General features: G+C 38.1%; 4 protein-coding genes across 4 annotated transcripts; 1 reads left to right on the forward strand and 3 right to left on the reverse strand.

Moving 5' to 3' along the window:
• The first annotated feature begins 3411 nt into the window (after nt 1-3411).
• On the forward strand, nt 3412-7215 carry LOC128383525 (sterile alpha motif domain-containing protein 9-like). Its single transcript, XM_053343135.1, has 4 exons — nt 3412-6154; nt 6346-6421; nt 6585-6799; nt 6911-7215. The coding sequence occupies exons 1-4, from the start codon at nt 3412-3414 to the stop codon at nt 7213-7215; spliced, it is 3339 nt and encodes a 1112-aa protein (XP_053199110.1).
• Nucleotides 7216-10472: 3257 nt separating this feature from the next.
• On the reverse strand, nt 10473-15870 carry mrpl48 (mitochondrial ribosomal protein L48). The gene is made up of 8 exons (XM_053343393.1): nt 15730-15870; nt 14543-14598; nt 14332-14363; nt 13398-13486; nt 12856-13031; nt 11544-11646; nt 11310-11399; nt 10473-10801 (listed from the first exon to the last, which is right to left on the reverse strand). The coding sequence occupies exons 1-8, from the start codon at nt 15748-15750 to the stop codon at nt 10724-10726; spliced, it is 645 nt and encodes a 214-aa protein (XP_053199368.1). The 5' UTR covers nt 15751-15870; the 3' UTR covers nt 10473-10723.
• Nucleotides 15871-17329: 1459 nt separating this feature from the next.
• zgc:92594 (uncharacterized protein LOC436996 homolog) lies at nt 17330-29118 on the reverse strand. Its single transcript, XM_053343820.1, has 8 exons — nt 28796-29118; nt 26475-27292; nt 25839-25947; nt 21727-21822; nt 20861-21094; nt 19952-19974; nt 19604-19752; nt 17330-18493 (listed from the first exon to the last, which is right to left on the reverse strand). The coding sequence occupies exons 2-8, from the start codon at nt 27098-27100 to the stop codon at nt 18186-18188; spliced, it is 1545 nt and encodes a 514-aa protein (XP_053199795.1). The 5' UTR covers nt 27101-27292; nt 28796-29118; the 3' UTR covers nt 17330-18185.
• Nucleotides 29119-45873: 16755 nt separating this feature from the next.
• On the reverse strand, nt 45874-46699 carry LOC128383526 (zinc finger BED domain-containing protein 5-like). Its single transcript, XM_053343136.1, is given in 2 exon segments — nt 45874-46219; nt 46221-46699. Coding segments are annotated over 2 exon segments (777 nt in total). The 5' UTR covers nt 46652-46699.
• Nucleotides 46700-53017: the final 6318 nt, after the last annotated feature.

Consider the following 53017-nt stretch of genomic DNA (forward strand, 5'->3'; position numbering starts at 1 on the left):
AGGGGGAATTAATTTAACGTGCAATGCGACTGTTTGCCCACAAATTGTCAGGTTTTTGTGACACTTCTTAATGTGAAAACATTTTAGATATTTTAGGAAAGACATTAACTTTGTCTGAATCCTATTATTGTGTTTGTGAAACGTTTATTTTATTTGTGGATATATGTAAATGCTAAAGGGAACATTTCACCGTTTTTGTTCAATAGGCCTACGTCTAGACCTCATTAGCAGGCACGTGTCCTTTTTGCCTCGTATTAAAAAGGGCGTGTATTTTTGTTTTTACATTAATAAATTCATCTTAGGGATGTAAAAAAAAGCTGGCGTTACAAAAACTCCACGGTATGCTACCGTACCCATTTTCTTGTAATACGGGGTTGTTGTGTGTGTTGAGCCGCTGCTCCTCTGTCCGTTGCGGCTCCGCTCGGTCACACGCAGAGAAAGAGAGAGAGGGAGATAGAGGCAGCTGCGCCATGGATAACTGAGGAGACGTGACAGTGGAGCAACTTCAACCTGTGAGTTATGGTCTAGTCGCCGTCCACTTATTCAACGTGCTTAAATATGAGTAATATTTCACAAAAACGCTCTATTTTAGTCTATTAGTCACCTGCTATTTTTGCCGGACGTCAATTCAGCACAGAGCAGATCGTGCGGGACAGGAAATCGCGTACAAAATACAAAATAAAATACCGGGTTAATTATCAAAATAAAATGCACCGTGTTTACGGCGGATCATATTTCCCTCACTACAGATCTGAAGTGCAGGTCCGAGGTTTAGATATAAAGTTTATTTTGACTTTGATAATGTGAATGAACTCATGTTGACAATAATTTGTTGACACAAAAGAAATGGCAATTGCATATCACTTTCACCTACACAGGACACACAGCTAAGTAGTTAGCTTTCTATTAGCACTTATTTTTTTTAATTTTACATTAATTCCCATATTGTGTAAAGGACCGGGGAAAAAATTTGGCGTGAGCTCTGCACACGCACATGCTGCCCTTTTCTGAGTTTGAGCCCCTGCCCCTCTATAATCATGTGCACATCCCTGCTCATTAGACCAGGTCCAGATTAAAAACCACTGAACCTAGACTTCTCAAATCTGGACTAGATTATCCTACAGACCCTGAGGATTCATAAAAACACAGTCCCTGATTTGTGAAACCCTTAATCTATTTGTGAAAATGCTATAAAGGCACATTTCACTGTTTGTTTTTTGTTTTTTGGACTGTAGACCTCATTAGACCAGGTCCAGATTAAAAACCACTGACCCTTGATTTCTCAAATCTGGACTAGATTATCCTACAGAGGCTAAACATTCATTCTGAGATATCTGTGAGACCTTTATTGTCTTTATGTAAATGACAAAAACAGGACATTTCCGTTTTGTGAAACGGCTTTATTGTAAGACTAAGCCCCTTCTCTTCTCCTTCTCACTACAAAATAGAAAAAAAAGTTATGGACCTGGTCTAATGAGGTCTACAATCCAAAAAACAAACAGTGAAATGTGCCTTTATAGTATTTTCACAAATAGATTAAGAGTTTCACAAATCAGGAACTGTGTTTTTATGAATCTTCAGGGTCTGTAGGATAATCTAGTCCAGATTTGAGAAGTCTAGGGCCAGTGGTTTTTAATCTGGACCTGGTCTAATGAGGTCTAGACGTATTCAACAAAAACAGTGAAATTTTCCCTTTAGCATTTTCACAAATAAAATAAAAGTTTCACAAACACAACAATAGGTTTCACACAAAGTTAATGTCTTACCTAAAATATCTAAAATGTTTTCACATCAAGAAGTGTCACAAAAATCTGACAATTAGTGGGCAAACAGTCGCATTGCACGTTAAATTCATTCCCCCTTAACTTTCCCCTTAAGTGCCGAATCCGAGGATGGCGAATCGGAAGCTAACTTCAGCGTAGTCTGTTCAAAGGACAATGAAATATGAAATTCATCCTGCCGGCCAATTAGGCGCGATACCAGCCAAAAGTCGGCATACCTATTAATCTAAACCCAGCCTGCAAAATGGAGGTGTGCAAATTATTAACTAGTTTCAACTTTGTTTTTTGCTCACCCAATGCCAAAATGAATGGGAAGGTCGATACGATCCTGAGTGCAATCTCACAGTTGTAAAGGGTTTCCTCAATGATTTTGCGGACACAAAGTGTTTTAAGTGTTGTAGTTGTTCCTTTTGAAATTATCTTTCAAAGTATCCTCAACTTGTAGAAGAGGTCCAGTGCATATATGTCCTGAGATTTTAATGTGCTCAGAGCATCCTTCTTTGCACGTCAGTCTCGTCCATTTGTCAGATCAAAAAGAAATCCAAACGTTTCCAAATGTTTCCATACTTCTACATTTGTTTAATGTAGTTACAGAGAATAGTGAGAGCCTGGTCCACTTTGAATATTTCCCACTGTTTAGGAGAGCTTGAGAATATTACATCAAGTCGTACAATACCAATTAATGACATTTAGCCTTATCTTCTAGTGTTAAATAGAGGTTGTGGCAACTGCATGGCACAAAGTAAGCCAGGAGATTGAATCATAGAATATGGGCTTGGAATAATTTTGTCCTTTTATGTTTGCCTCATCATCATATTCTTGGCCCTTACGGTTGTTCATGTACAGTCCACGTTCCTTTAGTTCAGCCAAAAGTGCATTTGATAGTCCCATTCCATTTACTCTTCATCCATTTTGTGGCACAGGATATTTTGTGATAATAAAAGCAAAATACAGAATCTGTTTTTTAAAAGTGGACAAATCGATGTCTATTAATCTTGTTTTTACCACTGGACAGCTTTGTTACACAGAAATCATTGGAATAGGTATAGGATATGACTCTGTTCAAAATATTACAAACCTAATGATAAATATTTGTCATCTGTGGACACTTATTATCCTAGTCTCTCACCTTGGACTTCGTCATCCTCAGTGTCCATGTTCCCGACACCAGGCACCACAGTTGGAGGAGGGCAGAGTTATAATGAAACTTATTCTTGAGACTCACATTGCTGGATTGGCATCACCATACCCTCTACTGCGCCTCTATCCCAACTGTGGCACACCAAGTCACCATACTCCAAGCCAACATAGTCAAGAAAAATAACAGCTAAACAGTCCACCACTGCGCTTCGTGCCCTGCGCCAGAGCAAAGATAGGACCCTTAAGTAAGTTTAATGCAAAATATCACTTGTGTTAGCAACAAAATGCACAAAGTATCAAAAGTGGATTTGCTCATTATATAGAGTGGTCTCATTTAGTGTTATATTAATGAGTCATGAACTGGTCGAGGTGAGGTTACCTACTCTGTATACTGTTATTTTCAAATTTGCATCATGATTTACAAACTTTTTTTTTTCTTTTTTCTCTCATTTTTGATGCCCAATAAGGAACAAGACAGTGAAAGTTAAAGATGGCAAATGGCTTGGCTCTATCCACTGCTAGAGGTGGAGAAGTTTTCGTGGGAAGTGAAATAAGGGATTCTCTCTCACTGTTGGATGTTCTCTACGCAAATCAGTTCGAAGGAGAGTCTATAGATCCAGAAGATGTTGAGCAGACAGAGGAGACCTTTTACAGAGGTGCCCCTCCCGAATGGTTAAACTTTCACATTAGCGAAAAGGCTGAGTCAAATGGCACTGGAACTTCTTTTATCAAACGTGAGGGATACGATACACTCAGACAACAAATTCAGAACAAAAGAAGACTCCCAGGAATATCAACCGTGAAACTCTTCCACCAACCAGGATGTGGAGGAACCACACTGGCCATGCAGGTGTTGTGGGACTTGAGGAAGACCTTCAGGTGTGCTGTTTTAAGAGGCTCAACCTCAGACATCACAAATGTTGCAACAGAGGTGGTCCATCTTTTCACAGCAGGCAGTCAAGGCTACCAGAACACTGTGCTGCTCCTACTGAATGATGAGCATATTCCAGAAAATCTCCAAAACAGCATAGTGGAAAAGATAACTGAGCAGAACATAGTTACCCGTATGCCTGTGGTCATTTTCCTCACGTGTGTGAGAAAAAATGCAGTTCTACAGAGTGACCATGTTGTCCTACGAAAAGTACTTTCTGACACAGAGAAACAAAAGTTCAATGAAAAAAAGGAAGAGCTGAGCAGAAGGTACAGGGATAAATGCGGACAGTTTCATGGCTTTAACATAATGCAAACTGATTTCTCTCAAGCGTACGTTGATCAAGCATGCACAGTATTCAGTACAGTCCAAAGATCAAATAAACCACTGAAGACCCAGCTTGCTACCTTCCTGTCCCTGCTGAATGCCTATGTACCAGGCTCATATCTCCTCGAGTCTCAGTGCCTGGACTTCCTCCAACATGAAGACTCCATCCATGGACACCTTTCACTGGAGGACAGAATGAAACCCTTTAGTCATCTCATCATCACTTTCCAACATGATGCAAGATCTGGAAAAAAAGTCCGTATGGCTCATCCAATGATTGCACAACGTTGTACTGAACTGATGGGTGACGCAGGTGTGACCAGAAGCGACACAGCAAGAAACTTCATGAACTGTCTGTGCAGAGACGAAGTTTCTCCATGTTTGCTTGGTTTCGTCAAAGAAATGCTGACCAAGAGAGAGATTAAAGTAGAAGAGAACCCAGTCAAAGGTAATGAGGTTAAAGAGGACCAAGAAAGGTTTTCAAGACTGATTCTTGATATTCAAAGGAAAGAGTGCAAAGCCCAGTGTGCATCAGTTTTGAAGGTCGCATTGAAGATATTTACACAAAATCCTTTTTTCCCGCAAGCACTTGCTCGTTTCTATTACATTGAAATAAAAGACTACAATAAGGCAGAAAGATGGGCAATAGAAGCTAAGGAAAGAGATCCCAAAAATTCATTTGTTGCTGATACTCTGGGCCAAGTCTACAAGAACCAACTGAAGACCAACGAGTTTTCTACCAAGCCGCGAGAAATTTTGAAACTTGCCAAAAAGGCCATTGAAGCCTTCAAAGATGAAGAACGACTTGCTGAAAATGAATATGGTGCAGACATGGCAGAAGATGGCAATACCAGAGTCTCAAATATTTTTAACATCTTTGGGCAGTTTGGTTACCTGCAGGTTTGCAACCTGATGTATGACCAACTTGTTTCTCAGAACGAAACCTGGAAAAGAGTTCTCACAAACAATGTGTCCATGGACTCAGTCCTTGGATTGTTAGGAGACAAAAAACTTTACAGATTTAATGGTCTCGTAAGCAGCCTCAGAGACGAAGTCGAGAAAAAATGTGAATTTTTTGACAAATATCTGACTTACTCAAAGCCTGACATGAGGAAAGATGATGCCCCATACATTTCAAGGGACACCTCAGAGTGCTTCAAGAAGTATGTTGGAGACTCAACACCCAAACACTTGAAAGAAAAATGGGATGATCTCTTCCAGAGACTTAAAGAAAAATTGTCGGTTACCTCTGCTGGAGTACTTTCATGTCTCGACAGAAAATACACTGAATCAGACCTTCAAGAAATAACTACATGGTGGAAAGAAATCTATTCAAGCAAAGATACACAAACATCTCTTACCAACTACGTACTTGCTCAAATCATGTTAAATAATTTGGGAGAGATATTTTCCTCTGATGTCAAGTCTCCTACTGAATTTGGACAAATAACACCCCCAAGTCCTCAAAATGCACCTGAGCTCAACATGTTAGCCCTCCTCTTGAAGTGGCCTATAGACAGCGAAGACAAATGTGTCTTTGACCTCAGTCAATCAATTCAGCATATGTACAGTTCTTATGAACACACATATAAAACACAATTTCGATCAAGGTATCTTCGCCCCCTGTTTTTCATCGGAAAAGGTCAGAATCTGGACAGAATTGTTCACAGACGGGTCCTTGAGAACTTGTTTCCAGCACAAAAAGAAGCTGCTGTCGTACAAGATGTGCAAGACTTGAACGTCTACTGGGGCAGTGAGAAGATTTTCCAAGATCCCATGATCCAAAAACGCCTTCTCCAAATTGAAGGACGGGTACGAAACTACAGACTGTACGCAATTTTTGGAAGCAAAGAGATCGAGGTGAAAGCCAATCTGCAAAACAGCCTCTGGAAACCACGTCAAGTTACCTTCTACCTAGGATTTACCATCAGAGGTCCTGTAGCCTTTGGTATCCAGACAAAAATTGCAGAAACAGGTACGATGTGTAATTTAAGAATGATTAAACTTTTATTTGGATTAAATGTTTTTAAAAATGTATTGAGATATATATACTAAAATAGAAGAAATCAGAAGGGAGGGAAATACTTTTCATGGTAATGTGAGTACAGGAAGAAAAAAAATATTTGGGTGAACCTGCTCTAATGTTTACAAATGTGCTTTAACAAGGGCTGAAACAGGACACCCGTGACTGGACTGAACTTAAACCTGAAGTCAACAGAGTGGGTGATGTCCAAACCTATAGGTAAACATCTTCAGTCACAATGCACAGACATCACAGCAATGATGGCTAATTTTAGTTACATGTGTTACAGTGCTTTATACTAGTAACGGTTGCATAATATGTTGTGTTAGTTAAAACCTCTATGTTCCTTAATTGTCATTATTTTTCCTTTTCACAAAATTAGCCTACGTTCTGGGGCAGGTCACTATAAATGCAGTGTTTCTGCAGTGCGCTGGTTTTGTAAGGGGAGTGTCAGCTTCAAATACCAGTTTACCTCTTGGGATAAACACATGGAGGAGCCTTCATGCGTGGATTACATACCAGCAGGACCCCTACTGGACATCAAAGTCACAGCTGGAAAGCTAGAAGAGGTGCATCTCCCACACTGGATATGTACAGGTACGATAACTTTTTTTAAAACCATGCACATACATACATTGATCTATGGCTTTTTATTACTCAAATTGTGCTCAAGTTTTTTTAGTTTTGTTTGTTTTTTGTTTTTTGCAGATGACATCCCCACAATTATGGACAATTTTAGAGTTCTGCATGTGGATACCAGCGGACATTGTGTGGAAGAAGTGTCTGAAGTGACATCATCCCATGTCAAGATACTTCAGCCCGTTTTCTCTCCAAGAGGGGCCATGATCAGGAAGAAACTGGGCTTCCCAGTGAAAGTTTTCTATGACATGTTAATATTCAAGACAAACAAAGCATCCCTCACCCTGCATGTTTACCTGCTGCCACCTGATCCAGACGTACAACAGGTTATTTGTTTTTGTCACAGTAATAATAGGAACCATTACAAAATGTAGCAGAAATATTGTGGGATTTACAGTGAAATAAAATACTACATGGAAACTGAAAATTTAATCACTTATAGCAAACATTTTATGAAAACATTTTCCTTCACAGACAGTGGAGGAACAGGAAAACTCTGATGCATCCAGAAGAATTCGAAAGCCGAGCCCCGACAAGCCCCTTCGGATGGAGAATCATTTCTTCCTCACAACAGACACAGAAATTGCAGAAATTTGCCCCGATGTATGCATTTACTGTTAAAACTGTTACAACATTAATGTGTGCATAACACTTTTGGTAATTACAAACATCTACGGCCTTAAATCTAGAGCCTTTTCACAATATTTCCTCTACAGAAACTGAAGCTCACATATGAGAGGAAGAACCCCAATTTCTTTGAAGTGTTCATAAGAGACGCAAACGATGACTTCAGCCTAAAACTTGAACAAAAGAGAAATAAGGGAATAGAAACAGTCTGGACCTGCATGATTCGAAAGGGTATGTGGCTTGACAATAGTTTCACATATAATTTATGTTTAATCCTCACATACCACATTTACAGGTCTACATTTAATCTGGAGGATATTACAACTACTACTGGATGATTTTGACTGTGTGACTGACAGTTCAAGAAACTCTTCATTTATCATAACCTCGCCATTTAAACTGCAATCAGACTGAGCAAAAAAAAAAAACATAGCAGTCATTCAGCAAGAAGTTGAACCAGAATCGACTTTTGCTGGAAATGCAACCCAATGTCTTTCTGCGTTGGCCAATAACATACTGTACATGCAACCACACATTCCCAGTAGATCACTTTGTTACACCAATGCCATATTTGACTGTTTATCTTGTGATTTAAGATGAAACATTTACCACCACCATAACTTTCCATAGTTGTAAAATCCTGTATTACAAACTCCTTGAGAGTGTCCTTAAATGCATTAATCTGTAACTCCAACTTTCTGAATTGTATTTCATTGTCTCACTTGTACTTCAAGCAACACCACAGCTCCCTGCACCGCAGATACTTCTGACATCCCTCAATTTAGACTCTGTTTGAAAGCTTTATAGGGAGTATTTCTATATATGGTAACCTCAAGTTTTTTTTTGTTTCATGACAGAATTTAAATAACGGACATCATAAAAGATCACAAAAAGCTAAATGTGTCCCCTTTATTATGTTAAAACACTAATTAAGTGATATATCCATTAATTAACAAGCTATTTCATTTCCAATTTATTTCAGATGACTACCAAGAAAGACGCAGTTATCATGAACAAGGTAAGATATTTAATAGAATTCCCAAAAAAACAGCCATAATGATTTTTACCTTTGTAATACATCGACCTTAACTAACAATCATTTACATATTAATTATGCTGCCATTAACTTCTAATGAGTCCTGTTGTGTTGCTTCCAATGCTTTTATGTTCCATGACTGCCTCAGGTCAGCATTTCGTGGATCGTCATCGGACAGATCTGATTAACAGGGTGACGGATACAGGAACCATCCTGGATGAGCTCAAGGACAGGGGGGTCATCTCAAATGAGAACTATGATGCTGTGAGAGCTTCGAAAACCACACAAAACCAGATGAGGGAAATTCTCAGGTTTCTGAACTCAGCTGGCAGAGCAGGCAAAGACGCTCTCTATGAAATCATGAGAGGAATGAGACATCTGCGCTTTCTCATTTCTGACCTTGAAGAGTCTGAGTAAAACAGCAAAACTGAGAAGAAGCTTTAGACTTCTGAAAATGGATATTTGTCTTAAATTTACCAAAGAAAAAGGTCATTGGAAATGTTCTGACACAATGTGCAGATACCTACTCTATATATTCACGTGAAGGCTAACAGACATTCTGCACTGTAAATATGTTCTGACATGTCTTATGTAATATGTTCTTTTTTTTTTTTAAGCATTGCTTTTTGCTCTGCTTTTTCTGTGGCCAGAAATTTACTCATTAATGCAACTTTAAAGTTATAATGATTTTAGCCTTTTTAATCTTCTTTTTTTTGGTACATAATATGCTAACATGCCGCTCCTGTCTGCTTTATGTAGCTCTATAATGAGTTTCAGCTCATTGTTTAGCTGGACGGCTGCAACTTTACTGTTTTTGGGGACTCTCCCAGATCTCTGAAGTTTTCGTTCACAGCAGGCTGCTTTATTCACAGAAAAAAACTCCTCTATACACTATCTGCTCAGCACCAAACATCTAACACAGTTCGCAATGAGCTAGTAAACATAGTGGAGCACTTAGCAGCTGGTGACCCAGATATTTCCCTCAAGAGTTGATAGAGACCAAAAAAGACATTCATCATTACATTCATCAGTTGGACAGAAACACGACTACAAATGAATGATAATGTTGCTCTGTAACTGCTGGATGTTTTAAAAAGCAACGGTTTGCTAATAGTTCAACATATCAACTCAACAGGTGATGATGTGTTCACAGCTTGTTTCTGCTGCCCCCTAGTGGTCAAAATCAGTTACTGCATATTAGAAGGATCTTTATCGGAACAGAAGAATCAGGAAGGTTTCTTAACTTAAGAAAACAACACAGCCATTTTCTACTTATTTTAATTGATTTCTTTTTTTTACTTATTTACATATTTTATCTTTTTTTTTTTTACTTATTTACATATTTTATCTTTTTTTACTTATTTACATATTTTATCTTTTTTTACTTATTTACATATTTTATCTTTTTTTACTTATTTACATATTTTATCTTTTTTTACTTATTTACATGTTTTATCTTTTTTTTACTTATTTACATATTCTATATTTTTTTGACTTAACATATTTTATCATTTTTTAATTATTTACAATATTTGATCATTTTTTACTTAACATATTTTATCTTTTTTTTTACTTATTTACTTATTTTATATTTTTTTACTTTACATATTTTATCATTTTTTAATTATTTACATATTTTATTGTTTGCTTTTTGCATTTTATATTTGTGATTACTTGAATTTTGTGTATATTTTGACTGCTATGCACAACAACACCAAGGCAAATTCCTGTGTGTGTAAACCTACTTGGTGATAAACCAGCTTCTGATGATGACTATAGATTTACATGGTCAACAAAGTTTTGAAATAAAACCTAATAATCCTGTGTCACTGTTGTTTTATTTCCCCTCTTTATCTTAAATCTGATTCATCCAAATTACCAAAGACAATTTGCAAGATTTCTCTACACTAGGGGTAACTATCCTAAGAGATCAGCAGAGTAATCCCATTTACTATAAAGTAACAGAATTTTTGATTCTACCCAAACATGAAATACAACAATTTCTTAGTTTGGAACAAAAACAACAGATTTTATTTTATTACAGTGTCGAGAATAACTGTATACAATTACTTCAATGCAAATGATCCATTACTTGAAGCTCAGGAATGCCAGATAATAAATAACAGATGACAAGAAAACAGGTATTCCTTTTTAACAAGGTGTAAAATCAGTGTCGTGTACAGTTTTGAATATCAAGAAATGTCATGATGTCACAGGTCCTAGTGGTTCATTTTAGCCAAAAGCTCCTGCAGCTCTGGACGCGCCTTGAAACGTGCTTGGAACTCAGCGTCGGTGTGCTGAGAGGGAAAGAGACAACGTTATTAATTCATTATTAAATATTACCAAAAGCCTTCCTAGAAAAATAAAGACTGTCATAGCAGCATTTTAACGGTTTTGGGAGTAAAAATGATGGGATTTAGGTTTTCCACACCATTCCTTGGGTTGGAAAAAAAACCCATTAAAATCACAACACATCTGAGAAAAGGAGATTAATAAATAAAGCAGCCAGGATCTTGCTTCAGTTAGAACAACAATGATTAGTCAGTCAAAAGAAAATTATATTGATGATCTTTTTCAGTCACTTTTTAAGAAAATAATGCAACATTTTCTGGTTCCAGCTACTCAAACATATCAAGAGTTCATTGTTAGCTGGGACACAATGAGGCAATTGAAGACATCACCTTGAGCTTTGGGAAACAATACTTTACATTTTTCATCAGACAGCTTATTCAAAAGTGAAAATATTCGTTATTTGCACCCTCAGCTTCAGTATAATATGGCAGAGCTGTCTTCATGCGAACTCACCGGATTCACAGAGAGCTGAACTCCCTCAGGTTGATTCTTTAAGACCGTTTCCATGAAGACGGGACACAATGTGGCGTTCAGAGTGCCCAGCTTTACATACAATTAAGACAAATAAAAGATAAATTAAAAACACACAATAACAACCAAGTTTCCTAGAAAACTAACCCGCTGAGTGTTTAACTGTGGTAAAAATGGGCTCAAATTGGATACAATACAAACAGAACTCGGTTTTACCTGAACAACACGTTTATGAGTCTTTAGGACGGCGTCAGTGTACATCTTGGTGCCTTGCTCCTGCATTAGCATGACCTCTGTGGTTTTAGTTGGCAAAGCATAGCTGCATGAGAAGAACATCACGTCTTTGTCAGATGAAAGCCTTTAAATAAAACTGCGCTTGTGTCTAATTACATTGTGTTGAAGTGAAGAGCAGGGACTGTTTTAAACTCCTCCATGGTGCGTTCAAGTGACTGTTGAAGGCTTCGAAACACAACAGCGAGCTATAACTATACCACAGAGCTCTGCTGTGGTCCAAAACTATTAAAAACACCTCAGTGAGCCACACCACTGCACTGGTGTATGTGTTTTCTTCACCATGAAGATTAGCGCGTCGTTAATTGTTTAGAAACAGCTCCAAAGACAAAAGCTAGCAGAGCACTGTATAAAGAACTAGGGCTGCTCGGTTATGGAAAAAATCATAATCACGATTATTTGGGTCAAAATTGAAATCGCGATTATTAAAACAATTTTTTTTTAAACTTTAGAAACATGCTGCATTTTTTTTATTTCTTGTCCATTCGGCTTAATTAATTTTCTCTCCCAGCAGCAGCCTTTTATCTGCCGCTTAACGCAACACACAGCAGAAAATGTGCAGAGATATTAGAGCTGAGCTGGTTACCATGACGACAGTTCACACATCACTTCCTGGTTTTTAATAATTAGTCAGTAAACTCAGCATCGTCTGACGCAGGCTGGAAACTCTGCACTTTTATTTACAGTTAACAACATTTCACCGTGAGTTTCAGCTTCTGTTAAACTAACGGAGCTGCGGTGGCTTCCGGTGGCTTCCTGTCTAAGCTTTTCAAAATAAAACCTTTGTTATTGAGCGCTATCTCATTATTATTATAAAAAATCGTTTCCCCTCGATTTTATTAGTTTTGAAATCGTTTGGCCCCTAAATTGTAATCATGATCAAATTTCAATTAATTATAAAGAACCGCTCATTGGCAGTGGCATCTGCCGTACACAGAACTACTCTCAAGAGACTGAAAATGTGTTTGGTATTAACCTTTGGAGCCATATTAAAACCATTTTTAATAGTTTTTGGACAACAACAGAGTCTACGGCTCAGATTATTAAGATTTTGGATGCAGAAACAATACTCATAAGCAGAATCAAGTTATTTTTGGTTTGGTTCAACACATTTGAATTTTGTTGAAGATAAAAAATCACCAGACAGATTATTTAATGTGCCTCAAAGGTGTGTTAAGGATTTGTCTTGCTGTGTTGAAGGTTACAATTCTTCCTTTTTCTTTCTAAATCTCCTCACCTGTCTGACACTGCGACGCCGAGCCGGTTGCAGAGGTTGTGGATGTATTGGGAGTAATGCTCCACCACTGTCATGTCATAACCCGACACTGTCACATTCAGAGACCCGTAAGCTGTATCCGTCGCTCTAAAGATCCTTTTCGGAATAACCTGACGTCTGTCTTTCTTTTTCTTTGGCTAAAAAAAACAAACAAACAAAAATCATCATCAAAATAATGAGATATTCTTGTTTCTTCACCAAATATGTTCCTTAAATAACCACCAACACTTTGAACAGTCTTATATTCAGGCTTTACAACTAAATAATAATAATAATACATATAATACTGTCATCTCAAATCTTAAAAATAAGAGATTGAGTGGTCAACAATTTCCATGTTTTTATGAATGTATAAACTAAATCTTGAAGCTTGAACGTTGACTTATGTAGAAAAACAGCAACTAACAATCATCGGTTTCATTATTTAAAAAAACGTATATTTTACCATTCATCTCATTAAAGTTGCAGTAAAAATTGTGTTTTTTCTCGTTTCAGAGTCTTACCACATGTCTGAGTAGAAGATGCCTCCACCTCCCAATCCCGTGGGTCGGCATGCTTCTGTACTGTCGTTCGTTTACAGCAGACATTCCTCCTGAAGGGAACAAACGTCTAGTCAACTACACTAATATACAACACATATACTGTAGACACATGACACACATCTGGGTAAGGTTCGTCTTGCAGCTTTATCTGGTTCAGGGTCAATGACCTGTTTTATGTCCGCGTGGTTTAATCAAATGTTAAAGGGGTTAAAGTGTGAAAATAAACTTGAACACATTCTTTTTTGTGGACTCAGCATCAAATTTCTGCTTTTAATCCATTTTGAGAGAATATATTAGAGGATTATGGCAAAAATGTCTAAGTGGTGTAACCATAAAAATTTTGTACCAAATAATTCAACTTGCTTAAAAACAGTAAATAGTCAATAAAACACCATATCAACTAGTTTGGCATGATCTTACATTATAACTTTTATATTAAATAAAGATAATGGAATACTACTGTTCTAAATATTACATTTAATCTGGTGAATTATAGTAATTATTAGTATAAGACCACTTAAATACACTGTAGGTGGATAAAATATTCAAGTATTTATACTTCTTTTGTGGTTACACCATTTGACATTTTCAGGAACATTCAGTTTTACTTTTGGTTAAAAATGGTGCAAATGTCATTTCAAATGATATAAAACCAACAAAAATACAAAATGTATATTTGAACAAACCTGATGCTGCTTTTAAAACTTTTTTTTAACATATTATTGAATTGCTCATCTTGCCATCCCTTATTAGTCACTGACCCTTTAACTACTTAATCAAGTAGACAGCGGTAACGAATAAATATCTAACATGCAAAAGGACAATTGTGCCCCTCTTAGTCCTGTTAAGATCTATTATTCATATCTTTAATTCATATCAAACTTTAAATACTTACCCAACATAGGATGCTGGATAGATGGTGTGATCCTTTAAATACAAAAGCACAAGTATTACACTCAAAAGTCTCCAGTTAATCAAACAATATTTTAAGTATGTGACCGCTACATTTAAAAAAGAACTATGTAGTTTTTGTTAGGAAGGACTGCCACTACTTCCTTAAATTGGGCCAACATGAGGTATAGAAGGATTAAAAAGCACAGTCTTACCGGCATGATGAAAGCGTTTGATTCAACACAAACGACTGTTGTGCGAACATCTGCAACTGTGAGAAACAGGAAAACATCAGCAACATACAACAACATGGATTTCTTAAAGGATAAAGTTCATAAGTCTGTTTTAAAATGATAAGTCAGGTGACCAAAATCCCTCTTTTTGTTACTATATTTGCACTAAAGTTCAACAGGGAAACACAAAGAGGGAATTTGATGCTAAAAAAACTGTAAATGTGTCAGACATCATATTAAGACTCATATTAGCTTCACCTTTTTTTGTATAAAATTTGGATTTTGGCTCCCACTACTTTTGTGTTGAATTGCAAAAGTCAATTACATTTATTCCACATTTTGGTTCACATTTATTTTCCTGTATATAATCAGATTTTTAAGAGAGAGAAAAAAAATCCTGGTTACACCAATTGGACACTCGGTTGCATCACATCTTCTTAGCTTTTAAATATTTAATATTTAATATTTTTTATTTTCTAACATTTTTCCTGGACTTACCTATCATACAGGTTTATTGCATTTATCCACACACTTAACTTAATATCTTCCAAACTGTATAAAATTAATAAATCTTCAAAAATTTAAATTAAAAATGTTCTGGACTAATGAGTGAAACACATTAGTTGTTATGAATACCAGCTCATCTTCCTGATATTTATGTGTTACTAATCTTGCTGGATATATTTTAAACCACATTTTTAAGCAGCAAAGCAAACTCAGTTATAAAAGGCTGATTTCATATTTCAGTACTAGAAATGTAGAGAAAAAAAACTTTCTCATGAGCAGCCACATTATGAAACAATCTGCAAAATGCACAGTTAAACTTAATTTACTTTGGACGTAAAAATCTCTAAAAATCTCAACATAATTTCCATTAAATAAGCAGAAAAATACATTTTTAATGGGAACTACTTTCTGCCGAAGTACACCTGCAGACTGTCTACCTCCACACTGACACAGAAAACGACTTTAGAGAGTATATTTAACTATATTTAAGTGGTTTGATATTAAAACAGTGACATAATATAACACATAATAATAACCTTTACTCTTATATTAAACATAGCAAAACATTTTCATATTATTTAACATGATAACAACAGTGTGACCTCTGAGAAGAAGACACACATGAAGTCACGATAAAGACAAATAAAAGGTTTTAATGTTACCTTCCGAAACACAGAATTCATTGTCCAACTCCTTATTTGTATTGTTTCTATAAGTGTTGGTGAATTATCTACATGCAACTAGATTTAATGACATCTAAAACACACATGCTACTATTCCTGCAAGCTCCGGAAACTGGTGCGTCTGTGTTTACGTCCGTCGCTTCAACGCGTCAGAGCAAAGGTTCCGGGTCTGCTTTCACCTAAATGTATGTTTTATAATTTAAAGGATTGGTTCACAATTTAATAAGAAGTATGTCTTAAAACCCCAAATAAATAAATGTATTTAATTGTTTTATTTTTCCTGATATTTTATTTGACCAATATTGTTTTAATAATAACAATAATCATAATAATAATGACAATTTAATTAAAAAGTATGTCTTAAAACCCAAAACAACGTCGAAATAGGGGTTTTTCTTGCCATAATCATTCCTCCTCTTCATACAGTATACAAATTATGTCTCAAAGCCTAAATAAATAATTGTATGTATTAATTGTTTTATTTGTCCTCCTCCGTGATCGCCCCTCCGTCTCCATTTTCAAGTCCCAGTTAAAAATCTTTCTCTTCAATGAACACTTCTCTTCCTCTTCTCCTGCTGTCTTGATTTTTTTTTTCGCATTTGTTTTATCCTTTGTAAAGCGTCCTTGGGTTTGTGAAAGGCGCTATATAAATCTCACCTATTATTTTTTTTCCCTAATATATTCTTTTCTTTCTTTCTTTTTGTTTTCTTTTGCCTGATATTGTTTTGTGTTGCTGTAAATGTTTCTGGACTCCATTGTAAATAAGGATTCCTCCTCAATGGTCTTTCAAGGTAATTAAATAAATAAATAATAAATAAAGGTGATTAATAATAATAATAATAATAATACTTTCAGACACAACTCACGTTCTCCATGCTGAGTTTGAGCTGCTTCCCTCGGGCAAAAGGTATAAAGTGTCCTATTGGAAACTTAACCGCTTAAAATTTTGTGTCAACCGCAATTCGACTTATGAATGGTGCAAAGTGAGGCTGGGGGTTCATGCAATGCTTTTAATCTTTCCACTGGGACATTTGCAATATGAGAGATGTGCAATCTGTGGATGTTTTTGTGTTGGAGGTCATTTATTTATGTATCAGCTTGAGTCCAAGACAAATTTCCCAGAAAGGACAAAACATTTTTTAACAGACTGTAAAGAACAACAAGACAATCGTTCACATTTCAGCAGGCTTTATTATTATTATTATTATTATTATTAAGTATTAATTATTTCCGTTTGGCCGCTCACAAAAATCACTCGTATCAAAATAAAGAGTAACCTTGAACATTCAAATATTTTTAGGCCTAACATAGAGTTTTATTTTGTAGTAAAGTGCAAAATCCAACATCACCTGAAACTGATACTTTAAGAATAATGTATGAACAGTGCATAGGAACATTAGACATTTTCTTCTTTTCTTTTTAAAACAATGCATTAAATTAAAACTTAAAATTAAAAGCACAACTATGAAAGAAAAAGCAAGGTCATATTTTTTTTTTTTTACATAGCCTAATGTAAACTTATTGTATTTATTGAACATTGCATTTCCTTTATTTTATTTTTTAACTCTTAAGGGGAAAACATGCTGAGCAAACAAACTTCTTCTCAAAGCAAAAAAAAAAAAAAAAAAAAAAGTATCACACACACACACATCCTCACTCTTTGGCTTCCAGTGTTCGACTCTAGCTTAAAAACACAGGACTCATTCAAGTAGATTAATATGAACCATGTGTGTGTGTTTGATTCACTTTTATCTCCTTCAGGAAATATATATATTTATATTTATATATTTATATTTTTATATATATATATGGCCTGTTCACAAGGAGACTGGTCAAAAAGGCTTTGTATGGTAATGGAAAACTAAATTAAACTACGTCTGAACTTTTTTGTTTTTTGAAACAAACCAGATTAAATCTAGTAGTTTTAAATCTAAAATTTACAACCAAATTCATCACATTTTGTAAAATGTTTGTAGTAAATTTGTAGAAAAAAAAAAAAATTCAGGCAATCAGAGAGAAACAAGAGGGTTTGCCGATTTCTACGTTAAGTGTTTGAATCCATCCAGTCAAATATTGTTTCTTTAATTGCACATTCACATTCACGTTATGTGTTTACAGCAAAAGTCCTCCGATGTAAAAGCACCTTAAGTAAAGTTTAAGTAAAGTTTAAGTAAAGTAGGTTTTAGTGGAGAGAGAGAGAGTCACACGGGCGGATTGTCAGTGCACGAGTTTAATTTAGTGTCGTCCGCGGCTCGTCATCGTCATCGTCATCCTCCGTCTCGTCACCGGAGGGTTTGAGGCAAAGTGTGGCAGCGGTTCTGTACATGAGACATTCAAGAAGAAGAAGAAGAAGACGGGTTCCTTCGCCCACAGTCAAATCCAAAAAGTGCTTAAACTGGTATAAAAAAAAAAAAAGAAACGTACAAATCCTGTCATTAAACCCCTCTCTCTTCATCGTCCTCATCGTCATCGTCGTCATCATCATCATCATCGTCGTCCTCCTCCTCAACCTCTTCCTCTTCTTCTTCCTCCTCCTCATCCTCCCCCGGGCTGTAAAGGTCGTCGGCCACCTCGCTCCGTTCGTGTCCTTCCTCCTCCTCCTCGTCTTCCTCCTCCTCTCCCTCGCTCCTCATTTCTTCCTCGCTGCTGTCGTCCAGGTCGTCGTCGTCGTCTTCCTCCTCCTCCGCAGCCTCTTCCTCGTTGTCGTCCTGCTCCTCTTCCTCCTCTAGATCTGAAAGATGGCCTGATGTGTGGGAAAATTTGGCATTTAATTCACTTTAATTGATATTTATATTTAACAAGAGATTAAACAATTTGAGACCTAAACATTTTTAATCTGGTGTTCAATTGAACTTTTATTTTTTATTTTTATTTTATTTTCTTATTCTCTCTTATTTATATTTTTTCTTGTATTTATTTTCCTTTGAATTACATTTTCTAAACATTTTGATCATTCTTATTTTTTCTTGCATGCATTAGTCTCAGTTCTTTTTAAATCTTTTAATTTGTTCTCATTGTTTTTATTCCTTTTCTTTATGTTCTGTCTTATTATCAGCTTGTCAATCAACTACCTTTCATTAACCTGAATGAATTCATCATAACAACCTTATAAGGTGATAATATCATAATGTTATCTTTTCAGCAGTGGCGTGAACAGACTTTTTAAAGGGCAGGGGCGAAAAGAAAAAAAAAGGGCACATACAGCACGTTCTCGCCACTCAAGAGGGCACTTTAGTCAGTGTTTTTGCCACCCAGGAGGGCAGTTTAACACACATTTTGGCTCCCAAGAGGGCACCTTAGCACACGTTCTGGCTCCCAAGAGTGCACCTTAGCACACCTTTTGGCTCCCAAGAGTGCACCTTAGCACACCTTTTGGCTCCCAAGAGGGCACCTTAGCACTTGTTTTGGCTCCCAAGAGGGCACCTTAGCACTTGTTTTGGCTCCCAAGAGGGCACCTTAGCACTTGTTTTGGCTCCCAAGAGGGCACCTTAGCACTTGTTTTGGCTCCCAAGAGGGCACCTTAGCACTTGTTTTGGCTCCCAAGAGGGCACCTTAGCACACGTTTTGGCTCCCAAGAGGGCACCTTAGCACACGTTAGCACACGTTTTGGCTCCCAAGAGGGCACCTTAGCACACGTTTTGGCTCCAAGAGGGGACCTTAGCATGCGTTTTTCAACAATTGGGCCACGAGGGGGGGTGACCGCCACCCCTGCCCCCCCCCCCCCCCCCCCCCCCCCCTTGTGCACACCACTGCTTTTCAGCTTGTTCTGCTGCCTCTAAGTGGCATAAAATAAATAAATCAATGAATGCTGTTTATCATGAAGCTTTGAGCTCGATGAAAGAAAATTCCTTACACAGAGAGTTAATGGCAGCGACGATGTGACACGGAAGTTCCTCGTCAAGGAACTTTCTCATTTCGTCCTCCATCATAACTCCGAGGACCTCCGTCTCCATGTCGATGTATTCTGGGTAGAACATGTTTTTTCTCAGCTGTCTGCGGCACCTAAAACACACACACACACACACACACACACACACACACACACACACACACACACACACACACACACACACACACACACACACACACACACACACACACACACACACACACACACACACACACACACAAGGGTTATTTGAGATTCGACTCACTTTTCTGTATCTATAAACATCTTGGTAAGTATGAAAGCTGTACTCACTGTCTTCCTGTTGTCTTGTACGCCTGAAAAATTATAAAACAGAGATTATTCAGACACAAATATTACACAAGAAATTCCAAAATCAACCAAATTGCAGCTATAAAATATTGGTCCCAACTTAATAACTTGAAACTAATAACTGAAAGACACTATTAAAAATGTAAACTTCATTTTATATTTTTTATCTGTTTTAATGTATGAAGTTTGAGGAAAAGTGTTTCTCAGTCAGGACTTTGATAAACTTACCTGTGGTTCTGTATCTTTTATCTAATTAACTACCGTTATGTAATTTAATTACAAAATAAATGTAGCTGTAATCTGTTACAGTTACTAATGAAAATGTTGATGATTACAATCTGAAGTCAGACCTTTAAGATTTTGCTCAGGAGGGTTTATTCCTATTGTTTTAATATTTCACATGTTAATAAATACATATATTACTGTTTTTAATTCATATTTTTATATTTTGTAACACAGTACCAATTAAACCCTCTTTATTCATCAAATATCTTTATTTTATATTCCAAAATCTACATGAACTAATGAAAACACTTAACAACAAGATAAATGTTGCTTTATAAGAAATGATCTCCCTTATAAATCATGTCAGTATCCATGAAAAAGGAAGGAAGGAAGGAAGGGAGGAAGGAAGGAATGAATGAATGAATGAATGAATGAATGAATGAAGGCAGGAAGGAAGGAAGAGAGGGAGGAAGGAAGGAAGGAAGGAAGGAAGGACAGATGGAGGGAACATTTACCCTAACAGCTGAAAACATTGGTTGGAAAATTAGAAAAGAAATCAAATGTAATAAGTTACATTACTTATTACATTTTAAATAGAGTAACTAGTCATCTGTAATCTATTACATTTCCATAGTAACCTTCCCAATCATGTTGACTACAAATCACCTCGATGAAGCGGAAAGGGTCGTTTTCCTGCATGAGGGTCTCGAGGCCGCAACGGACTTCCTGCAGGCGGGCTTGGTCCTGGCAGATCTTGGAGATGTTCTTCTGAATGGCCGGCCCGTTGGTGTCACAGTGGGTGCGCGTGCATTCTCTCAGCCGGGTGATGAAGCGGAGAACTTTGGCCTTCATCTCCTCGCCAAGCCTGTTCAAGCACTGCTCCGAGTCGTCCATGAACTTCTAGATGAGGGAAGCGACGGAGAGGAAGAGACAAAAGAATACAGGAGGTCGTTTGTACTGGAGGAAGTACACTGAATCTAACGTTATGTAAAATACTACTAACGTCCACCACGACGTTCAGAGTCATGGCTGAATATTTAAACTAATTTCAGTAACAACCAGACAGGGAGTTCTGGTCCTTTGAAATGAAGCCAACGCAGAAGTAACTTAGAACTGCATTCTATCAAAAGGCCACCAGGGGGCGACTGTTTTGGTGTCAAAAGGACTTCCGTCTCTATACAAGTCAATGGAGAATTCACCAACTTCTCACTTGATCTCTAACCTCAGTAAACGTTTTCAAAATGTGTTTATAGTCTCAATCGCTAGTTTAAAGCCTTCTTCAATGCAGTATGATGTTCATTTGTGACATTTTGACCTCCCTGATTTTATATTTGACGATAAAGCAGGGTATGCATTAGGGCGTGACTATGTCTAAGCTCGGCACATATCAACAATGCCATCAACTTAAATCACAAACTACCGACACTGTAACCAGATTGTGATCATATAAACATCACAAACTAGAAGATCAGCTGTACGAGTTTCATGTGAAATATTTGACTGTTGTGCTTTAAGTTTGGCGTCATCTTTACCTTATTGTGCCTCTCCTTCTCCTTCTGCTCCTGGAGTTTCTTCTCTGCCATGCTGTACTTCCTGTCAACCCGATACAGCTGCTTATCCAGCGCTCCCTGGTGAACGAGAGGATGAAAACATGCTCAGTGAAAATGACGTTGCAACATACTCCAACATGTAAAAATCAGCCCAGGATTGAAAAACAAACAAACACAACAAAAAACTGTCTACTAACTGACTAAATGTCTCACTTCATTTGTTTCAGGGTATCTGCACACTTTTTAAAGTACACATTTCATGAGTTTTAAGACCTTTTTAAAATCTCTTTTCAGATTTTTCAAGTAGGAAAAGTATCACAGTAAAGTATCATGTGACTGTTGTACTCATACAGAATATAATATAATAATAAATAATAATGCAAAAACAGGATTTTGCTGTTGTAGTGTGTTAAAAATACAAAATATAGTGAGCTCATTTTGAAGTAATTTATAAAGGACTGCAACTAATGATTTATTTCATTATAGTAATATAATAAGTTGATTGGTTGGTTTATGTAAAATAATCAGAAAATAATGAAAATAATGATAAATAACATAAACTGAAATCACATGTAACACCATAACTCATACAACTCCAGACATTTAAAGATATTTTTAGACCTTGAATATCAAAAACACTAAATTTAAGACATTTAAAGACTTTTTAAAAAGGCATTTAACCATTAATGACACATGAATAGATTTAGCAGTTTATCACAAATAATACAATTTTACGATCATGAAAGTTTCACAGTAATAAACCAGAGCTGTTCACCGACACTGAGACTATGATTTCTCTCTGTGTGTTAATATTTTAAAAAACTGAGCTGAGAAATAAACTCTTAAAGCATTTACTGAACCTCAGGGAACTGCTGCTGCTGTATTAAGTTATTTTAATAGTTCACCTTAGATAGGAGGTTGTTTTTTATTATTTTGATTTTATTAACAGGATTATTTAAACCCTAATTTACTAATTATTATTTTTATTGTTTAATCACTGTCACTGTTTTACGCTGCTGGGACCTGCATGTTTCGTTCTGTTCATGTGTGTGTTCAGTGTGTTTTTAGATGACAATAAACAAACTTTGAACCTTGACCCTTGACCCTCACTGTCAAAGTAGGGAACAAAAATCAAGAGTAAGGTTTTTCAGAGTGATCCTTTATTTTTCCTTTCCACACTTCATTCTTTGCCTCAGATAACTGTGAGTTGCGTTATGTGAGAGAAACTATAAAAAAGTTATAGATAAAGCTAACAGGAAGTAGCCTAAACGAAACCTTTCCAGTCATTTTGAATTGATGACTGTTAATAGTACGCAGCTCATGAGGGTTTCCCACACATTCATTATTTAGCTGACCCTAATAAAACTTTTCCTGCCACAAATTGATTTTCTATTCTTAGAGCTGCGGACTTCCCCCTTGCTTTCTTTCTTTCTCTCTCTGTGTGTTTTACTCCCCGCCCCTCTCTCTCTGAGCTTTCACCCTGCGGTCACGTCCATCACGCCACCTCCACTGAAAAACGTAAAACACTTAAAAATCAATGGTGCGTCCACATCGCTTTGTGAAGCGCTGAGCTGAGCGAACACTGTAAAAACAAGGGATTTCATGGTGCATTCAGGTGCAACTCATAAACTCTGAAAGCTACACTCGAATGGCCAACTCAATTTTTTTTACATTTCAGAGCTGTAAAAACACCATATACACATTTATTTGTCTAATGTGACCGAGAATATAAAAAATTAAATAAGATGCATCGTTTTTGAAATTTTTCTGATTCTGTCAAATGTTCTCCTGGACCATAAAATAGTGACTGTGAATGTCTTTTTTTCCTCTGACAGCTTCATTAAAGATTAATCAAACATTCAATAATGACTAATGGGGAATTAATGAATGTAAATTAGTGTGGAGATTCATTCTGAGTGAGAATATGAACATTATGTGAGGGTTTCTTTTTTTTCTTTTTTTTACTTTTACTGCAGCATTCATAATAATTAGATGCTAGAGTATTATCCTTACTTTTATTTTACATGGAAACAATACTGCAGTTATTCACTAGATGATTCAGTTTCTCTACCTTATGAATATTTTCTCTGACAGTGTTACAAATATAAAGTAACTTAATAAAGCCCATGACCCTAACCCTAACCCTAGACCAATTTTTTTTTTTTAAAGTACATATAACTTCATTTTTCTTGTGTGCACAACTTTCAAAATAAGCTGATTAAAGCAGAAAATTATTTTAAGCACTAGAAAAAAAATCATGTGGAGGGTGTTTCATTATTTTGAGTCTATCTGGCTCCAAAAGTGCAGAAATAGCAACACACTGACTTTTTCTAGCTTACTTCTTACTTCTTGCTTCCTTCCTCAATGCAGAAATAGGACAGAGGTCATTAACAGGCAAGCTAATGTCCGAGCTTTTCTATTTTAACGGGTGCATCTTCTCCAGCTATTACGGTAAAAGTGGAGCAGTGTAATCAGATTCAGTGTAAATACTAATAAATTAATTCTACTGTATTTATTTGACAGTCTACAATCTAACCACTACACACAGATGCTGATATTAAACTACATATAACTACAATGCTACTTCTAGGTACTGAAAAATAGCACGGACATTATGATATTCTGGACCTTCACTAGAGGAAATTTTCGTAAATTGGACCTCTTACCCCTGAATTAGGACAACTTAATATATTATAATACTGTAGTCTGAGAAGGACACTAGTTATTAGTTCGATGCTGCTCATGCGACACGCTGTGGACTGAATACTGGAAGCTTCTCAACTTCACACTGTGTTCAGGAGAATGGGGAAGCGTACAGGAAGTGAACATAACTAGTCCTCTATAGAAAGACCACAAAGTCATGTGACGCTGTCAGTCACATTCACTGACTGGTTTTCATTCATCGGGTTTCCAGACTCATCACACGGGACTTTGTGCGTAAGTCAGACAATGAAAAAGGAGGTTAAAGTGAGCAGACTGTGGACTTCACCTATTTAAACATTACTTTGTAGACTTTATCCTGATCAGGGTTATTATAGTTTTGAAATTTGCATTAGTTTTTATTTTTATTTAGTTCAGAAGTTTAGTTTTAGTTAGTTTAGCAAGTGATTTAAGTAGTTTTAGTTTTTATTTAGTCTTATTCTTATTGGTCTTAGTTTTTCAAAATATTCCCATATCGAGCTGTAATGTCTTCTACCTGGAACTTCTTCTTCTTTCTAGAAAATTGTTAACTGCTGCTCGGAAGCCAATAGTTTCGAATCTGGGCAACGCCATATTGAAAATTTCAGGTGCATGTTGGGAAAAATAAAAACACGGATTCTACTTATATGGGCATGAGGCGGGGCCATGGGCGGAGCGGGGAGGTTGCTATGGTCGCGAGGGCTGGATCTCGAGGACTTTGGTCAATCAACCTGTCAATCAGGACGTAGCCACACCCTAATGCATACCCTGGTTTATCATCAAATATAAAATCAGGGAGGCCAAAATTTCACAAATGAACATCATACTGCATTGAAGAAGGCTTTAAACTAGCGATTGAGACCATAAACACATTTTGAAAACGTTTACTGAGGTTAGAAATCAAGTGAGAAGTTGGTGAATTCTCCATTGACATGTATAGAGACGGTCGCCCCCTGGTGGCCTTTTGATAGAATGCAGTTCTAAGTTACTTCCGCGTTGGCCTCATTTCAGAGGACCAGAACTCCCCGCCTGGCATTAACGCTTTCGTCTTCTTCTTCTTGAGTATTATGCGGCAGACGGCGTCCACTCTGCTGCCATCTACTGGAAGCAGCCCATTATGTCAAAAAGTCAAACTGAACAGGATGCAGTGAAAAAACTGAGCTGATTTTATCTGCAGTTCATTTTAGTTTTGATCATTTTTATGTTTATTTCAGTTAACTAAATTATTTTTTCACCGCTAGTTTTAGTTTTAGTCTTAGTTAACTATAATAACCCTGATCCTGAGTATCCAAATTTAGATGGATAATAGAAGTAAGATCAGTGTAAGGAGGAGGAAGAACCCTACCTTTTATATCTAACACTTCCAAAACTCTTTTTTTTTTATTTATTGATAACACCATCTTTCCCAATTTTACCTTCAGATCTTTCATGGTGTTTTTCAGGGTCTTGATTGTGTGTCCCGAGTGTCCTCCTTCGATAGTGCAGGCGTTGCAAACACACATCTTGTCGTCCATGCAGTAGTATCTGGATTGGCAGCAGATCAAATTTTTAAAAAAGAACAAAACAAATAAATCCAGATTAACTTTATAAATCACAGATATGTGTGAGATATTGCCCACACTACCATCACTAGGGAAAAATATGAGGTGGAAAGTTTTAGTCCAGTGTGTGTGTTTGTTATTAAAACAGAAAAAAGTAAAGTTAGTGGAGCAACCATGATAGAAACCAGATATGAAAGGGAAAAATTAGCCTTTAAATATCTACTTTGCTACTTAATGGATTTGTAGTTTTATTGTTTTCCAAAATTCAATTTCTGTTTTTCATTGAGTCACATATCGCCCAGCCCTACTTATAGGTTACTATGCCATGGTTTTACTGGTTTTACTGGTTTACTAGAGCTCAAAATGGACTGTATGTGGCCCTTCAACTAAAATGAGTCTGACTCCCCTGAGATAGGCCGTCACTGTCAGAGGATATTGGTCAAACGGGGGATTGATTGATTAATCGAGTGACTCTAGATAAAAAGGTTCAGTCCACGCTTCGCCTCATACCTGAATATCTCATCATGATCTGGACACTTCCTCTTCCAGAAGTCGTTCATAGGGTCCGTTAGTGGATGCTCACGAAACGCCGGCAGTTCCAGATGTGGTTTGACGTGCTCCTGGCACATTGACACCTCGCACTTCAGGCACGTCTTGACGGCGAACATCGAGGCAGCGGCGGCTTCCTGCTTGTCGCCAACTTCCTGAGAAACAGAAGGCCCGTCGACTGACTTGCTCGACGACGACGCCTTCTCCGCAGCGACTGACGGGCAGTAGTCACACGGGACGGCACACATGCTCTTGGCTTGCTGCGTCGGCAGAGAAGACGTCAACAACTCTCTGGATTTTACTGCAGTAGCGGCCGCTGTACTGGCTCTACGACGGTGACGGTAGTCGTCGGCGATGTTGGCGAGTTTGAAGTTTTTCTGAAAGTTGGTGCTGCATCGGTGGCTGTCGCGGCACTCCGGGCAGCGGAGGCGGCCTCGGTCCGCCTGCCGCTTTAACCGGTCCAGACAGGTCTTACAGAAGTTATGGCCGCAAGGAAGAAGGTGGGGGTCCCGGTACAAGTCCAGACACACCGGGCAGGTGAGCTCCTCCTGCAGGACGCTGGACTGCTCCGACTGGGCCGAGGCCATGTCAGAAGGAGACGAGGAGGTGGAGGGGAAAGGAAGGAAGGTGGACGTATAAATGATCCAAAGAGAGGGGGACGATGAATGGAGAGGTAGAGTGACAGTTGAGGATGGAGGGGGAAGAGGAGGAGAGGAGGCTGGAGGTTGTTGAACTTTTCCCTCCGTAGATTATCTGGATCAATCACAGGTTGTTGAAGCCTTTAGGAAAAAAAACAAGAAATGGTTGTTAAAGTTGGTCGTAGTGCAGAAATGATGAAAGACGATTAACATGAAATAAATTAATGTGAGACATTCACTGGTTACAGTTTGCTAAAGGTGAAGTTTTACCTTTGAGTCTGACAGCTTTAGTTACTTTTCATATAAAAGATTTGACACAATGGATAATATAACAAGTTTTTAAAATACAACACATTGTTAAAGATTAAACCAGTGTGTAGTCATGGCGACATTTCAAATGTTAACAGTTGTTAACAGCTCCATCAAATAGTGATTTTTCCCTCTAAACTTGTCACATGGTTTTATTTCAATAAATGTTCAAATGATCCAATATTTCAGCAAAAGCCAAAGATTAGAGAAAAGGTCTGATTTCTTTCCTCTCCCATTAATCATCTCACCACCCCTCACATTTATCTGCTGACCTTTGGAGGGGCCCCAACCCTAGGTTGGGAACCACTGGACTAAACTAGCTAACTGTATATAAAGTAGTGTAAACTAGCTCCACCTCCAGCAGCTACAACAGTAACATGCTGCTCTAACACTGATGCTTCTCTATTAATAATCTAATGATGTCTTATATAATAATATATCACTACTTTCACTGTAATACTGCATACTACATCACTCATAATACTGCAGTACTTTTACTGTAATACTGCATACTACATCACTCATAATACTGCAGTACTTTTACTGTAATACTGCATACTACATCACTCATAATACTGCAGTACTTTAACTGTAATACTGCATACTACAACACTCATAATACTGCAGTACTTTTACTGTTATACTGCATACTACATCACTCAATACTGCAGTACTTTTACTGTAATACTGCATACTACATCAAACTTATAACACATTTGCCTAATTAGGTTTTTCATGCAGTACTTTTGCTTGTAATTGAGTATTTGTCCACTACTGTATTGATCAGAGTACTACCACTGTCTAAATGTAATAAGGCAGGCAAACTGACTTATTTCAACCATTTTTTGAAGCCTCTATGAGAGTATAATCAACACTACCTTCTTCCTGTATATGCTGATGAAAAAGTGAAAGTAAAACCTGACATATTAGCCATTTAACGAACAAGGCTAACTGTCCTGTTTTTAACCAACTCTATAAACTTAGTGAGGTCCAAAGGTTATAACCTGAAGATAAACCTGGCTGGAAACCTGCCAGATTTACTGCCTTTTATCTACATGAGACAGGAGGTGCAGGCCTGAATGAGCTGCTGTAAAATGGTTACCCCCCTCTGAACTTACAAAGCATGATTTTACCCCCCTCAATGTTATCGATTAATTACCTCTAATTGAAGATGGTAACCTACAAATTACCTGGTTAGCTTCACTACGTTAATCTCCTTCCTGGGCTGAGTTGATGAGCTAAAGCATAAATCTGCACACACACACAGGGAGAGAGAGAGATAGAGAAAGGCAGAGAGAGAAAGAGAGACGGACAGGCTTGTTAAACGCTACTTACCTTAATAATGTAGTGGTGCTTCAATGGTGCCTACAGCTGAGCGCCTGTTAAATGAAATAAAAGACTAAAAATAAGCTGTCAAATTTCTGTGCTGTCCTGCTCGGGCCAACATGATAACCATACAGCTGGTTGACATTAGCTCCGCTTTTCTTTCTTCTTGTTGTTCCCGTAGTTTTTAGGAAATATTCCAGTCATCCTGCGTTTAGTTTGTCATCTGGAGCTTTCGGTATTTGACACAAAAAAGGACGAGTCAACACACAGAGAGAGAGGGAGAGAAAGAGACACACACACACCTGTGCGGTAGATAAACGAGCTGCTGGCTAACTGAGCAGGTTAATGCGGGGAAATGATGCGTTCGCGGTGCCTCGGAAATCTCAGTGTTACATGGGCTGCAATTTCAGGACCGCATTTCTAGGACCCCTAAGTTTTCCCAACGAATACATTAGATTTTTTTTTTTTTCATATAAACACAAACAAGTAAGGACATTCGTGTTTGGTAGATTATTTCTTTGTTGTAGCAATGCTTCTTGGCAATATTACACGAACATGCACATCTTTACAAACGAGTTGAATTGAAAGACTAGAAGTAGTTAGACAAAGTAATATTTGGGTGCAAATCCTGCAACTGCAGAAACCTAGTATTGGGTAATTCTGTGCCAACACAGTCAGGTTGGACCGCAGAGGGCGCTGTTACCTACCTCTGTGGTTAAAGTCCATTCAGAAAATGTGTTGTTTTTTAAATGTATATTGCAGTTACTGAGAAAAAACGTGTAATATAACCACAGTTGGGAAGGTTACTTTGGAAATGTAAAAGATACAGATTACTAGTTACTCTATTTGGTATAAATAATGTATCTATTTCAACTACTACTAATGTTATCAATAGTCATACTGTGCAATACAATTAAATCCTGCACATGTGAACCATCCAAAAACACACAAAAACAACATAAAATTTAAGGTTTTATGTTGTCATGGCCACAAAGAGGTAGAACTTTCTTGGTGTGAACTACAAAGGGTTACAAAATTTACCATACTGTAATCATACTTAAGTAGTGATGTTCAGATTTTTAATTTTCATTTATTGTTGTTATGGCGACAGTGGAGCAGCAGCTTGTTGCATGCAGCTCTGTGTAGTGTGTATTTGTGTGTTTAAGTGGGGCGGGGTTTAGTCTGTTATGTGTTTTTAGTCCTGCTTTTAAGTGTTTTTAATTGTGGCCAGTCAAGTGTGGAATATGCCCACTGTTGGAGAAACTCCTCCATGCACAGAGGAGCAGAGCCAAGTGGTAGTCTGCAGCCGGCCATCGATTACTCCCGAGAGCATCTAGGGTGGATCAGGGTAATGTGGGATACTTTGCAATTCTGACTTGTTCAACATATTTACATATGAATCCAATACATTATATCAACACGTAATATCATTATTAAATCCCTGAGATGTTACATATATTAATGTTCCTTGTGTCAAATGGTCTCAGAATTTGTAGATTTTGTAATCTGGGACACTATTTTTTTAGGCTTGGAAATACTTTGATTTATGCAAAGCAGCCTTATCTGCCAAAACTTTCTGAAATGCACATACCCATATTTGGTCTTATAATTTTGTTGGCCTCGTGCTTTTGAGAGATGTGGCTGAAGAAGAGTGCATCCCAGACAGTATCACCAGTATCAGCAGCTTACAGTACTGATGATACGACCGGGACAGTGCCTTTCCACACCGGCGAGAACATCCCTGACATCAAATACAGTGATAAAATATGCAAGGGTGTGACCAGCGACCTCAGGGAAGTAAACGCTGAGGACACTTGTAATACTGGATTGTTCGTCAGTGGATAAAGCCTTACATTGCGGCATTTCAAACACATATCACCAAGGTCTTTGATGAGCTATCAAAAATCTATCTTGGAGGAAGTGTATACTCCATGTTGCCAGCATTATTGGGTTTTATCTTCTACACATTGGAGCTGGTCTGCTAATAGTCTTTCTTCTGACACTCCTTGCATGACACCCGTAAAGAAACGCAATTACTTCACAGTATCAGAGAGTGATAATTATTTTGTTTAATAAAATATGTGAAATATTATTGACAGCAGAACAGTCTCTTTAGTTTACAGTACGTTTTCAGTTTTTATTGATATTATCAGAAAGGTGATAATTCTAAATGTTTATTATCTAGGTCATAGTGGGTGATGGTGGCGCACCACACACACACACACACTGGTGATGTCACAAATGCAACTCTGATGTCATCGTCAAATTCACAATGTCTTTGAAGATGACATCATAAAGACATTCCAGAATGTATATAGACCTTAAGATTCTGTTTGATACTGATTGATATTGTTTGAATTGATAACAACGAAAACAAAGTGGAGGAAACAGTTATGGAATCTGCACATGTGCTAACTCCAGTGGTAGTAAATCACCCACGGACTATAAAAATCGAAGTAAAACCTTATGTGCGTCAGCACAGACCTACAAAGTGGGCATATGACATAACTCAAAAGACTTTGAAAATCGAAGTACAACCATATAGAGATCAGCATGAGGCTCCACGTCCGATACATTTAATGGACTTTGATGAACTGGAAGAAATGATTTTAAGGGAGGAGGAAAATAAAGTCAAAGAAAGGAGTTTAGAGGTAACTTCAGTCAAAGTCAACTCAGGAAAAGAAGTGATTTTTGAGCCTGTAGAAAAGGTTAATTCATGGGACCTTGACGAGGATCCACGTCCAATACATTTGATGGACTTTGATGAACTGGAGGAAATGATTTTAAGGGAGGAGGAAAATAAAGTCAAAGAAAGGAGTTTAGAGGTAACTTCAGTCAAAGTCAACTCAGGAAAAGAAGTGATTTTTGAGCCTGTAGAAAAGGTTAATTCATGGGACCTCGACGAGGATCCACGTCCAATACATTTAATGGACTTTGATGAGCTGGAGGAAATGATTTTAAGGGAGGAGGAAAATAAAGTCAAAGAAAGGAGTTTAGAGGTAACTTCAGTCAAAGTCAACTCAGGAAAAGAAGTGATTTTTGAGCCTGGAGACGAGGTAAATTCATGGGACCTCGACGAGGATCCACGTCCAATACATTTGATGGACTTTGATGAACTGGAGGAAATGATTTTAAGGGAGGAGACAAATCCAGTCAAAGAAAGGAGTTTAGAGCCTGTAGACAAGGTAACTTGTATGAATGACAACTCAGAAAACACAGTTGAACAAAGAGCTGCTAATCCATCTGCCCTTTGTAGCATTTTATAATGCTACTTTATAATACTGTGCACAAGAGCAACAGCTTGTTCAGCTAAGCAACATCTTAGCTGAATAAGCTGATGTTCAAAACCAATTTATGCACAATAAATATTACATCATAACATCTTTTTAAGCCCCGTTTTCTTCCTGCCAACTGTACAACTTTTGTCCTATTGGGTCAAAATGGACCCATCTGGTTTGATTCTGTGTCATATCTTTTTCTTATCCAACTTCATTCCAATTTATTACCACATATTTTACACATATCTTTAGAAATTATGACCAATAGGCCTCATTTAAATGAAATTATAGATCTTTTTTTTATGCCTGTTGTCCTCCTGGATCAAAATTGACCCAGCTTGACAACAGGATGGTATTACCAACTGAATCTTTTATCTTTCATTTTTGTATTAAGATTGTATTCCTGACTATGTTCTGACAAATAAATGTTTAAGGGTGTATTGTTATTGTCAAAACAACTGCAGGCAAGATGATCCATGCGTTGCACCTATTTATGAACACAATAGGGGAAAATGGAAAAGAATAACAGTGCAATTATTAATATGAAAGTAACCAATAAAAAAGCATCATTGCGTTATATTAATGTCCACACACAGGCCCTGCGTGTGTAGCCTACTACAGCGTTTTCAGTGGATCCGTGTACGCAGATATTTCTGGAAGCGATGACGTGTTTACGGAGATTTTTTCCAAACGAATAAGAAAAGTTGTTTGGGGTGAAACTGCGTTTTCATGTAGATTCAAGAAGTTCAGTGTTCAGCATTTGTATTGCTCAAAAAAGTGTTGAGTGTTTTATTTTATTTTTATTTTCTAATAATTAGGAGACTGACAAAAGAACACAAAAGCAACATTGTCACCCCTGGTGATCGAAACTAAAGGTTGCAGACAGCACTTGGGACTAGTCTCAAATAGGCTACAGCGGAGTGTAAATAGCTAGGACAGCATCTGTTTATCTGTTAAAAACAATAATTTTATAAAGTCAATCTTTTGATCTGCAACAATAAGGTAATGAATTTAAATGAAAATACCTCAAGCTGAGAGCTTTTCTCAGCAATTTTTAGCTGAGATTAAAAAAGAGATTAATTAGATCAATTCATTACAGATCAAAATTAATCTCTCAATTTTTTAAATCTCTTGACAGCACTAATTACACCTGTGTATATAAAACATTATTCAAACAAGGGCAGATCAGACAGTATTCTATAATTTACCTTCTTCCATTTGGCAATGCATTGTTTCATTAACACTTGAAATGTTGGGTAGAAATTGTACGTTCTCTATGTGTTTCATAGAATTTAACACAACTGACATTAAAGTCTGACACTCTAAATGCAGGTATGCTGTATGAAATCAGTAAAAAGCATGGTCTATTGCCAAAACACATACCATAACAGGTTGAAAACTTACTGTAGATGGCATCCAGTTTAGTTTTGTCCAGAGGTAGACGAACATCGCCTCGTTTCCCCCCACGAAGATTGCCAGTTACCAGCAGTATCTCCATTGGGAAGACTTGCTGTGAGCAGATGCCTCAGAAATACTGTTGCTGAATTTGAATTTACTGCATAGGCCCATGCCAGTTTCTCAACCATGACTGCAGTCCCAGGATGGATCTCCACCTGTTCAAACAAGGAGACATTGTGAGTATTTAGGATTTAAATATAATTTGCTTACCCCTAGAGACTTAAGACATTAAAACAAAAATTAGATCTTCCATACTCATACATGTACATCTGAGAGGCAGCAGATCCAATGTATGCACTGGATTTATTTATTCTTTAAAAATCAATTACCTTGGATGACTGGGAGTCCCTTTTTGATGGAACAGACTGATCTGGAGCTAGAGATGGTGAAGATCTGGGGATGGACAGCAGTGAATCTGCAGATGATGAACTGAGCCTGGACTCCTGAGAACTTTGGGGGGGGGCAATGGTGGTGTGCTCAGCTCCAAACTGGATCTCTTAGGAGTTTCAGCCAAATCAATTACACGCTTCATGGTCTTTAGGAGATCAGGCACATCTATACACAGAAGATGACAAACAAAAACGGTACATCATTCTTTAGTACAATATAGTATGGCTACAGTGCATTGTTTTGGTTGTGTAATTGTTAAATAAGTGAAAAGAAGTGATACCTTCGACAATCAAGTCCTTCAAATTAGCATTTTCTTCTTTAAGATCTCAGATCTCCCGCTTTAATTACGTGGTTAAAGTCTATTCAGAAAATGTGTTGTTTTTTAAATGTATATTGCAGTTACTGAGAAAAAATGTGTAATATAACCACAGTTGGGAAGGTTACTTTGGAAATGTAAAAGATACAGATTACTAGTTACTCTATTTGGTATAAATAATGTATCTATTTCAACTACTACTAATGTTTTCAATAGCCATACTGTGCAATACAATTAAATCCTGCACATGTGAACCATCCAAAAACACACAAAAAACAACATAAAATTTAAGGTTTTATGTTGTCATGGCCACAAAGAGGTAGAACTTTCTTGGTGTGAACTACAAAGGGTTACAACATTTACCATACTGTAATCATACTTAAGTAGTGATGTTCAGATTTTTAATTTTCATTTATATGTTGTTATGGTGACAGTGGAGCAGCAGCTTGTTGCATGCAGCTCTGTGTAGTGTGTATTTGTGTGTTTAAGTGGGGCGGGGTTTAGTCTGTTATGTGTTTTAGGTTTTTAGTCCTGCTTTTAAGTGTTTTTAATTGTGGCCAGTCAAGTGTGGAATATGCCCACTGTTGGAGAAACTCCTCCATGCACAGAGGAGCAGAGCCAAGTGGTAGTCTGCAGCCGGCCATCGATTACTCCCGAGAGCATCTAGGGTGGATCAGGGTAATGTGGGATACTTTGCAATTCTGACTTGTTCAACATATTTACATGTGAATCCAATACATTATATCAACACGTAATATCATTATTAAATCCCTGAGATGTTACATATATTAATGTTCCTTGTGTCAAATGGTCTCAGAATTTGTAGATTTTGTAATCTGGGACACTATTTTTTTAGGCTTGGAAATACTTTGATTTATGCAAAGCACCCTTATCTGCCAAAACTTTCTGAAATGCACATACCCATATTTGGTCTTATAATTTTGTTGGCCTCATGCTTTTGAGAGATGTGGCTGAAGAAGAGTGCATCCCAGACAGTATCACCAGTATCAGCAGCTTACAGTACTGATGATACGACCGGGACAGTGCCTTTCCACACCGGCGAGAACATCCCAGACATCAAATACAGTGATAAAATATGCAAGGGTGTGACCAGCGACCTCAAAAAGTACTCAGGGAAGTGAACGCTGAGGACACTTGTAATACTGGATTGTTCGTCAGTGGATAAAGCCTGGCATTGCGGCATTGCGGCATTGCAAACACATATCACCAAGGTCTTTGATGAGCTATCAAAAATCTATCTTGGAGGAAGTGTATACTCCATGTTGCCAGCATTATTGGGTTTTATCTTCTACACATTGGAGCTGGTCTGCTAATAGTCTTTCTTCTGACACTCCTTGCATGACACCCGTAAAGAAACGCAATTACTTCACAGTATCAGAGAGTGATAATTATTTTGTTTAATAAAATATGTGAAATATTATTGACAGCAGAACAGTCTCTTTAGTTTACAGTACGTTTTCAGTTTTTATTGATATTATCAGAAAGGTGATAATTCTAAATGTTTATTATCTAGGTCATAGTGGGTGATGGTGGCGCACCACACACACACACACACACACTGGTGATGTCACAAATGCAACTCTGATGTCATCGTCAAATTCACAATGTCTTTGAAGATGACATCATAAAGACATTCCAGAATGTATATAGACCTTAAGATTCTGTTTGATACTGATTGATATTGTTTGAATTGATAAGAACGAAAACAAAGTGGAGGAAACAGTTATGGAATCTGCACATGTGCTAACTCCAGTGGTAGTAAATCACCCACGGACTATAAAAATCGAAGTAAAACCTTATGTGCGTCAGCACAGACCTACAAAGTGGGCATATGACATAACTCAAAAGACTTTGAAAATCGAAGTACAACCATATAGAGATCAGCATGAGGCTCCACGTCCGATACATTTAATGGACTTTGATGAACTGGAAGAAATGATTTTAAGGGAGGAGGAAAATAAAGGGAAAGAAAGGAGTTTAGAGGTAACTTCAGTCAAAGTCAACTCAGGAAAAGAAGTGATTTTTGAGCCTGTAGAAAAGGTAAATTCATGGGACCTCGACGAGGATCCACGTCCAATACATTTGATGGACTTTGATGAACTGGAGGAAATGATTTTAAGGGAGGAGGAAAATAAAGTTAAAGAAAGGAGTTTAGAGGTAACTTCAGTCAAAGTCAACTCAGGAAAAGAAGTGATTTTTGAGCCTGGAGACGAGGTAAATTCATGGGACCTCGACGAAGATCCACGTCCGATTCATTTGATGGACTTTGATGAACTGGAGGAAATGATTTTAAGGGAGGAGGAAAATAAAGTCAAAGAAAGGAGTTTAGAGGTAACTTCAGTCAAAGTCAACTCAGGAAAAGAAGTGATTTTTGAGCCTGGAGACGAGGTAAATTCATGGGACCTCGACGAAGATCCACGTCCGATTCATTTAATGGACTTTGATGAACTGGAGGAAATGATTTTAAGGGAGGAGACAAAAGAAAGGAGTTTAGAGCCTGTAGACAAGGTAACTTGTATGAATGACAACTCAGAAAACACAGTTGAACAAAGAGCTGCTAATCAATCCATCTGCCCTTTGTAGCATTTTATAATGCTACTTTATAATACTGTGCACAAGAGCAACAGCTTGTTCAGCTAAGCAACATCTTAGCTGAATAAGATGATGTTCAAAACCAATTTATGCACAATAAATATTACATCATAACATCATTTTAAGCCCCGTTTTCTTCCTGCCAACTGTACAACTTTTGTCCTACTGGGTCAAAATGGACCCATCTGGTTTGATTCTGTGTCATATCTTTTTTTTATCCAACTTCATTCCAATTTATTACAACATATTTTAAACATATCTTTAGAAATTATGACCAATAGGCCTCATTTAAATGAAATTATAGATCTTTTTTTATGCCTGTTGTCCTCCTGGATCAAAATTGACCCAGCTTGACAACAGGATGGTATTACCAACTGAATCTTTTATCTTTCATTTTTGTATTCAGATTGTATTCCTGACTATGTTCTGACAAATAAATGTTTAAGGGTGTATTGTTGTTGTCAAAACAACTGCAGGCAAGATGATCCATGCGTTGCACCTATTTATGAACACAATAGGGGAAAATGGAAAAGAATAACAGTGCAATTATTAATATGAAAGTAACCAATAAAAAAGCATCATTGCGTTATATTAATGTCCACATACAGGCCCTGCGTGTGTAGCCTACTACAGCGTTTTCAGTGGATCCGTGTACGCAGATATTTCTGGAAACGACGTGTTTACGGAGATTTTTTCCAAACGAATAAGAAAAGTTGTTTGGGGTGAAACTGCGTTTTCATGTAGATTCAAGAAGTTCAGTGTTCAGCATTTGTATTGCTCAAAAAAGTGTTGAGTGTTTTATTTTATTTTTATTTTCTAATAATTAGGAGACTAACAAAAGAACACAAAAGCAACATTGTCACCCCTGGTGATCGAAACTAAAGGTTGCAGACAGCACTTGGGACTAGTCTCAAATAGGCTACAGCGGAGTGTAAATAGCTAGGACAGCATCTGTTTATCTGTTAAAAACAATAATTTTATAAAGTCAATCTTTTGATCTGCAACAATAAGGTAATGAATTTAAATGAAAATACCTCAAGCTGAGAGCTTTTCTCAGCAATTTTTAGCTGAGATTAAAAAAAGAGATTAATTAGATCAATTCATTACAGATCAAAATTAATCTCTCAATTTTTTAAATCTCTTGACTGCACTAATTACACCTGTGTATATAAGACATTATACAAGCAAGGGCAGATCAGACAGCATTCTATAAATTACCTTCTTCCATTTGGCAATGCATTGTTTCATTAACCCTTGAAATGTTGGGTAGAAATTGTACGTTCTCTATGTGTTTCATAGAATTTAACACAACTGACATTAAAGTCTGACACTCTAAATGCAGGTATGCTGTATGAAATCAGTAAAAAGCATGGTCTATTGCCAAAACACATACCATAACAGGTTGAAAACTTACTGTAGATGGCATCCAGTTTAGTTTTGTCCAGAGGTAGACGAACATCGCCTCGTTTCCCCCCACGAAGATTGCCAGTTACCAGCAGTATCTCCATTGGGAAGACTTGCTGTGAGCAGATGCCTCAGAAATACTGTTGCTGAATTTGAATTTACTGCATAGGCCCATGCCAGTTTCTCAACCATGACTGCAGTCCCAGGATGGATCTCCACCTGTTCAAACAAGGAGACATTGTGAGTATTTAGGATTTAAATATAATTTGCTTACCCCTAGAGACTTAAGACATTAAAACAAAATTTAGATCTTCCATACTCATACATGTACATCTGAGAGGCAGCAGATCCAATGTATGCACTGGATTTATTTATTCTTTAAAAATCAATTACCTTGGATGACTGGGAGTCCCTTTTTGATGGAACAGACTGATCTGGAGCTAGATGGTGAAGATCTGGGGACGGACAGCAGTGAATCTGCAGATGATGAACTGAGCCTGGACTCCTGAGAACTTTGGGGGGGCAATGGTGGTGTGCTCAGCTCCAAACTGGATCTCTTAGGAGTTTCAGCCAAATCAATTACACGCTTCATGGTCTTTAGGAGATCAGGCACATCTATACACAGAAGATGACAAACAAAAACGGTACATCATTCTTTAGTACAATATAGTATGGCTACAGTGCATTGTTTTGGTTGTGTAATTGTTAAATAAGTGAAAAGAAGTGATACCTTCGACAATCAAGTCCTTCAAATTAGCATTTTCTTCTTTAAGATCTCAGATCTCCCGCTTTAATTACGTGGTTAAAGTCTATTCAGAAAATGTGTTGTTTTTTAAATGTATATTGCAGTTACTGAGAAAAAATGTGTAATATAACCACAGTTGGGAAGGTTACTTTGGAAATGTAAAAGATACAGATTACTAGTTACTCTATTTGGTATAAATAATGTATCTATTTCAACTACTACTAATGTTTTCAATAGCCATACTGTGCAATACAATTAAATCCTGCACATGTGAACCATCCAAAAACACACAAAAAACAACATAAAATTTAAGGTTTTATGTTGTCATGGCCACAAAGAGGTAGAACTTTCTTGGTGTGAACTACAAAGGGTTACAACATTTACCATACTGTAATCATACTTAAGTAGTGATGTTCAGATTTTTAATTTTCATTTATATGTTGTTATGGTGACAGTGGAGCAGCAGCTTGTTGCATGCAGCTCTGTGTAGTGTGTATTTGTGTGTTTAAGTGGGGCGGGGTTTAGTCTGTTATGTGTTTTAGGTTTTTAGTCCTGCTTTTAAGTGTTTTTAATTGTGGCCAGTCAAGTGTGGAATATGCCCACTGTTGGAGAAACTCCTCCATGCACAGAGGAGCAGAGCCAAGTGGTAGTCTGCAGCCGGCCATCGATTACTCCCGAGAGCATCTAGGGTGGATCAGGGTAATGTGGGATACTTTGCAATTCTGACTTGTTCAACATATTTACATATGAATCCAATACATTATATCAACACGTAATATCATTATTAAATCCCTGAGATGTTACATATATTAATGTTCCTTGTGTCAAATGGTCTCAGAATTTGTAGATTTTGTAATCTGGGACACTATTTTTTTAGGCTTGGAAATACTTTGATTTATGCAAAGCAGCCTTATCTGCCAAAACTTTCTGAAATGCACATACCCATATTTGGTCTTATAATTTTGTTGGCCTCATGCTTTTGAGAGATGTGGCTGAAGGAGAGTGCATCCCAGACAGTATCACCAGTAACAGCAGCTTACAGTACTGATGATACGACCGGGACAGTGCCTTTCCACACCGGCGAGAACATCCCTGACATCAAATACAGTGATAAAATATGCAAGGGTGTGACCAGCGACCTCAAAAAGTACTCAGGGAAGTAAACGCTGAGGACACTTGTAATACTGGATTGTTCGTCAGTGGATAAAGCCTTACATTGCGGCATTGCAAACACATATCACCAAGGTCTTTGATGAGCTATCAAAAATCTATCTTGGAGGAAGTGTATACTCCATGTTGCCAGCATTATTGGGTTTTATCTTCTACACATTGGAGCTGGTCTGCTAATAGTCTTTCTTCTGACACTCCTTGCATGACACCCGTAAAGAAACGCAATTACTTCACAGTATCAGAGAGTGATAATTATTTTGTTTAATAAAATATGTGAAATATTATTGACAGCAGAACAGTCTCTTTAGTTTACAGTACGTTTTCAGTTTTTATTGATATTATCAGAAAGGTGATAATTCTAAATGTTTATTTTCTAGGTCATAGTGGGTGATGGTGGCGCACCACACACACACACACACTGGTGATGTCACAAATGCAACTCTGATGTCATCGTCAAATTCACAATGTCTTTGAAGATGACATCATAAAGACATTCCAGAATGTATATAGACCTTAAGATTCTGTTTGATACTGATTGATATTGTTTGAATTGATAACAACGAAAACAAAGTGGAGGAAACAGTTATGGAATCTGCACATGTGCTAACTCCAGTGGTAGTAAATCACCCACGGACTATAAAAATCGAAGTAAAACCTTATGTGCGTCAGCACAGACCTACAAAGTGGGCATATGACATAACTCAAAAGACTTTGAAAATCGAAGTACAACCATATAGAGATCAGCATGAGGCTCCACGTCCGATACATTTAATGGACTTTGATGAACTGGAAGAAATGATTTTAAGGGAGGAGGAAAATAAAGTTAAAGAAAGGAGTTTAGAGGTAACTTCAGTCAAAGTCAACTCAGGAAAAGAAGTGATTTTTGAGCCTGTAGAAAAGGTTAATTCATGGGACCTCGACGAGGATCCACGTCCAATACATTTGATGGACTTTGATGAACTGGAGGAAATGATTTTAAGGGAGGAGGAAAATAAAGTCAAAGAAAGGAGTTTAGAGGTAACTTCAGTCAAAGTCAACTCAGGAAAAGAAGTGATTTTTGAGCCTGTAGAAAAGGTTAATTCATGGGACCTCGACGAGGATCCACGTCCGATACATTTAATGGACTTTGATGAGCTGGAGGAAATGATTTTAAGGGAGGAGGAAAATAAAGTCAAAGAAAGGAGTTTAGAGGTAACTTCAGTCAAAGTCAACTCAGGAAAAGAAGTGATTTTTGAGCCTGTAGAAAAGGTTAATTCATGGGACCTCGACGAGGATCCACGTCCAATACATTTGATGGACTTTGATGAACTGGAGGAAATGATTTTAAGGGAGGAGACAAATCCAGTCAAAGAAAGGAGTTTAGAGCCTGTAGACAAGGTAACTTGTATGAATGACAACTCAGAAAACACAGTTGAACAAAGAGCTGCTAATCCATCTGCCCTTTGTAGCATTTTATAATGCTACTTTATAATACTGTGCACAAGAGCAACAGCTTGTTCAGCTAAGCAACATCTTAGCTGAATAAGCTGATGTTCAAAACCAATTTATGCACAATAAATATTACATCATAACATCATTTTAAGCCCCGTTTTCTTCCTGCCAACTGTACAACTTTTGTCCTACTGGGTCAAAATGGACCCATCTGGTTTGATTCTGTGTCATATCTTTTTCTTATCCAACTTCATTCCAATTTATTACCACATATTTTACACATATCTTTAGAAATTATGACCAATAGGCCTCATTTAAATGAAATTATAGATCTTTTTTTTATGCCTGTTGTCCTCCAGGATCAAAATTGACCCAGCTTGACAACAGGATGGTATTACCAACTGAATCTTTTATCTTTCATTTTTGTATTAAGATTGTATTCCTGACTATGTTCTGACAAATAAATGTTTAAGGGTGTATTGTTATTGTCAAAACAACTGCAGGCAAGATGATCCATGCGTTGCACCTATTTATGAACACAATAGGGGAAAATGGAAAAGAATAACAGTGCAATTATTAATATGAAAGTAACCAATAAAAAAGCATCATTGCGTTATATTAATGTCCACATACAGGCCCTGCGTGTGTAGCCTACTACAGCGTTTTCAGTGGATCCGTGTACGCAGATATTTCTGGAAGCGATGACGTGTTTACGGAGATTTTTTCCAAACGAATAAGAAAAGTTGTTTGGGGTGAAACTGCGTTTTCATGTAGATTCAAGAAGTTCAGTGTTCAGCATTTGTATTGCTCAAAAAAGTGTTGAGTGTTTTATTTTATTTTTATTTTCTAATAATTAGGAGACTGACAAAAGAACACAAAAGCAACATTGTCACCCCTGGTGATCGAAACTAAAGGTTGCAGACAGCACTTGGGACTAGTCTCAAATAGGCTACAGCGGAGTGTAAATAGCTAGGACAGCATCTGTTTATCTGTTAAAAACAATAATTTTATAAAGTCAATCTTTTGATCTGCAACAATAAGGTAATGAATTTAAATGAAAATACCTCAAGCTGAGAGCTTTTCTCAGCAATTTTTAGCTGAGATTAAAAAAAAGAGATTAATTAGATCAATTCATTACAGATTAAAATTAATCTCTCAATTTTTTAAATCTCTTGACAGCACTAATTACACCTGTGTATATAAAACATTATTCAAGCAAGGGCAGATCAGACAGTATTCTATAAATTACCTTCTTCCATTTGGCAATGCATTGTTTCATTAACACTTGAAATGTTGGGTAGAAATTGTACGTTCTCTATGTGTTTCATAGAATTTAACACAACTGACATTAAAGTCTGACACTCTAAATGCAGGTATGGTGTATGAAATCAGTAAAAAGCATGGTCTATTGCCAAAACACATACCATAACAGGTTGAAAACTTATTGTAGATGGCATCCAGTTTAGTTTTGTCCAGCGGTAGACGAACATCGCCTCGTTTCCCCCCACGAAGATTGCTCACCAGCAGTATCTCCATTGGGAAGACTGCTGTGAGCAGATGCCTCAGAAATACTGTTGCTGAATTTGAATTTACTGCATAGGCCCATGCCAGTTTCTCAACCATGACTGCAGTCCCAGGATGGATCTCCACCTGTTCAAACAAGGAGACATTGTGAGTATTTAGGATTTAAATATAATTTGCTTACCCCTAGAGACTTAAGACATTAAAACAAAAATTAGATCTTCCATACTCATACATGTACATCTGAGAGGCAGCAGATCCAATGTATGCACTGGATTTATTTATTCTTTAAAAATCAATTACCTTGGATGACTGGGAGTCCCTTTTTGATGGAACAGACTGATCTGGAGCTAGATCAGGGGTGGGCAAACTACGGCCCGCGGGCCACATCCGGCCCGTTGGTCTTTTTAATCTGGCCCGCCGAAGATTGGTACAGAATTAAGGTTTGATGTGAATGATTGCATTTATTTCATTTTGACTTGTAATGACAGGCATTTCAACACCAGGTGGTGCAGTAGCGCATTTCCAGCAGGCGGGGAGTTCCTGTCCTCTGAAAATAAGCCAATGCGGAAGTAACTTAGAGCTGCATTCTATCAAAAGGCCACCAGGGGGGCGACCGTTTTGTGTTCAAAAAGACTTCTGTCTCTATACAAGTCAATGGAGAATTCACCAATTTCTCACTTGATTTCTAACCTCAGTAAACGTTTTCAAAATGTGTTTATGGTTTCAATCGCTAGTTTAAAGCCTTCTTCAATGCAGTATGATGTTCATTTGTGAAATTTTGGCCTCCCTGATTTTATATTTGACGATAAAGCAGGGTATGCATTAGGGCGTGGCTACGGCGTGATTGACAGGTTGATTGACCAATGTCCTTGAGATCCAGCCAGTCCATGACTCCGCCTCATACCCATATAAGTAGAATCCGTGTTCTTTTTTTCCCGGCATGCACCCGAAATTTTCAAGATGGCGCTGCCTAGATTCAATACTATTGGCTTCCGAGCAGCAGTCCACAAACCAATGCGTGACGTCACGGATGTTCTATGACAGGGGTTCTCAACCTTTTGCAAGCTGGGCCCCCCCAAAGCTGGTTCATTGCAGTTGGGGCCCCCCCTCCTCCCGGTGTCACCCTCCCTCGCGGCCCCAACCCCACTACACCACCTTGCATAGATAGATAGATAGATAGATAGATAGATATATAAAATAATAGATTTGTTATTTTTAGGCCCACACTATTATTATTATTATTATAATTATTATAATCATCAGGTAGGCCTATCATCATTACTAGGCTATTGTTATAACTGGCAGTAGCACCAGACTTCTAATGTGAGCTTGCAGGCATTATTATTATTATTATTATTATTATTATTATGAGTAGTGATATCCCTATTATCATTACTAGGCTAGCTATATAATTATAGTTACATGCTTTGCTGTTATTATTATCATCATTATTATTATTATTAGTAGTAGTAGTAGTAGTAGTAGTATTACTATTATTATTATTATTATTATTATTATTATCATCATAGGCCTATTATCATTACTAGGCTATTGTTATAACCGGGAGGTAGGCGATGTTAATGTGAGACCTGAGCCAGAGACATTATAATAAGAGGAGACATATCACTCCCATTGAAATGCATAGGGAAACTACGTAACGCCAAGATGGCCGGTGTTTGCACATGTCCCGCCTCTTCTGGTGCCGTTGCTCCAATCATTTTGCTGGTCCTACGCGGTCACGTTTTTGCGACACTTGGAAGTCATTTTCAACAGCGACATTTTAAAACACATGATCAGCAGTTTATACTAATTTGTGTACATATATTTTGTAATGCTTTATCCAAAATTGTGGCATGATCTGGGAAAGTTGACTGTGAGCAAACTCCTGTCTCTGCTGTGAGCGTAAGATGACGTCTTGCTGTCAGTGCCTGCCGTAAATGAAGACTGTCGTGAAGTATTGCGCATGCGCAGTCCAAGATGCCTGTAAGGAAAAAGGCTTTTAAAACGTTAATTTGATACCAAACCATCAGACCCTTTCAGCGATTATAGTTTGATTTTCATCGTGATTTCAAAACATATGTTTTTTATGTCCCTTAGACCTCGGAAAATGGAGATACAGCTCTCTCCCTATTCATTTAGATAGCCGGTTGGTCTTCCTATGGCCAAATAGCTGCCCGGAGGCGTGGCCAATTTTGCCGCCGAGTGAGATGACTTGCCTTAGAAGGACTTTGCCTGAGCCTGCTTTGCCTTGCAAAGATCCTCAATTCTTGGTGTAATGTCTGATAAACATAGCCTCAAATCATCCTCAATTTGTGCACGATTCCGGTATTTCGTTTTGAGTGCAGTCATTTTCGAGAAGCCTGCCTCACACAAATATGTCGACGCGAAAGGGAGGAGAATCTTCAATGCGACGTCACAGAGTTGAGGGTATTCCTGCATCAATGCTGCCCAGAATGACGAAAGAGGGCAGGAGGTGAAACGTTCCTTCAGCCTACTGTCACTCTTCAGCTCAATAAGCTGTTCCTGCATGTCAATTGACAGCTCGTTTGCTGTGCACACAAATGGATCTCGAACCCACGCGAAAGAGCGTTAATCCTCTTTGAAATACGTTGCAAATTGTTGTCTCATTGCAGACAGGTGCTCAGACGCTGACTGAAATAAAGAGGTGAAATCGTGTGACGTGCCTGCATCAGTGATAAAGTCTGCAAGGCTGAGGAACATGTCGCAGTTCCCTCGACTGATGCGGCCATGCCAGAGGTCAATTTTTTGTGTGAAGGCGGTTCACTCTGTCCGCGAGGAGCAAAATATGAGTTTCGCGGCCTTGCAAAGACAAGTTGAGGCCATTCAAACGGTCAAATATATCGACCAGATAGGCCAGGGACGCAAGCCACATGGTGTCATCCAGATGCTTAGCCAGATCTGATTTGATTTCTGTCAAAAAACACTTCACCTCCGCTCGCAGCTCATATAACCGCTGTAACACCCGGCCCCTGGAGAGCCAGCGAACTTCAGTGTGCAGGAGCAGCTGTTCGTGCCCTGACCCCATCTCCTGGCAGAGGACCCCAAACAAGCGAGAGTTTAGTGGCCGTGATTTGATCAGATTTCATTTTCACGGATTGGTTCAGCACGGAGTCAAACAGAACCGACATTTTTTTGGCAGCTAATGCTTCGCGATGGACCATACAGTGTGTCCATTTCGCAAGTGGAGCTACTTGTTGAACGCGAGCAGCTAGGCCACGCTCGCGGCCCGTCATTGCCCGTGCACCATCCGTGCATAGGCCAACGCATCAGTCCCAAGCCAGACCATTTTCACGCACAAACCCATTAATGACATCAAATATAGCTTCTCCTGTGGTGTGCGATTTAAGAGGCCGACAAAACAGAACATCTTCCTCAATGGCCTTGTCGCGCAGATATCGGACATATGCGAGGAGCTGTGCCTGTCCAGCGACATCAGTTGATTCGTCCAGCTGCAGCGCATAGTAAGGACTCTGATTGATAAACTGTACAAGTTGCTCTCTGATGTCGTTTGACATGTCTGATATTCTCCTTGCGACTGTATCATTGGAGAGTGGGACTGCCCCAAGTTTGGCTGCTGCACTATCTCCTAACATTATTCTGCACATATCCTGCACGGCCGGCAAAACCAGAGTCGTCTCTGTATGCGGTTTACCCAGTTTAGCGATTCTTTTGGCCACTACATACGATGCCTCCAAACACTGTTTCGACACAGTGCTGTGGACTGAAATGGATGCCTGTTGCTGATGGAGGCCATCAAGCTTTCGTTTAAAATAGTCTGCCGGCTTGTCTGTTTCGTTTCGAGGTGTCTTTTAAGCTTGCAGGGCTTCATGCTGTCGTTTGCCAGCACCTCAGCACACACGACACACTGAGGTCTCAGATCAGCCGTGACCGTAAAACCAAATTGCAGGTAGGATTCATCATACCTTCGAAGCTTTTTTACAGCTGGCGGTGGGTCTGTTGCCTTGTTGGTCCTCACTAGAAAACTATCCATCTTTGTTGGCTAATTATAATTTGGATGCGACTGTGAGCCCATGCTGAGAGACAATCGGACGGGGACTGAAGTTAACAGACGGGACTTGGACGTTCTTTAATGCAAGTGTTTTGCAGGCAATACAATTTTTTAATAAAATATTTAATTTGAAGACAGATTGTAACTTTAGTGAGTCAGTGAGTGAGTGTCGTGTGTGTGTGTGTATCTATGGTGTGTATGTTGCAACACGGTGTGGGCTAAGTCAGAGGGGTAAGCTACCTAGCAAAGTGCACGCCAGTTAAAAAAAAAAAGTAGCCAGGGCAGGTTTTAGTCTTTAAAAAGACTATTTGTGGGTTTTAGTCTTTAAAAAGACTTTTGGTTTGGTAAAGGCTGATATCAAGAGTGATAACAAATATACTAGCGAAAAATGGCACAAGGGTGTGCGGGCTTTTTTATAGTAGGCTAGCGGTTACGTGATATCGCGTCACAGGCTCAAAATACATGAAACTGTCTGGTTGATTTGTTTCTGTGTTGTAGTAGTCTAACCACTTGCATTTTCGACATGGGGATTTTCGCGATTTGTTTTTAATGATTTTTTTTTTATTTTTATGATTTTTCCCTCCATCCTGTTGCCTACTCGCGCCCGCCCCACCGGTTGAGAAACACTGTTCTATGATTTCCAGTTATCGCTCTTCTACTGGTCAGATCAGAACCCATCTACAGCAATGTCAAAGAAAAGAAAAGTCGACAGTGAGTGCCGGGTTTTTAAGAAAGAATGGACGCCTAAATACTTTTTTACTGAAGTCCGGTCCAAGGCTGTGTGTCTTATTTGCCAAGAAACCGTTGCGGTTTTAAAAGAATACAACATCAGCCGTCACTTTTTCACCAAGCATGCTAATTACGCTAGCAACCTTTCAACACAAGAACGTACGGCTACCGCTGACAGGTTGGTAGCTAGCTTGCAGGCTCAGCAAAACACCTTTATTCGAGCAACTTCCATCCAAGAAGCAAGCACGAAGACAAGTTATTTACTAGCATTCAAACTAGCAAAGGCCAGCAAGTCTTTCTCCGAAGGGGAGTTTATTAAAGAGTGCATGGTAGAGACAGCAAATATTTTATGTCCTGAGAGCAAGAACAAATTTGAAAAAGTGAGCTTATCACGCAGGACAGTGACTCGCCGTACGAACACTTAACTAGCAAGCTAAACAAAAAAGCGGAGTCATTTACATTATATTCTTTGGCACTGGACGAAAGCAATGATATAAAGGACACCGCTCAGCTTTTATTTTTTATCAGAGGGATTAATGAGAATTTCGAGATAACGGAGGAGTTTTTGGATATGGAATCCCTGAAAGGAAAAACACGTGGAGAGGATTTATGTAACAGCGTGTCAGCGGTCGTACTGAAGCACAAGTTACCTTGGAGTACGCTCACCAACGTTACCACAGATGGATCACCAAATCTGACAGGAAAAAACATTGGGATGCTCAAGAGAATTCAGGACAGGGTGAGAGAGGACAACCCTGAGCAGGAGGTAATTTTCCTACACTGCATAATTCACCAAGAGGCACTGTGTAAATCCGTGTTGCAGCTTGACCACGTAGTGAAGCCCGTTGTGAAACTTGTTAACTTTATTCGAGCAAGGGGACTTCACCGTCGTCAATTTATTCATTTTCTTGAAGAAACTGATGCTGATCACACGGACTTACTTTACCATTCTAATGTCCGCTGGTTAAGTTTGGGAAAAGTATGCCAACGTGTGTGGGAGCTCAAACAGGATATTATTTCATTTTTGGAGCTACTTGACAATACTGACAATTTTCCTGAGCTGAATGACACAGATTGGCTTTGTGATTTAGCTTTTACTGTGGACATACTGACACACATGAACGAGCTGAATGTGAAGCTACAAGGAAAAAAACAGTTTGTTCATGAAATGCAAGCAAACGTCAGAGCCTTCAAAACCAAGCTGGTTTTATTTTCGAAGCAAATGTCAGACAAGTCATTTGCTCATTTCCCCACACTGGCTACGTTAAAAGAGGCCCCGCACCATGTGAAAAAATATGGGAAATCACTGGATGACCTGCATGAGGAATTCTGCCGTCGGTTTCGTGATTTTGGAAAAATTGACAGGGCACTTCAGCTGGTGTCATGTCCCTTCTCACACGACCCGGAAACGGTGCCACAGGAGTTGCAGTTGGAACTGATTGAGCTCCAATGTGACATGGTGTTAAAGGACAAGTTCAACTCCCTGAAACTGGATGAGTTTTATGCTTCATTAAGTGCAGCCAAATTTCCAAACTTTCAGAAGATGGCACAGAGGATGCTGGTGTTGTTTGGCTCTACATATGTGTGTGAACAGACTTTTAGTGTGATGAACACCAACAAAGCACCCCACAGATCCCAGATGAGTGATGAACACCTCAGATCTGTTCTGAGAATTGCCACAACAGAATTACCACCAGACTTCGATGCACTAGCTAAAATGGGTGATCAACAACACTGTTCTCATTAAAAAAGTATGTTAATACTTCAATGCTTTTTTCTGTTTATGTTAGATATGTACTGTTAACAAATGCAGTTTTTTTTATATGTATTGTATCTTGTGCTGACCTGGCCCGTCTGTCAAATTTTAATAGTCAATGTGGCCCCCAAGCCAAAAAGTTTGCCCACCCCTGAGCTAGATGGTGAAGATCTGGGGATGGACAGCAGTGAATCTGCAGATGATGAACTGAGCCTGGACTCCTGAGAACTTTGGGGGGGCAATGGTGGTGTGCTCAGCTCCAAACTGGATCTCTTAGGAGTTTCAGCCAAATCAATTACACGCTTCATGGTCTTTAGGAGATCAGGCACATCTATACACACAAGATGACAAACAAAAACGGTACATCATTCTTTAGCAGGGGTAGACAATAAGGAAAATTTGCCACTGGCCCGACTATTGTAACCACTGGCCCATGTCAACGTCAGGTATAGATCCCAATAATCACGAAAAAGAACAATTTGCTTTAACAGCATTTATTTTAATTTATTTTTTATGGCATGTTTGAGCCAGTCCTGCTGTTAAGCTCCACAAGGTCAGGAAAGTCAGTAAATGGCTTTTCTTTCATCAGCACATAATAGGCTGTGTGGAACATGTTTTCCATTTGTTTTTTGAACCCTGCTGCCATTTCACTATTGACATGCACACAAGCTAACACAGGAGATGTTACATTCTCTGCCTTCTTCTTTTTAAAGCAGTTTTGGTGTGCGATGCTCTTTTCATGAGGGTCAAATATGGAGTTAGATTTGTTTCATAATGTTGTGTGCGTGCAGATCGACAATCTGTGTGTAAATGTGTAATCTGTAAATATAAACACCTTCCACAAATACAAAAAAAAGATTTGTATACTCACAAAAATATTTTGCAAATATAAAACGGATCTGCAAATACACAAACAAATTCCACAAATATAAAAAATACATTAAATTAATTTACAAATAAATGAAAAGCATTTGTGAACTCAGTTTTTATTTGTGAATCGAAAAAACATTTGTGGATCTCAGTTATACGCCTGTGGATTTGCTTTTTACACACACGGAGTTTTGAAACAAACTTTCCGCCGGTCCGAACGAAAATCCACTCGTATCACTCGGCTATTTTCGGATAGCAAGCGATCGCCTACTGGTGACGTCATTTCCGCATATCAAAGTAAGAGCACGCAGTCTTTCTATGAGCTTTTTAAAATATTTATCAGCGATAAGTGACGTGCATTCATGGTTTCATGTTAATGTCATGCAGTGATTATTAGTGTATGTTTATTTGTTCTATGTATATTATCTAGCACACACTTTCATATACATTTCTGTTTGAGTATGAAAGGCACCAGGATGCTTGTGGGCAACATTCAGACAATTTTTATCGTTAAACAATAATAAAAAATAAACACAGCTATTCATAAGACAGAATGAATACAAATGTAAAATATATTATTATTATTATTTTTTATTATTGTTTAATGATAAAAATTGTCTTTTAAATGCTGTGCTGAAAATGTCTAAATCTTAAAACCCATAACTTTCTACTGATTACACTAGTATTGAAAGGTTGTGAAGAGATGTCTGGATGTCAGTCACCAGCAGTCTACAGGGGCCCTCTTTACAGGTTGGATTGTTATGACTTCTGGTCTATTTACAATGCATCTTAATCATATTTGCAATGTATAAAATCCTGCACCCTGTTCGTTCTCCCAGCCCGCAACATGAATGCTCACACATAGACATTAGAACTACATTAGTAAGAGTACACTACTAATAAGATGTGAAGTGCGTTGTGACTTTTACCCATCTGAAAGAATAAATGAAAAATATAAAGGATGAGGTGGCTGATAACTGCTTACTGAAGAAGCAGCCAAGCCACCGTTTTAGAGAGCTGAACATTGCCCACAAGCATCCTGGTGCCTTTCATACTCAAACAGAAATGTATATGAAAGTGTGTGCTAGATAATATACATAGAACAAATAAACACACACTAATAATCACTGTATGACATTAACATGAAACCATGAATGCACTTATCGCTGATAAACATTTTAAAAAGCTCATAGAAAGACTGCGTGCTCTTACTTTGATATGCGGAAATGACGTCACCATTAGGTGATCGCTTGCTATCCGAAAATAGCCGAGTGATACGAGTGGATTTTCGTTCGGACCGGCGGAAAGTTTGTTTCAAAACTCCGTGTGTGTAAAAAGCAAATCCACAGGCGTAGAACTGGGATCCACAAATGTTTTTTCGATTCACAAATAAAAACTGAGTTCACAAATGCTTTTCATTTATTTGTAAATTAATTTAATGTATTTTTTATATTTGTGGAATTTGTTTGTGTATTTGCAGATCCGTTTTATATTTGCATAATATTTTTGTGAGTATACAAATCTTTTTTTTGTATTTGTGGAAGGTGTTTATATTTACAGATTACACATTTACACACAGATTGTCGATCTGCACGCACACAACATTATGAAACAAATCTAACTCCATAGTCAAAGCCAGTAGCCCGCTCTGCTACATGGCCCTTGTAGAGTGGAGAACTCCTCAAATAAACAAGCAAGAAATAAAAAAAATAATTTTTACTGCTCATCCTTTGTAAATATATAAAGCCACTCTACATTTCTATAAAGCAAGTGTCTATCGTTAATTGCCTGTTAAAATAATTGCATCACAATAATCCATGATACAAAAATAGAATTTTTATTTGAAACACCGATGTAAACAAATGGGACACGTGTGCTTGCACGTCTGCGTTTTCAAGCGAGTCCGTCGTTATGAGGACGTTATTTTCTCCGTACTTACACAGCAATGCGTATGCATTATCACGTTATGTTCAAACCGTAGGGTACCTTTTCTCTAACTTACTTGTCTGCATATGAGGGCATTGATCTGCACAGCTCACAGTAGACCTCATTTTTTTTGACATCGTACCCCAGCCAGTTCCAGCGGTCTCGCCACTGGGGCTGAAACTTTCTCTCCCTTTTCCTTTCGTACTCTCTTTCATTTTCCCTCAACTCCTCAGACGACTTTCTCTTTATGGTTTTCTCTTTTTTCCCCGGTGTTTGGCCAGGTACTGGGGTTTTTAGAAACATAATAGCTAGCTTAATAGGCACGAAATACACGGTATCAGCAGCTGCACTGAGCGGCCGCGCGCGTTCTGCGGGAGCGAGCGTGGTGTGTTTACGTCCCACGGAGAGCACAGCACTGGTTGCATTGACGGCTGTCTACGTGATCGGGATCACGTAAAGTATTAGCGGTATAGTTACCGAGACGATTTAACAGAAATCATCGCAAAACATTGGAACCACGGGGAATTAATGTGAAGTTAGATTTTTTTTACTTGTTTTTTTTAATCAAGGGCATTATTTTTACTGGCCCCA

The sequence above is a fragment of the Scomber japonicus genome, chromosome 22 (assembly GCF_027409825.1).
Source record: "Scomber japonicus isolate fScoJap1 chromosome 22, fScoJap1.pri, whole genome shotgun sequence".
Taxonomy (NCBI): domain Eukaryota; kingdom Metazoa; phylum Chordata; class Actinopteri; order Scombriformes; family Scombridae; genus Scomber; species Scomber japonicus.

Bases quoted from the DNA above. Each gene is read 5' to 3' on its own strand.
- mrpl48 (XM_053343393.1), bottom strand. From the start codon at position 15,750: ATGAATTCTGTGTTTCGGAAG. The intron at 14,599-15,729 runs GTAACATTAAAA...TGTTTCTCACAG, and splicing joins TGAATTCTGTGTTTCGGAAG to TTGCAGATGTTCGCACAACA. The intron at 13,032-13,397 runs GTAAGACTCTGA...TGTTTTTTTTAG, and splicing joins ATCTTCTACTCAGACATGTG to CCAAAGAAAAAGAAAGACAG.
- zgc:92594 (XM_053343820.1), bottom strand. From the start codon at position 27,100: ATGGCCTCGGCCCAGTCGGAGCAGTCCAGCGTCCTGCAGGAGGAGCTC. The intron at 19,975-20,860 runs GTGATTTGTAGT...ATAATTTTTCAG, and splicing joins ACCCTTTCCGCTTCATCGAG to GCGTACAAGACAACAGGAAG. The intron at 19,753-19,951 runs GTGAGTACAGCT...TGTGTGTTTTAG, and splicing joins TACAAGACAACAGGAAGACA to GTGCCGCAGACAGCTGAGAA.
- LOC128383525 (XM_053343135.1), top strand. From the start codon at position 3,412: ATGGCAAATGGCTTGGCTCTATCCACTGCTAGAGGTGGAGAAGTTTTC. The intron at 6,155-6,345 runs GTACGATGTGTA...TGCTTTAACAAG, and splicing joins GACAAAAATTGCAGAAACAG to GGCTGAAACAGGACACCCGT. The intron at 6,800-6,910 runs GTACGATAACTT...TGTTTTTTGCAG, and splicing joins CCCACACTGGATATGTACAG to ATGACATCCCCACAATTATG.